This window comes from Mauremys mutica, chromosome 2 (genome assembly GCF_020497125.1).
Source record: "Mauremys mutica isolate MM-2020 ecotype Southern chromosome 2, ASM2049712v1, whole genome shotgun sequence".
Taxonomy (NCBI): domain Eukaryota; kingdom Metazoa; phylum Chordata; order Testudines; family Geoemydidae; genus Mauremys; species Mauremys mutica.
This window is the reverse complement of record NC_059073.1, coordinates 92,687,518-92,759,606: the sequence shown is the minus strand read 5'-3', so window position 1 is coordinate 92,759,606 and position 72,089 is coordinate 92,687,518. Positions and strand designations below refer to the sequence as shown.

The window sequence follows — 72,089 nt, the reverse complement described above, 5'->3', positions numbered from 1 at the left end:
TGGCCTTACAGCAAACCCTGCCAAGTGCGCTGTGGGGTTTACGGAGGCCAAATATCTTGGCTACATTGTGGGAAAAGGTCTGGTAAAACCCCAAGTGAACAAGTTGGAGGCCATCCAAAATTGGCCTCGACCACATCGTAAGAAACAAGTCCGGGCATTCCTGGGTGTAGTGGGGTATTACCGATGATTTATCCCCACTTTGCCACAAGGGCAAGCTCCCTGACAGACCTAGTAAAAAACTGTGGACCTGATCTGGTAAGATGGTCTGACGCAGCAGAGGAAGCATTCACAGACCTAAGGACTGCCCTCTGCAATAACCCTGTACTGATAGCCCCTGATTTCACCAAGGAATTTATCCTGCAGACAGATGCATCAGAAGTAGGGTTGGGGGCTGTTCTATCACAGATGGTCGGGGAGGAGGAACACCCAATTCTCTACCTCAGTAGGAAACTCCTTCCGAGGGAACAAAAATATGCAGTGGTGGAGAGAGAATGCCTTGCTGTAAAATGGGCCATGAAAGCATTGCGCTACTACTTGCTCGGGCGCAGATTTATCCTCATGACCGACCATGCTCCTCTTCAATGGATGCAGCGAGGAACAAGGAGAAGAACACAAGGGTGACCAGGTGGTTCTTATCCCTCCAACCTTTCCAGTTCCGTGTGCAACACAGAGAAGGGAGCCGTCACGGCAATGATGATGGCTTGTCACGTGTGCACTGTCTGGCATCCCAAGCTGCCCGACCCCTTGGTGTTGAGCAGGGGGGAGGGATATGTGACAGACCCAAACCAGTGGGGTACAGGAGTCTGGTAGAGGGCAAATATACTGGTCACTGGATGAGTAGTTTTCTGTTCCCTGAGTGACCAGAGCAGGGGCTGCATTAGAGTAATCAGGAACCTGCTAGAACCAATTAAGGCAGACAGGCTGATTAGATCACCTGCAGCCAATCAAGGCAGGCTAATCAAGGCACCTGGGTTTAAAAAGGAGCTCACTCCAGTCAGGTGGAGTGGGGGGAAGCCAGAGGAGAGGAAGTGTGTGTGAGGAGCTGGGAGCAAGAGGCGCAAGGAGCTGAGAGGGTGAGGGTGTGCTGCTGGAGGATTGAGGAATACAAGCGTTATCAGACACCAGGAGGAAGCTCCTGTGGTGAGGATAAAGAAGGTGTTTGGAGGAGGCCATGGGGAAGTAGGCCAGGGAGTTGTAGCTGTCATGCAGCTGTTACAGGAGGCACTATAGACAGCTGCAATCCACAGGGCCCTGGGCTGGAACCTGGAGTAGAGGGCAGGCTTGGGTTCCCCCCAAACCTCCCAACTCCTGATCAGACACAGGAGGAATTGACCCAGACTGTGGGGAAGATCACTGAGGTGAGCAAATCTGCCAATAAGGGCAGGACCCACCAAGGTAGAGGAGGAACTTTGTCACACATAGTATCGGAGCACCTTCCAGTAGTGTATTAAGTGATGTGACTAACATCTGTCAGATGTGGTTCTTTCTTTTCTTCAGAGGGAGAATTGTATGTGCAGTATAGTGTTCCATTTTTGGTAGTTTTTTTTGTTCTTTTTTTATATGTACATGCTACTATGTGTTATTGAAGGCAAGGTTGTACTTAGAGTGGAAGGTGGTGAGGTTTGTGATGGCCCTTAGTTCCTAGGGGATGAATGGTACTACAGGCCACTGCTACTACATATGGCTTCAGCTAGATCCCCTCAAGGAAAGCTTAGGAGCTGGGAGCAGAATCTGACTCCAGTTTGGCATGATGGAGCAAGAGGTGGGAATATATTAAATACAAATACACTTGACTTCACGACCACAGTGCAGAATGCTGCTGATGATTTCTCTTTTTAAAAGCTGAAGGATTAAAGGCTGAAAAGCACAGCAGTGTTTTACATGCCAGAAAGCAGAACTGAGAAATCCTCAGGCCTGGTCTACACTGGTGTGTGTGTGTGTCGATGTAAGATATGCAACTTCAGCTACGGGAATAGCGTATCTGAAGTTGACATATCTTATTTCGACTTACCTCCCGTCCTCACGACGCGGGATCGACGGCCGCAGCTCCCCCGTCGACTCCGCTTCTGCTGCTCGCCCTGGTGGAATTCTGGAATCGATGGGAGCGCGTTCGGGGATCGATTGCTACCTGCCAATCCGGCGGGTAGTCTGGACGTACCCTCAGATATTACTGCTACTATTTGTATTACTGTAGTGCCTAGGAGCTCTAGTGAAGAACCAGAACTCCATTGTGCTAGGACAAAGACATGGGAGCCCTTTGTGCATTCATATGCAATCAGCTGGCAAAATGGTATAATTTGCTACTCCTTCTTTTGCTCTAAGCTAAAATTTTCAAACACAAGCTGTCTAAAGTTAGTCAGCTAAAACTGTATTTAGTTATCTAAGTAGTTGGTTTCATCTGGAGCTGCAAGTATCAGCACTTATGAAAATCAGGCCACTTTGACTGAGGTATATAAATATTGATCTAGATGCTTAGCTTTATGCATCCATCTTTCAAATGTTTGAGTCTCCTTCCTTCCTTTTTGTTGACTTGTTTCTCTGTTATCCTCTGCCCATTAGTAAGGCCTTTGACTCACCAGCAGTGCTGCTTAAGTTACCTCCTTCATAACAGAAAACTCACTATTCCCTGACACCACTGTTCCTACTCATCGAACCTGACACTGAACACCCTGGAACTGAATAGTCCCCGTACCTCACTTTGCCTATAAAATTCCTCAAATACTCTTCATATTCTACTTCACCTTTGTACTTTCCTGGTTCCCTCAGTTTCTGCTCACTCACCTTGAGTTCACCGGGCCGGAGGTCATTCCCCTTTGTCCCACCACCTTCACTATCCTTGTCATGTGCTCCTGGTTCCAACATGTAGTACAGGTCCTATAGCCATTTGATCCAACAAGGTTGCTTACCTCTCAACAAAGCTATTGGTCTTTTGCTGTGAAATGAAACATTGAGGCTGTGGCTATGGGACTTTCAGTGCTTTGGGAGATTGCTTACTGGGAACCGCTGTGAATGGGAAGCCAGCCAGATCCTGTTATTTGAGACATGGCACAGGGGCATATTTTTTGTATGAACTACTTTAAATGTAAAATCATTTTGGCAAAAGCCAGATTTTCTCATGTTATAAAAACAGTATTTTAAAAAAGATTTTTATTCACTTTCCTCTTTAAAAAAAAATTGTTGCTTTCTACCATCAAAGCTCTTCATATTTCTCAGGGAAGCAACTGAGAAGATATTGAGTGTAATTCATCTGGATCCATTGCTGTTTTAACTATTACCAGTTTCAAATGTTGAATGCTCTGGTCACTTTTTAATGAGGGACATGTATAACATTTTCACATTTTTGTTCCTGGCTAAAATTATAAGAGGACAATCAATCCCTATGTGTAAAGAAATTATTTTAAAACACATGCTGCAGTATTTTACAGTACTGGAATAAAATATTTTATCATCCAATATATATGTAACATATTAATAATACAATATTCTACAGTAATCTGAGATAAAATGAGACCCAGTGGGGGCAATGATGTATTGACAATATTTCAACAATGGGCTCCTACAACAACTTTTTTCACAAACTAAAGGGGAAAATCTATATACCATAGGGGTGTATGCTGTAGAGGACAGATGAGGGATTGGGGAAAATCAATTAATTTCCCCCCTCCTACTTTATCTTAACCTTGACTGATACTGGATTAGATGGACCCTTGATCTGTTCTGGGATGACAATTCCTATGTTCTTATATACTAAGTAGTTCAGTTTTTATAATAGTTCATTTCATGGTGTGGTGTGGTGAACGCGCCCCACACTGGGGAACTGAGGGTTGAAGAACAGCTCTGAGCCCAGAAGGCCCCACCTAGTCACACCTGCTGGACATGCTCACATTGGAGGCAGGCTCAGAAGGGAGCAGCTCAGCTCAGTCTGGATGGACAGACCAGGGGAGCAGTTGGGCACTGCAGGCTCATGCAGAGAATCCCCTGGGGCTCCATGTGGCCGAGACCAAGCCTATGGAAAAACTGTCATGGGCCCTTCATCCCACAGAGGCTGCAAATGATGGACCATTGCTGATAGAGGAAGACCACCTGAAGTGCGATTGGCGAGAACTCCTGGGGGGAATCCAGAAACAGAAGAGTGGCACCAATGGAGAAACCGAAACCAGGGTAGGAAGCGGCCCAGGGAGTAGGCATAAGGGTGCGTGCCCAGAGGCCAGGTATTTGAGCTGTTTATTCACAGGGTCCTGGGTTGGAACGTGGTGGAGCTGGGAGGACCTGTGTTCCTGGGCCCCTGACTCTTGTCACTGAATGACACAGCCAGGTTCAGAGTTCAATCCTCCCAATGTATGATACTGCATGTAGAATTCACTTAGGCTTTGAGCAAAATCCCAACCCATGTGTACTTTAAACATCCACTCCTATTAATGATCCTGTAAACTGCTTAGATTATTATATATTAAAGTAACTATTTTACTTAGTAACTTAGTTTATTATATATTAAAGTAGCTATTTATTATTTATGTTAACTACTGTTGCTTTTTAAATTTAATTTACTACTTTAGTCACCAGCTTATTTGAAATTTGTTTGGTTTTGGTTTAACAAGTATAGATTAAAAGGACACTATCAATTCAAATTTGGCCCCAAATTTACATTTTGTAAAAAGCTTGGTTAAAAACCTAAGACTGACAAATATTTACATGATTTAAAAAACTAATCATAGTAGAAGTAATTACTGTTAAACTTTCTTTGCCAGTGCTGCTAACCTGGGAGCACTGAGAACCTGAAGTGAAACTAAGAATGCACAAAAGTGCGTGGCTCCCGGGCCATCAGGATAAGCCGCTGACAGGCCGAGATGGTTTGTTTACCTCGAGTGTCCGCAGACACGGAGGTAAACCTAAGTAAACAAAGTGTCCTGGCATGCCAGCTGCTTACCCTGATGGGCTGGGACAGCAACTGGTGGGGAAATTTTTTTTGGGGGGGGTGAAGCTGGTAGTCAGGGGAGTAACTTCTGTGACCACCCTGCACATGACCCCACCCTTAGCCCAAGACCCCCACACTCTCCCCATCCCATCTCATCCCTTCCCACCTTATCTGGGGAGGGCCAGGGGAGGATGTCTCTGACCTGGCTGGAGCTGGTCCGGCAGGCTGGGCAGCGTGGCTGCAGCCTGCTCCAGTAGGCCAGACTGGGCTGCGTGGCCGCAGCATGTTCCAGCAGGCTGGGCCAGGTGGCACGGCCGCAGTGTGCTTTGGTGGGCTGGGCGATGTGGCCACAGCCTGCTCTGGAGGGCGGGGCCGAGCAGGATGGCTGCAGCCTGCCAGCCCCGGAGCTGCAGCTGCTTTGGAGGCTGCGGGGAGAGCAGCGTGGCCAGAAGCGAAGAGACTCTGGCCCTGCCTCTTCCCTTCTGTTTCTGCTGGCTGTGCTGCCTCTCCTTGATCCCTCTGTTGGTGGGAGGTGCTGTGTCCCACCTCTCCCTCTCTATACCCGTTCATAAGCTGACCCCCTTCTCTGGTGCTTCCCTTTTTTACTAAAAAAATTCAGCTTATGAACGAGTATATACGGTCATCTTTGTGAGAGGAACCAGATCTTCCTGAGTGCTTGTGCAGTGCTTAGAACAATAGAGCTCCAGTCCTGATTGGGTCTTTGGGTCCTTTCACATTATAAGTAGCAATTTAAACTATGATTTTTAAATTGGCAGTTGTCCCTTTAATCAAGACGTTAAAGCTGGAAAAGTCTGGGTGGGTTATCATGTACATTCTTCCATCAATGAAGAGGTGTTTTCTAGTACTTTTGTCCATCTATTTTTTATTGTCTCAAGCAAGGAGACTTGTATTGCTTCCCTTGGGAGACTCTTCCACAGTCTAATAAATCCTATTACGATTCAGCCTTACTTTCATCCCATTGCCCCTATACACGTAAATAATTCCTTTCTCAGTACAATGCCTGTTTTATTTCTAGTCAGAAGAAGGGCAAGGAAAGATGTTGTTCAGTTAGACCTACAGTAGCTCACTAGTCTTTTTTTTTCTTATTGTTTTGCCTTAATTAAGATATTATGGACCACTAAGATCACCTGAACATTGCTCACCTTTAGGGCGCCCTCTTGGCCTGTCACCTGCAAAGTGTTGATCTTTGTGTTTTCCTAGAAGAGTTTTTCTTTCCCCTACTCCCCGTATCTCTTGCTGTACCTGTTCTTGAACTTCTGACCAAAGTTACAATTCTCTCTGCTGCTTTTCTAACATTTGTTTGAGATTTATCCCCACAGTTCCCATTGATTGTAATGGGGACTGTCTGACTGTGAATACCACACGACTCTTTGGAAATGCAGGGGTTAGTACCAATAAAACTATCAGGAGGTTCCCCAAGCCAAACATGGCATTATAAAAGTTTTTAAAATGTACTTAGTCCTTATTCACAATGCTGCATTAACACTGAACAAACATTATTTTAAAATCAGTTTAGCAACTGGAAAAACTTAGCACTTGGCAAATTGGCAAAGTGTTTGTTTCAGCATTCCCATGAAAGTGCACTCACAGACTCTGGCCTCTCCCTCCTCAAGCAGCATAAGGCCCCACATCTATTCTCTGGGGCCTAGTCTCCCTCTATGCGATCATGCTGACTGCAGACTCCTGCCAAGATTAATGGGAGTGAATCTGTTTAGTCAGTCAGAGGACTCTAGTCTCTTCTGTATTTCCCTGGCTGTATTTTTTCTCCTACTTCTTTCACAGTAAGTTTCAGTCATCTGGATGCCAGTCAACTCACACTTCTTTTAAAAACAAGTCAGCTTAAAAGTGCTGCCTCCCAGGAATGCAGTAGACACTTGCTGAAAATGACAAAGAAAAAAATAATTAAAACCATGCGCAAGAGCCTTGTGCATTAATTCATAGCAAATACTAATCTGCAAGCAAATTTTGTATGAAAAGAAGACAATTTTAAAGACAGACAGTGCTTAATTTGTGCCAGGGATTGCTGGGGCTGATTTCGGCACCTCTAGGCTTGGCAGTTCATAGCCCCGGCGCCTCTGGTCTCCCAGCCAGTAGCCACCATTCTCTGGTTGTCCAGTTCTGAAAGTAGCGCCAGCAGCAGCAGTGCAGAAGTAAGGATGGCAATACCATACCATGCCACCCTTACTTCTGCACTGCCGCTGGTGGTGGCGCTGCCTCCATAGCTGGGTGCCTGGCCAGCAGCTGCCGCTCTCGGGCCATCCAGCTTGAGCCACGGCACCTCTTTCATTACAAATTAAGCACTGCAGTTGTGGTATATTTTGCTTGAACAAAATGTGAAACAAGCAAATATTTATAATAACTGCTTGGCCACAGATTTCTCTCTACACAAGCATACCTTTCACAAGAATTATTATTATGTTCATGAAATAGCTGTACAAGAGTAAAAATTAAATAAAATGCTTTTATTTGACACTTATGACAATTCCTCAGACTTCACCTAGTTTGTTCTTTGACAATTAAAAGGAGTGGTGGTGCTCCTTGAGTATTTTGGCTATGATTTACTGTATTTATGGAATAAATATAATTGCTGTTTGTCATCCAGACTGACATGTCGATAACATGAGTGTTAGTACATAGATCAAAAACTACAAAGCAATCCTCAAGAATTTGTAGCTAGTACTAGGTGTATGCATGGTGTTATAAGCAAGCACTTGCATGACATCTTTCACATGAAAATAAATTAATTACTGAATGATAAGGAGTGAATGATAGTTTATTTTGACAAAATGAATCTCTTTCAAGGGAGGTACCTACACCTCTTACGATGCTTCTAGGTCTCATATTTTGCTTGAATAACTTTTGGAATATTTTAGCAAGGAATAATCTATAACTACAGGATCTTACAAGAGAAGGAAATTAATGAGGAGCTAAAACGTAACACAGCAAGAGTGGCAAGGTATTTTGATTGCCACAAATACTACTGATGTAAATGGACTTCAGAGATTTTGAACTGTTCTTGAATTGGTTCCTTCATGTTAAGGATGGTTAAATTCCACAGTGTGGCTTTTAGTGATGTCGACTGAACTTATGGCATTAGTATGAGGATTCTGAATTGTCCACAATTCTAGGTATACCCCAGAGAGAAAGCCGCTGTCAAGGATGAGATATAAGAATAATACTGAGCACTGATCTGGCCCTTTGTGTTCACAGCTCCAATGTTTGGTTGAGAAACTGCATCCTAATAGCAGGTGTTGATCCTGCTGGGAAAGGGTTAGCCGGGTTCTGCTGACTCCTTGAGGCAGGTGGCTACAGTCTGTGGAGAAAGGGGATCTAGGTAGTGGGTTGAGCACTTGCCTAGAAGTAGCGAAGCCTGAGGAGAAGGTCTAAACCAGGGGTAGGCAGCCTATGGCACGTGTGCCAAAGGTGGCACGCGAGCTGATTTTCAGTGGCACTCACACTGCCTGGGTCCTGGCCACCGGTCTAGAGGACTCTGCATTTTAATTTAATTTTAAATGAAGCTTCTTAAACATTTTAAAAACCGTATTTACTTTACATACAACCATAGTTTAGTTATATATTATAAACATATAGAAAGAGACCTTCTAAAAACATTAAAAAAATTATTACTGGCATGCGAAACCTTAAATCAGAGTGAGTAAATGAAGACTCGGCACAGCACTTCTGAAAGGCTGATGACCCCTGGTCTAAACCGAACTTAATTATGTTATTAATTTCTGTGTTTTAACCTATGGGGATGGGGGAGAGTTTGGACTCTACATAGTGTGCAGATTGTGTCAGAGAGCAGGATGGGAACATTTTACAGACTAGGCAAAGAGAAATATGTGACTTGCCCAATGCCATACACAGTCCGTGACAGAGGCAGGGTTAGAATTCAGCAATTATTGACACCATGGTTTCTCTAAACCAAATTGCCTTTACATGTGCATGCTGAACTGAGGCCTAATGTAAAGAGGGACTAGACTCAGGATACGTCTACACAGAAATTAAACACCTGTGGCTCGTCCATGTCAGCTGAAGGGTATGCTTGTGTTCATTTTGGATAAAATGTGGTTTGCAGGGTGCTTATGCATAGGGAAGCATGCTGTGGCTCATCACCCTGGGAACATTCTAGAGAAGGCCAAGGGGAGGGGGTTGAACTCAGCATGTGGAATGGAGAACTATGGGCATGTAATAAACAAACCCATATATGGAAAGGTTAAGTCTGATTGGTTAGAGATTCATGTTATGTAACTTGTTATGTAAGTGCCATGTGCTATAAAATAGCAAGGGGAGGGGCTCCTTGCTGGAGGGACTCTGCCTGATTTTTGTACCAGGGGTTTTCCTTTTGTACATATTGAATAAAGCCTTGTTGCATTGAATTGAATCACATTGAATTGAATCGCATCGCATCGAATCGAAGTCCCTTGATTCTACCCAGCATCAGACTCACTGGGAACCACAAAATCCCAACATCAGCTGACTCAGGTTCATGGGGCTTGGGCTGCGGATCTGTAAAATTGCTGTGTAGACATTCGGGCTCAGGCTGGAGCACAGACTCCGGTACCTTCCCCCCTCACAGGCTACCAGAGCCTGGGCTCCAGCCTGAGCCCAATGATCTACATTGCAATTTTACAGACACATATGCCCGAGTCATCTTTCTCGTGCCAGCCATGGGCTTTTAACTTCTGTGTAGACATACCTTAAAACATGATAGTAGAGATTATACTCTTGTATCACTGATATAGAATCAGGGTTTGTCTACATGGCACGGCAAAGCGCTGCAGAGGGGTCTGATCTGGAGAGCATTCTAAGGTGTTGCACTCTAAATGCCCCATGTAGACCCTGCTGGGGTGTTCTAAAAGGTAACTAACGCCTGGTTAACTTATTAATGCAAACTACCTTTTAAAGCATGCCAGCAGGGTCTACAGGAGGAAGTTAGAGTGCTCTGCAAATCATACCCCTCTCCGTGCTTTGCAGTGCCATCTAAACAAGGCCCCAGTGTCCAATAATAATTGCTCTTCAGTGAAACATCTGATAGCTTTATACAGTGTTTTCAAGTTCTCTTTTTTTTACCTACACATTGACCAAGATCAATTTAAATGCAGATAAGTAATGTGTCACTAATGCAGCCGGGAAACTGTCTGGGACCAAGAATGCAATGATGTGTAATTCCATATACCCACCTGGGCATCAAGAAAATAAAGGTGTTTTTCTTCTCTTTGATATTAATGACAATTGCTAGTCTCTCCTTCTCTTTTCGTGTCTTATTACAGTGATACAGATTCCTTCATAAAATGAAGGCTATTAGTCTCTGCCTGCAAACTAGCCAGATGGACAAGTTCTTTAAGTAATATGTCTTTCTTGTACTTACAAGTGAAATATTTCAGCTGGTTTGTCAGCCTGGCCAAAAAATGTTTTGTAGGCTAGTACCACCTGCTATTCAGTGGGAGACTTATTTTTAAACTGTTTCCATGAAGTATGCCTGGTATGGAATCAAACTTTACAAGCTGAATGAGAGTTCTACTGGATATATATACAGTACAGTGCCTCAGTGTATACACCGGAAAAGATTCAATGCTGGACTCTCTCCCTCTGCACTTCATGTTTAAATGCTTAACTATAAGCAAAGCCTCATGGTAGCAATACAGATTTATAGGTCAGGAGGCTGTTTTCAGGTGCTTGTAACTTTCAGAAAAAATACCCCTTTGTCTGAAATTCTTATATTGAAATTCTCAGGCCCAAGGTGACTTGTTGTGGAAAGTTCTTGATAAGATTCCTTTAAAACTTGACTGGAGATGTTTAAAACATGTTAAGGTATCAGAGGTATCAGCTCACACTCCTATATGTCTGTTAGTCTATAAGGTGCCACAGGACTCTTTGCTGCTATAACATGTTAAATTTTCCTTTTTGTGGTTAACTCAAATAACACTGTAAGGATTTCCAGTTTGCCTTTGACTTTTATTTAGCAATACAGACAGGTATCTGGTGACATGCCATGCCAGTGTAGTTTAATAATAAATAACAACATAGCATGTGATCCTTTTCTTAGGAAGGTTTTAACAGGATAAAGTTATTGTGAATTAGGTATGTCTTACAGCACATCAGCAGGATTTACATGGGGCACTTAGAGCATAGCACGTTAGTGCACTTTACAGATCAAACCCTCCTGGCATGCTGGTAGACAAGGCCTAATGGTGGTTCTCTTTAATGTTATCTGTAATGAGAAATGAATTTTTAAAAAATAAATTGCCTTTTATTCTTAGGGAGAAATCTTAATTGGGAAGGGACAGCATGATTCACACAAACTGTTCACAAAAGTAAACTTGTATACCTCAAGTACCATTATAGTTTAAATAATTCTTCCACAGAGGCCTTGAAGGAAGCAAACTTCTGAATGGGTCTTAAATTTTCACATTCTATAATTTTGTTTCTCTTATCTCTTCTGCCCATGGTTATGCAGTTTCTTTTGCCATTTTTTTAAAAGTGGGAAATATCTTTATTTCTGATAATCTGAATAAGTATTGTATTCCTGTGTATGTTGTACACAGAAGTAGGAAATCTTTCTCACTCTCGTTTACAAATCAGTGCTTGGGTTTCCAATGAACCTCATGTCTGATTTCTTTTTCCAAATTGTGCTCACTTACTGTATTTGCTAAGTCTGCCTGTACTTATACACTAACCTGAGGCTTCTTTGAAATTTCTGGTACTGTGATCTAACTTACTCCCCCTCTTTCCAGCAGGCATTATGCAGTATTTTTAGTGACTGATTGTATTGTGGGTGTTAGTGGGTATATTAGTGCTGGTGAAATTTGAAAAGTATGTTACATGTGAGTCTCCCCCATATTTATCTTTCTCATTTCTTTTCTATCTTTCTAATCTTTCTTTACTTTAACTTTAGTGGGAGCGTGCCCCAGTGCTCTGTGATGGGAGGGTGTATATTGCTTTGACTGAGCTGATGCCAGAAGCTGGTTTTGATTTTGTCATGTAAATAGTAGATGGAATCACCATAGTTCTTGATACATGCATAGTACTTCCCTGCAGAATTGCAGGTGTCTAATGGGGTTTGGTCTCATTCACTATAGTGTGTGGCTGTTATTGGAACCCAGATTTCACATCAGTATAATACACCTGATATAATTATATTAGCCAACAGTTTGTAAGCAGCACAGACCCCTGCATGCAGTGAAAGCCTTCTCTCATTCCAAGACAAGCTATAGAGCTGTATCACGGTGGTTCAAACTTGGGTGGCCAGCAGAGTTGCAGGCTGCATTCTCTGAGTGAGTTCTGAATGTACTGGGGCATATTCCAGAGGGCTCTGTAACACTAAGTTTTAAGTATTAGAAAAATGTAATGGAAAATTGTAATGTAATAAGGTGCAGAACTCAAGATATACATGTGAGCATGTGTACATCTGGAACTCTGCACACTGAAATAAACACAGCTGCATTTATTTGAATGTGTGAGATAGAGATTTATATACATGTGAGAATAATTCTTGCATTGCACATTCAAATACACAAGAGAACAAGGTTTTAGTTGGCTGTTTATCTCAGTCCTGGAGTTTTTTTCATTTTTCTTTTTTAATTACAAAATAATTAATTCAAAATTGTAACTGTAATGTTATGGTTAAGAATTCAAATGGACAAAAGTGAGGTAGTTCAGGTGTAGAGTTCCCAAAACAATTGTTTTTGGCCACTTTGTACATTTCAATGTATATTACGATGTAAAACATACATTCTTGTGTTTATATAAACACGTGTAAGGATTGCCTTGGAAATTCAAAGTCAATCATTCCTAAACATTTGTGTATTTAAATTCAGACCTGTTGTGATATTATAGGGACATCAGCTTTAAATCTAGTACAATCAAAGTTTTTAGTTTCATATACATCTGCCTCTGAGTCTCCCATCCATGGTTTTATAATCACGTTTCCCATTTGAAAGAAAAAAAAAAAGATTCTTCCTTTCCATCATCCTGTTGTTCATTGTGAAAGATCCCCATAACAGGGGATAAGATAGGGGGATGGCCTTGCATTGATCAGGGGAAGCCTATCCTGTTGGCCAATGTTATCGACATCTCCCTAGCTCTGAGCTACAGCTGGGTAAATATGAGATTTTGGGGTTTGCTGGCATTTCTGATAAACTGAAAATGAAATTCCTTTTGGGGCCAACAGAAAAATGATTTTTAAAAAATGTTTTTTTGGCAAACTGATTTTTTTTTTAAATCCCTTACTTTGGGTCAAACAAAGTGTTCTATTTGACCAAAATGAAACTTTTTTCAATTTTGAGCATTTAATATTTAAAAGTTTTTTAAAATAAAATTAAGGACACTTTGAAACAGTCATTTGGAATTGAACAATTTAAACATTCCATTTAGAAAATGTCAAACACAGCTTTTTAATTTTTTTGAATGTTTTGGATGACCCAAATCTGCTTTTTTTTTTTTGGTTTTGTTTTAGTGGGAAAAAGTTTTTTCTAAGAAATTTCACCCAGCTCTACTCACTACTCCATTTTCAGAGGCCAGTCACGGGGATGATGTTAGAATGATCTTTCTACTCACTGAAAAGCAGAGGCTGATTTAGGTGATAGCTTGAAGCACTAGAATGATATAGAATTAACATGGCACACATTAAATGGATTAAAAATTAGCTAACAGATAGGTCTCAAATTTAATTGTAAACAGGGAATCGTCATCGAGTAGATGTTTTCAGTGGGGTCCTTCAGGAATTGGTTCTTGTCCTTACACTACTGAACATCTTTAGCAATGATTTGGAAGAAAACATAAAACCATCACTGATAAACATTGCAGATGACACAAGAATCGTGGGACTGGTAAATAATGAAGAGGACAGGTGACTGATTCAGGTGGGTAAACTGGGCACATGCAAACGTGTTTTAGTGTGGCTAAATGTAAATGCATACATCTAGGAGCAAAGAGTGCAGGCCAAGTACAGGATGGAGGACTCAGTCCTGGGAAGCAGTGACTCAGAAAAAGATTTGGAGGTCATAGTGGAAAATCAGCATAACGTGTGGTTCAAACCGCTGAAACTGACTGACCCAGCACGTTCTTATTGTACTTGTGAGAAAAGAACTGTTCAGCCTCTCAGCCTTCCTTGGTAGTGAAATTAGCTCTCAAACTGCCTGTGACTCCAGCAGATGTGTTCTGCTTTTTTAGGCCAGTTAGAATTTTACAAACCAGTTTCCTTCCCTCCCAAGAGCAAATGTAAAACAATCACCTATCCCTGCTATACTGAGGTAGTGTCGACTGAAAAGTCACCAAATATTTCTACTACCTGGGAACAATAGACAGAACTAACTGAGTTCTAGAACTGCACAGCAATTATTGCTGTATCTTTCCAGGTACTTTTATAGTCCTCATCACCATAGTATTTTGATTGCTGCTCTCAGGCGCCTATTGAAACAAAAGGGCTTTTAAAATAACTGGGGTGAAATCTTGGCCTTACTGAAGTTATTGGGAATTTTGCCACTGACTTCAATGGGGCCAGGATTTCACCCCCGGTGTTTAATTGCCTTTCTTTGAACAGCTCTGTTTCCCAAAGGCATGCACCTACAGCTGTGCAGATTTTGCAAAATATGTTCCATGAATGTCCATTCAGACTTTGAAACTTACTTGGTTCAGCTGTGTTTGCATCATTCTTGTCTCTGCTTCCTGTGGCTATTCTAGCAACTGAGATCCCTGGCAGGTGAGCTGGCTGAAATGATGAATTTTTAGTGACTATTGCTGCATATTAGTGGAAAGTCAATGTTGGGTTCCCAATGGTGAGTATTCATGGTGAGGGAGTGCTAATGCACCCACACTGGCTGGCAGCTGAGTTCTCCTCTTTGCTCAGCTACTGCTGAAACACCATGCTACTGAAGCCACAGGGCGTCCAACCCACTGAGGTACAATGTGGAGGTTCTCATAAGAATGCTGCATTATTAGTTTGAGCTTCATGTTAAACCCCAGATTTCTTTCCATCCTATTGGCTTCTTTTTCCCTTCCTCCTCTCAGCATCCCTAGCTTCTCCTCCCTGCTTCTCCATGCCAGCTGGTACAGGGTACTTCTGTTTTACTTGACTACCTGCTCAAAATGCAACTGCTGGGTCTTGTAGCTAGTTATGAGTTACATTCACCTTCCCTTTAAAAACTACATGAACAGAACATGTGTAGCTACAACAGACCTTCAGCTAGATCCTTAGGGGATTCAAATCCACACAATTGGATTACACCAGGTGAGTATCTGGCCCTCTCTCTGTGTGTATAGAGTGCTGAGGATGCACAACTACAGTCACTCCAAGAGAGGTGGCAGAACAGTAAAACTAATAGCTGGGCATGTAGTAAAAGTTACAGAAAGATCAATTCTATTCAGTTAATATGCAAAGTGTGTATTGCTGAACTAGTCTCCAAGCCATAAGAGATGAATTGCTTCTCTGCCGACTTTTTGTTCCACTCAACTTAAAATACAGAGACTGATTCTATACAATGAAAAACACACCGTTCCCTTTGCTCCTCAAGGTGGCAAATAAAAGAACATTTTAGAATAATGATTTCTGAGTGTTTCTGAGGAGTTACTCACAGACTTTAGGGGCAGAAGGGACCACCGTGATCATCTTAGTCTGACCTCTTGCACAATGCAGGCCACAGAACCTCACCCACACACTCCTGTTATAGACCCCTAACCTCTGGCTGAGTTACTGAAGTCCTCAAATCATGATTTAAAGACTTCAAGTTACAGAGAATTTACACTAGTTTAAACCTGCAAGTGACCCATGCCCCATGCTGCAGAGAGAGGTGAAAAACCCTGCAGGGTCCCTGCCAATCTGACCTGGGAGCAGAGGTGAAAGTGGGCCGCTAGGGTGTACTGGTAAGAAATGTCTGCTGGTACTGGCCCATACGCAGCTGACGTTAAAGCGCTGCTGTGGCAGTGCTTTAATGTTCTGTCCCCTTTTGCACACACTCCCCAGGGCCGCCGATGGGGAGAGCCCCGGACCCTTTAAATTGCTGCCGGAGCCCCGGGCGGCGTGGGCCTGGCAGTGTGTAAGGGCTGGTTGGGGGAGGCTGACCCCCAGCCCCACCCCTTCCACAGGAGGCCAGGCCCCTTCGGGGGCCCAGAGCCAAGCCCCTGTACCGGTAAGTATTTTATCTTTTTCACACCTGCCTGGGGGGAAAAATTCCTTCCCAACCCCAAATATGGCAATCAGACCCTGGCCCAGGAGCCAGACACTGGGGAAAGAATTCTCTGTAGTAACTCAGAGCAGGGGTGCTGGGATGATTTTTATAGTGGGGGTGCTGATAATGGAAATGATATATTTGGTGTTTGTTATTACTACTTCAAGCCAGGAGTGTGGCGCACTCACAGCACCTCTAGTTCCAGCACCACTGACTCAGAGCCCTGCCCAACTAGTGTCCCATTACCAGCCATTGGAGATATTTGCTGAGAGCAGCTGCAGATTGGCCGCAGGCCATTGTAGGCAGTCTCATCATACCGTCCCCTTCATAAACATATCAAGTTCAGTCTTGAAGCCAGTAAAGTTTTTTGCTCCCCTGGAAGGCTGTTCCAGAACTTCACTCCTTTGATGGTTTGAAACCTTCATCTAATTTCAAGCCTCAATTTGTTGATGGGCAGTTTATATCCATTTCTTCTTGTGTCCACATTAAAATCAGTGGGCTGAGATTCTGCTTCCATCTGAAATCACTGACAAAAAACCTATTGCCGTCAATACAAGGAGGTATATACAGGACTGGAGCTTTCACTGACTTAGAGCTGGATTGTATCTGGCTCTGGCAGAGGCTGGAGTGGGTGGAGGACATCATGACCCTTCTTTCCCTCCTTTCCTCCTGTGCAGTCTCTCTCTCCATTTGGGGGAGCATAGGGACAGATCATTCTCTGTGCACTCAGGGCTTCAGTGTGGATTGGCAGTGGGCATAAAAATGCTGCAAAGGCATAGAGAACTGGAAGTGTGGGGGGACTTTAGCCACCCCCAAAAAATTAGAGATTGCATTAAGGTGACCAGATGTCCCGATTTTATAGGGACAGTCCCAATTTTTGGGTCTTTTCCTTATATAGGCTCCTATTACCTCCCTACGCCATTCCAATTTTTCACACTTGCTGTCTGGCCACCCTAGATTGCATCTATAAAGGAAACACTGAGTTTAGAACAGAAGCTTGTTTATCTTGCTTTATTAAAAGTGGACAAATGTGTACAAATCTTGCTAATTAAAGTGCTATTAAACAGCTATTTTATTTTTTTAACTCTAGCCCCCTCCCCAGTAAAATTGTGTAAGTCCCTGTACTGGCTACGTATGCAGAAGTGAGCCCTTTGCAATTTCTGAGGGTACACTCTCCCAATCTCCCTAGAGAGCTTGGTAAATGTATGTATAATCCCACCCAGAGCCTCTCCTGACGTGGCACACTCCCCGCTTGCAACTGTGGTTGAACGTCACAAGTTAGACCTTAATAAATTCACTGAAACCAGTCCTTATTAGACTATAGAAAGAAGAGATACCTGAAAATTATCAAACCAGTTCAAGCACACCTTTTTCTAATCATCTTCAGGTAAAGTATGGTGCTGCTAACTCTTGCCTCTGTTGGTTTGGAGACCGCATGATCCAGCATTGTGTATCTAGTACTCCTTTGCTAGATAGTCCCTGTAAGCTAGAAAGAGTGGTACAGTATATCAATATTCTGTAACTTACACTATGACTTGGTGAACCATTGCAGATCAGCAGAGTTTCAAATTAGAGAGTAATCAAACAAATATGCTGAAAGGTCAAGGGTACTGCTTCACCAAGCACACTTTGTTCCTTTTTTCTGAAAGATGCAGTTTTAACTGTGATTGTTACAAGAGTGCTTTATATCTGCATATGTGTAAGTAAGGTGCCAGTAGATGGCGCTAGAGAACAGGTACATAGTTCCTGGGTTTTGACAGCATAATAGCACTTGTATTAAACACATGTAGTGAAAATGGTTTCCAATGTGCAGCTCTATACATTAGCTCTTAATAGTAATGGTAATACTGATACTTAATATATTACAATACGTTTACTAACATGCTGAGTAAAAGTAATTAAGTCTTACTAATAGGAGTTCTGAATGCAGCCTCTGCTATGAAACATTTGCTGAGAAATGGGACAAGACTGCTGCTCTTTTGTGATCGTTGCTGAGTTGCATTTAAGCAAAGTGAGAACCAGTGGGGTTTACCTTGTTTAGACATGAACATTTTATAACCTAGCACAGATCCCTGCCCTAAACACCCAAATGATATTTGGGATTTTTTAAAGACTACAGTGAAATGTTAAACACATTTTCATAGTTAGTGCTGCCTTCAAACAGTAAAGCAGCCACAAATATTTAATTACTGTAACTGTACAGAGTATTAAAAATCTGGATGAAAAACAGACTGCAAAAAAGTGGCATTAGCTGCCGCATTAGTGAGGCATCTCTGCTCTAGCTTTCATTTTATTAAATGATTCTATCCATCAAAAGAACAACTTTTCCTTCATGAGGCTTTGCTGAGTCCTTAACATAAGACTTAGAGCATGAAACACAATGCTTTGTTGGAAATGGGATTATTTATGCTTTTTATATCAAAGGCAGCTTCTTTACTTTAGAATAATCAATATTCCAAAACTGTAAAATTTCTGAGATGTCTAAAGTAAACTGAAGTATATAGGTCAAGAGAAGGGGGCCGTGCTCATCTTGACCCGCTGCTCACAAACAGGGAAGAATTGGTAGGGGAAGTAGAAGTGAGTGGCAACGTGGGCAGCAGTGACCATGCGATGGTCGAGCTCAGGATCCTGACAAAAGGAAGAAAGGAGAGCAGCAGAATACGGACCCTGGACTTCAGAAAAGAAGACTTTGACTCCCTCAGGGAACTGATGGGCAGGATCCCCTGGGAGGCTAATATGTGGGGGAAAGGAGTCCAGGAGAGCTGGCTGTATTTTAAAGAAGCCTTATTGAGGATGCAACAAACCATCCTGATGTGCAGAAAGAATAGCAAATATGGCAGGTGACCAGCTTAGCTTAACAGAACAATCTTCAGTGAGCTTAAACACAAAAAGGAAGCTTACAAGAAGTGGAAACTTGGACAGATGACTAGGGAGAAGTATAAAAATATTGCTCGAGCATGCAGGGGTGTAATCATGAAGGTCAAAGGACAACTGGAGTTGCAGCTAGCAAGGGATGTGAAGGGTAACAAGAAAGGTTTTTACAGGTATGTTAGCAACAAGAAGAAGGTCAGGGAAAGTGTGGGACCCTTACTGAATGGGGGAGAGGCAACCTAGTGACAGATGATGTGGATAAAGCTGAAGTACTCAATGCTTTTTTTGCCTCTGTCTTCACAGACAAGGTCAGTTCCCAGACTGCTGTACTGGGTAGCACAGTATGGGGAGGAGGTGAGCAGCCCTCAGTGGTGAAAGAGGTTAAGGGCTATTTAGAAAAGCTGGACATGCACAAGTTCATGGGGGCCGGATGCACTGCATCCGAGGGTGCTGAGGGAGTTGGCTGATGTGATTACGAGCCATTGGCCATTGTCTTTGAAAATTTGTGGTGATCGAGGGAGGTCCCAGACGATTGGAAAAGGGAAGAAGGAGAATCTGGGGAACTATAGACTGGTCAGTTTCACCTCATTCCCCTGGAAAAATCATGGAGCAGGTCCTCAAGGAATCCATTTTGAAGCACTTGGAGAGGAAGGTGATCAGGAACAGGCAACATGGATTCACCAAGGGCAAGTCATGCCTGACCAACCTGACTGCCTTCTGTGATGAGATAACTGGCTCTGTGGATATAGGGAAAGTGGTGGACGTGATATACCTTGATTTTAGAAAAACTTTTTATACAGTCTCCCACAGTATTTTTGCCAGCAAGCTAAAAAAGTATGGATTGGATGAATGGACTATAAGGTGGATAGAAAGCTGCCTAGATCATCAGGCTCAATGGGTAGTGATCAATGGCTCAATGTCTAGTTGGCAGCTGGTCTCAACATCTTCATTAATGATCTGGATGATGGGATGGATTGCACCCTCAGCAAGTTCATGGATGACACTAAGCTTGGGGGAGAGTTAGATGTGCTGGAGGGTAGGGATAGGGTCCAGAGTGACCTAGACAAATTGGAGGATTTGGCCAAAAGAAATCTGATGAGGTTCAACCAGGACAAGTGCAGATTCCTGCACTTAGGATGGAAGAATCCCATTCATGCTACAGGCTGGGGACCGACTGGCTAAGCGGCAGTTCTGCAGAAAAGGACCTGGGGAATACAGTGGACAAGAAGCTGGATATGAGTCAACAGTGTGCCCTTGTTGCCAAGAAGGCTAATGAATGGCATATTGGGCTGCATTAGTAGGAGCATTGCCAGCAGATTGAGGGAAGTGATTATTCCCTTCTATTCGGCACTGGTGAGGCCATATCTGGAGTGTTGCATCCAGTTTTGGGCCCGTCATTATAGAAAGGATGTGGACAAATTGGAGAGAGTCCAGTGGAGGGCAGCAAAAATGATTAGGGGGCTGGGGCACATGACTTACAAGGAGAGGCTGAGGGAACTGGTTTTATTTATTCTGCAGAAGAGAAGAGTGAGGGGGGATTTGATAGCAGCTTTCAACTACCTGAAGGGGGGTTCCAAAGAGGATGGAGCTAGGCCAGGGATGGGCAAACTACAGCCCATGGGCCACATCTGGCCTGCGGGACCATCCTGCCCAGCCCCTGAGCTCCTGGCCCAGGAGGCTAGCCCCCGGCCCCTCCCCTGCTGTCCCCCTCCCCTGCAGCCTCAGCTCGCTTGCTCCAGCACAATGCTCTGGGCACGGGGCTGTGAGCTCCTTGGGCAGCGCATCTGCAGAGCCTGGCCTGACCTGGTGCTCTGTGGTGGCGGCAGCAGCGTGGCCGGGCTCCAGCCAGGCGGCACGGCTGTAACGCTGCCAGCCACTGGTGCTGCAGGCAGCGCGGTAAGGGGGCAGGGAGCAGGAGGGGTTGGATAGAGGGCAGAGGAGTTTGGGGTGGTGGTCAGGGGGTGGGAGTGTGGATGGTGGTTAGGGAGGAAACAGTGGGTTGAATGGGGGCAGGGGTCCTGGGGACAGTCAGGAAGGAGGGGGCGTTGGATGGGGCAGCACGGGGCAGTCGGGGCAGGCGTTCCATGGGGCAGTCAGGGGACAGGGAGAAGGGGTAGGTAGTTGGTTGGGGCAGGGGTCCCGGGGAGGCCATCAGGAATGAGATGAGGATAGGGTGGCGGGAGTCTGGGGGCAGTCAAGGGACAGGGAACGGGGGTGTGTGGATGGGGCAGGGGTCCCAGAGAGGCTGTCAGGGAACAGGGGGTTGGATGGGGCAGGAGTCCCAGGGGGGCACAGATAGGAGGTGGGGGCCGGGCCACGACCCCCTCCCCTAACCGGCCCTCCATACAATTTATGAAACCCGATGCAGCCCTCAGACCAAAAAGTTTGCCCCCCCCTGAGCTAGGCTATTCCCAGTGGTGGCAGATGACAGAATAAGAAACAGGGGTCTCAAGTTGCAGTGGGGGAAGTCTAGGTTGGATATTGGGAAAAACTATTTCACTGGGAGGTGGTGAAGCACTGGAATGGGTTATCTAGGGAGGTGGTGGAATCTCCATCCTTAGAGGTTTTTAAGGCTCAGCTTGACAAAGCTCTGGCTGAGATGATTTAGTTGGGGTTGGTCCTGCTTTGAGCAGGCGGTTGGACTATATGACCTCCTGAGGTCTCTTCCAACCCCAATCTTCTATGATATACAGGAAAATGTTACCACTTGCATTATAAGTTTCTTATAAACCATTTAACCAGAACATTCATTCAAAGCAATAAACAAAAGGTTATTTTGTATCAGGGACCTTTGGATGCATTGGGAAAGCAGGTGGTCTAGATTATATGTGCTCTGGAACACCTTGCAGTGTTGAAATGTTTAATCAGTGTGATGATTAAACTGTAGCTTGTGTCATGGTCCCCTCAAAGAAATATGAGTTTCTTCTTCTTCTTCTTCCTTCTTTTTCTTTCTATCTTTCTTTATTTTTTTGGCATCAGAACATTACAAATTTAAACTCTAGCAAAACATCATGCCATAGGTGAACACAACAGCCTCCTTGTCTCTATTAGCAGTGTTATGTTCTAAAAATATCTATCACTTTGTCATTAATAAATAATATACAGGAGCTTTGAAAGCCTCCAGTAAAAAGACAGTCCAAAATGGCATTTCTTGTCCAAAATGCAGCATGGCTTGCCTTGTATGACTTGTGTGATAGAAAGCAAATGGGATGTTTACCATAGTGTTGATCGCAGTACTCACATTTGTAGTGCTTAAATTAGTAGAAGTATTGAGAGAGGTTAACCTGCGGAATGTGGTGAACTTTGATTTATGGTAGAAATAGGTCTGTGTCAATCTGGCATAGTTAAACCACAATTCACTGTTAGCTGGGACATTTGGTTCTTCCCATGATTAACATAGTCCAAGTCTGTTTTCTCCTTCTATCTCCTGGTTAATCTGACATAAATCTCCCATATAAACTTGAACTAAAGCTGCAAAAATTACCTTAGGGAACATAGCTTAAATTTAGTGCAGTGGGAAGGACTGGAGCATGTCCCTGGCAGTGAGAAGCCAGCAATTAAAGGTGCTGCCTGTTACCACAATACATTCCAAATGGTGGGTGGCCTTTAACTTTTCTTTGCATATGTTGGCCAGCATGTCACTGACATTCATAGGGACTGTGATCGAGAGAGACTGTTGCTGCCATCTGAAGGTGGAAGGAAGCTTTTCTCAGTAAAGAAGGCTTTATCTTTACCTTGCTCTCTTTAAGTGACTTGCCTATGGTCAGGCTAAAAGTCTGTGGCAGAGCTGGGAATAGAATCCAGGTCTCTTGACTCCTAATCTGAAACTTGTACACAAGACTATCCTTCCCCCATTTATATGGAGACTTTAATCCTCATGGTTTATGTGACTGATATTGCACCACATGCAATATCTTTAGAGGATTCTGTTCTACTACATAGGAGAGGGTTACCGCAGCTCCTCCAGGACTAAAAACACTGGGGAGGAGTGTGATTAAAAGAAAAAGCTGTTCAGGTTACTGGCAAATCACTGTCACTGCTCTTGGACAGAAACTAAAGAGTAGGGGACTGGCTGTTTGTCAAGCCTTCCTGGAATAATCACAATGAAGTGCAAGAGGACCACAGCCTAAAATTCCTGGTGTTAAAGGAGTGGGAAATGGGTCCCTGCTCAGAGAGAGGTGAGAGCTAAGAGACACCTTTGAGATGACCATGGGGCTGAGAGTTAAAGGCGCATTTACCCAGTAAGGCTTATAAATAGATATTGCAAAATTAAAACTATCCCTTTTTTTATGAACATATCTCATCAGTTGGATTTTGCTATTTCAAAAAAAACTTGGATGGTTTGCATTTTAGTCAAACCCTTTTAGTTCATCCTGGGATGTGGGTTAGAGGGGGCTAGGATAAATGACTTCTGTTTTGGTCCATCTCTAACTGCAAGCCACTTTACAATCACCTCTGTGAGGGGAACTTGTGCAAACTAGACAGGCCAACATAAAATCCCAGCAGTGGTTTTCCCTAGGTTAACATTCTGAAAAGAGGAGCATCAATAATGTTTTCCCAAAACCTAGGACTGTTGCTCTGAAATGACTAAAAATCTGGATCCGGCCTTACTTTGAATAATTGCTGAGAACATTTCTGATATGAGGGACACATTTTGTGCAAATAACTGATTAAAAACTTTTCTACAAAATGCATGACTAACCCATGGACTTCACTGCTTCAGGCCAAGAATTTAGCAGGATTCAAACAGGATTAGATATTTATGCATTTAATACCTCATATTACATTACACAGGACAAAAATGTATGAGGGAAATGAGCTTTAATGGTTCAGGACATAAACCAACTAGAAACTGTCTGGGATTAGGAAGAAATTTTCTTTATGGATAAGGTATTCCATAATTGTCCTTACAGGACTTCTTGCACCTTCCTCTGAAGCATCTAGCTCTTATTGGAAAGAGGATACTGGGCTAGACTGTTGATCTCATACAGTATGGCAGTCCCTACATTCTAATGAGAATAAGCTGACACACTTTTAGTTTTAATAGTACTGTAATAGTTTTAATATTTTGAACATCAAAATATAATGCACTGTTCTTAAAGCACCAGTCTTTCTAGTACAGCTGTTCAAGTGAAGCACAATTTAAAATACACAGCATATCACAACATCATTAATGGCTCTTGCTGTACATTAGAGAGTTCAGTCAAATGCTCAAATGGAAATAGTCATCATTGTGTTGATTGTATGTATGACACTAGATGTTTATAAATTGTGTCCTGAGGGAAGGGTGTGAAAGAGACTTAGGCATGGCATTCGGCCTTTCTGGGCTGGGAAAGACAGGCCAACAGCCTACAATGATCCAGACTCTTCAAAGCAGACTGTCCCTAAGGAAATCAAGGCCAATTATTTGCCCAAGTGAGCTACTTCCCTCGTGAAAATTCCTGACTCCATCCTAAGGCTGGGAAGCAGCAGGGAGAATGTGGGTTAACCTGGAAATTCTAGCTGTGTGTTTGTGGAGGAACCAGCATGGAGGTGTAGCTAGTGATCTGTGAAGTGGGTGGGGAGCTTGAGGTTATATCAGCATGTGGGAACAGAGAAGAAAATGTGATTGGAAGATCAGCAGGCACTTTCCGGGAAGGTCAGGGAGACAGAAAGGGCATTGCTTTGACTGGGAGATGAAAATAAAAATTCCTTCTTATTGTCCTTAACTCTGCTGGCCATAGAGGTGTCCTTGTGCCCCCGTCTTCCCTTATCAATTTGCTACAATTTCTAACTTCTGATTTATATTCATTACTGTCAACTTCCATGTGTTGCATATTATTTTTATAGCTACCTTCACTGCCCCTCTAAATTAGGGTTCTTTTAACCTGCATAGCTTTCTTTCTCAATTGAGAGATTGGCTATTTGGGCATCTAGTAGTGTGTGCTTAAATGATTCCAATCATCATTCATATTTTTCTGATTAAATTCTTCTTCCCAGCTGATTTGGGTCAATTATTTTCAGATTTGTGAAATTGGCCCTATTAAAGCACCAAATATATATGTTACTGGTCTGGAATTATTCTGCATGCACACTGTAAGTGCGATCAAGTTGTGTTGCTGGCAGGCCAGCTGCCAGCTGTTGCCCATGCTGCAGGCATAAGCTGAGAACTGAAAAATGTATAGCTGGAGACCAGACTAGTTCACCTGTAGGTTAGTTTTGCTCAAAATAGTTTTTAGCTTACAAGAAGGTATTTAGAGTTTAGACTCTATGAAATGCTTGTAAGTTGCTTACATTCATCTCACTTGCAATGTCTGTATTCCACGTTATAAGAAAATATAAGGTTTACTTTATACTTTTGAAAATGTTTGCTCTGAACTTGTGAACCTAGTCACGGGAATCATCCCCCTGCCTATCAAAAAGGACTGTCAAATTAGACTGGCCATCAAGGATCATTGCAACATAAAGGATTGGTTAATGGCCCTATCATACCTGGGAAATACTATGTGCAAGGAAGCTTGTCCTGTGAACTTGGAGGCTGAATGAAGACACAATAACAAAGCCACAGTAAAGTTTTCCATCTTTGTGGCTGTTTGCAAGGGCCAGAGACTCTAAACTGAAGCCAGAGATCCTCAAGGGCTGCCTCCTGGGTCTACCCGGAAAGACACTTTGAACTGACAAATCACTAGAACTCTATCACTCTTAGGATTTAGATGGTAACTCGTTTGTGTGTATATGTTTGCTTGCTGAAACCTGTAAATAATTCTTATTTCTTTTTCCTAGTTAATAAACTTCTAGATAGTTTATTACAGGATTAACTAAAGGCGTTCTCTTTGGTGTCAGATCTAGGGTACTAACTGATCTGTGGTAAGTGCCTGGTCTCTTGGGACTGGAAACAACCTGAATGTGGTGTGATTTTTGGTGTACGTGACCATTTATCATTAAGTCCAGTTTGGCTAGGTGGCAAGATAGACTGAAGGTCTGAGGCAGGACTTCCCAAGCTATGGGCTGTGGCCCACAGTCCTGGGTGGTCTGTCAGCAGGGGTGGAGATTGGGGAGCATGTAGGGTATTGCCTCCCCAATCTGCCTCTTTCCACTGCCTTCCTAACCCTAGCCCTTCAGCACAGCTCCAGCACACACAGCCTTGTCCACTTGTCCTGCCTGGCACACATGCTCTCCATGCAGGCTCTAGGCGGGAGAGTGTCTGGAAGAGAGGGATTTTTTTTGCGGGGGGGAGAAGGAAAGCAGGGGTCAGAGGAGCAGCAGAGGCACAGCTAAAAGAGGCTTCCTTCCTCAGCACCTGGCTTGCAGGCGGCAGGGTGTGTGTGTTTCTATTTGCAGTGGCGAGTATCGGGGACCCCTTTGTGCACTGAGCTGTCCCCTCCATTTTGGTTGCCAGTGGTGGGGTGTGGGTGTACTGCTTTGCAGTGGAGGATTAGGGGACCCTTTCTCCAGGGCACTGACTTATCTCCTCCCCACTCCTGTCTCCACTGTTTGTGCTAGGAGTTCCCCCCGCAGTCCCTGCATTGCAAGCTGCTCACAGTGCCCTCATCAATCATCCATCCTTCGGCAGCATGAAGCTGCCAGCAAGAGCATCCTTAGCCTGTCCCCGGCACTTGGGCTTACTCAGCTATTTGCTGACTGGGGGCTCCCCTGCAAAACCCAGGGTTCCCCTGCCCCTTTCCCCCAAACTTGGGCTTCCCCCACACATTCCAACTCCCTCTCCCACAATATGGCTGCCACCTTCCAAAACACCCTTAACTCTTCATATGCCACATCCCTGCCCCCCACTCCCCTCCACTTCCCCATGGGCCATCTGTCATAAGTGTCCTCCATCTCAGACCAAACTGGTCTCAGTGTCAGCCCCCTCACCCCTCTTCCCCAGAGCTAGGCTGGGGCACTGTGGTGCTGAACCCCTGCTCTGACTGAGGTAACGGGTCCTGTCTCCTTTCTCTGCCCCCCTGTTTCTCCCGAGCTGGAGGGGATGCTCTCCCGCCTGCTGCAGGAGACTCGGGCCCCGTGGGCTCAGCTGGGGCTGGGGCAGTCCCAGTGTTGAGTGGAATGTGCCGCGCCTGCCACCAGTGACGGACAACACCAAGGGACCTCAGCCATCCCCCCACCAGTGCCCCTGGGGGGCAGAGGCCAGGGGGACCTTGCTTATGGTAAGGGAGAAAATGGAGCTTTGGCTGTATTTTGGGGTGAAGTCAGGACTTTTGCCCCTGGCTCTGTAAGGGAAGGGGTGCTGGGCATCAATGGAGTGCACTGCCTTTGGGGAGATGGGGTGGCACCTGCACTCAGGCCACAGCACTGAAGGGCCACAGTTGGGCGGGGGCGGGGGGATGCACCCTGTGAGTACTGGCCCCTTGCTATTACATATAGTTTATATGTATGTAATAATGAATCATTTTCCTCATGAAGTGTTAATAGTGGGCCACAGTACCTATTACACAGATGAGCCATAGGGAAAACTGCTCAGGTAGGCCTCAGGGAAAAAAGTTTGACTTTGAATCCCTGATAAGACTTTTATAGTGATCCAGGAGTTCACATTGGTTACTGGCTTGGTGAAATCTAATTATAGAACACACCACCAGTTAGGGGTGTTTGCCCTGTTTTTGACAGTCAGCTCTGAGGTAGGCTTTCATTGTCATGAGCTGCTTTAGACAGCGTGACACAAGTCATGATCATTTGTACCTAAAGTACCATTACCTTTCAGTTCTGTGGTCAGTTCCTTTTAATCTGTCAGGACAAGGTCTATTATAGAATTCCTCTGTGTTGGCTGTAACACATTTTGAGTTAGAAAATTGTCATCTATAAGGAATTCCAAGAATGTTCTAGTACTGGCAGAATGAGACCTCCAGCATATGTTACTCAAATTGAAATCCCCTGTGATCACAGTCCCCCACTCCTTCCCCCCAATAGATAGGTATGTAAGGAGCTGGTTATCTTTTTCTCTAGTGTGATTTGGAGGTCTGTAGCAGACACCAGTTAGTATTCCATCTTGTGCTTTCGCTGTTAGGACGTTAATCCATAAGAATTCAAGGTAATTTTCTTCCAAGTTGTCAGTGATCGGAAACAGGTAATGTCATTTTTGACACATAGTGCCACTCTCCTCCCTTTTTGCCCACATCATCCTTCCTAAATAGCTTATAACCATTGATTTTTTAAACATTCCAATTGTGTGAATCATCCCATCAGGTTTCAGTAACACCAACTAGCTTGAATTTCTGCTAAAAAATGAACAATTCCAATTCCTCTTATATGTTACCCAGGTTCCTAGCATTAGTGTATAGGCACGTCAAGAATTTCTTCTCTTCATGTCTTTTGGTTCCTTAATTATTTTTGTTCTCAACATCTCAATTTTGTGCTGAGTGTTCATATCTTCCCTCTTTTTACCTCCCCCTTTTGCTATTAGTTTAAATCCCTCCCCCGACCACTCTAACCACCTATTCCTGAGGAGATTGGCCCCCCTTTTATTGAGGTGGAGGCCGAACTATACAACCCTTTTCCCTCATAAAGGGTGGACTGATGTTCCACAAAAGCAAAGGCCTCCATCCTATACCACTTACCTAGCCAGTGAGTCACCGGCAGAATCTTCTGCCTTTTGTCTTCCTTAGCTTGTAGGATATGAAGGATCTGAGAAGTTCAGTTGGACCACCTTCTTCTTCAGTTCCTTGAAGTCATCTACTATCTGCGAGATATCCTGTGACACAGTGTCATTAGTGCCAGTCTGAACCATCACCACTGGTTCATTGCCCATAGGCTTCAGAAGCCTATCCAATCTTGCAGTGATTTTAATTTTATAGCTGGGGAACTAAAGCCCAGAGAAATTAGGCAAATATTGCAAGTATATCATACTTTTGTCTCATATTCCATTTGTGATTCACTATAACCCCAGATTCTTTTCAGCAGTACTACTGCCTAGCCAGTTATTCCCCATTTTGTAGTTGTGCATTTGATTTTTCCTTCCTAGGTGTAGAACTTTTCACTTGTCTTTACTGAATTTTATCTTCTTGATTTCACATCAATTCTCCAATTTATCATGGTCATTTTGAATTCTAACCCTGTCCTCCGAAGTGCTAGCACCCCTTGGTGTCATCTGCAAATGTTATAAGCATGTTCTCTATTCCAGTATCCATGTTTGTAATGAAAATACTGAATAGTACTGGATCCAGGACAGATCCCTGTGGGACTCCTCTATATCTATCCTCCCAGTGTGACAACAAACCATTGATAACTACTCTTTGAGTACACCCAGTCTTTAAACCAGTTGTGCATCCACTCTGTAATAATTTTATCTAGACCCTAGATAAAATTTAGAGTCTAGATAAAACGTCCCTAGTTTGATGAGAAGAATGTCATTTGGGACTGTGTCAAAAACTTTACTAAAATGAAGATATATCATTGTGATGGGGTGGACTCCTCACGGTCGCCCCACAAGAGCTGAATTAGACCAGGTTGGGCCCAATCACCTAATTAGGCTGCAAGCAGGGGAGCTTTATGCTGGAGGTGGCTAATTAAGAGATGCTCACCTGTGCAGGAACATGCAGGGCCTCTAAAGCCAGGTAAAGCCTAGGCTGCTGGGAAAGGCTACAGCCCCTCCCTGGGAAAAGGGAGAGGAGGGTTTAGAGCTAGTATAACCCGGGGGTGGGCCTGCATTCCCCTACTGACCACTGGGGAATTAGCACTATCCGGGCAGTGCCAGACAAGACTGCCTGAGATGGTTTGTGTGGCAGGACTTTGGGTAAGCCCATTTTTAAAAAGGGACCATATTTATCCTTCTCCAGTCCCTTTGGGAGCACTCTTGTCCTCCCTGAATAATCCCTAATAGCTCTGAGATAGTGAACTAGCTGAAGCAGAGTACCCTAGGATGAATCTCTTCTCAGGCCCAGCCAATCTATATAATCTTTAACCTGTCTTTTCCCTACTCATTGTGTGTAGTACAGGAGCAGATAAATCAAGGTAAAATTTCCATTGGCTTTAATGGCAGCAGGATTTAAACAGGAATGTATTCAAAGAAATGAAAATGCAATTATATTAACAGCACCATTTGTGGTGTTCCACTAATGTAATAAAAAGCATTGGGAGCTTAATGAAATTGTACAAAGAAAGTGAAAAAACTTTTAAGATCACAGAGATCATAATTATATCCAGAAAAGAATGGAAAATATCATTGTTAGGCATGTCTGGACCAATTTATCTTCTAATGTAGCATTATCACTCTCCTTAATGGTCACTCTGAGGGTATGAAAAAGGGATATTAATTGATGCTAGATGTTAAGCAAACCTGCTTTATATGCACTTTCCTGAAATACCAGGTAATTTAATACACATAGGAATGAACTAGGTATATACACTTCTACCCCGATATAACACAACCTGCTATAGTACGAATTCTGATATAATGCGGTAAAGCAGTGCTCCAGGAGGAAGAGGGGTGGGAAACTGGGCAGCTGGGCTGTGCACTCCGGCAGATCAAAGCAAGTTTGATATAACGCAGTTTCACCTATAACACGGTTAGATTTTTTGGCTCCCGTGGACAGCGTTATATCAGGGCAGAGGTGTACATTACATTTTTCTATTAATAGAAAACTGCTCTATTTAATTAGATGTTACACTAACTACTTGGCTTCACTTCTAAGGACTTTCACAGCCTATCCCTATTCAGCCTATCCTTTCTAATAAGCTATTGAGACATCAACCTCACTCTTCATTCTGCAAATGATGCCAGCTTTGATTGCCTAGTTGTAAAAATTTTTCAAAGGTGCCTTCATGCTTTTTTTTTTTTCCTATGCTACCTCTCCTGCTTAGGAGGAGTGCCCCATGAATATCAACAAGAACACCTCATTGGCCACCTTAACTCTTTTCTACTGTGGTGCTGTCCTGGAGTGGTCCCCTCTGAGTCCTTTCTTGCCTTATGCACTGACCACACCCTCTCTATGGTCTCCATCACCACCACCACCACACTTTATTATACTGTCCCAGCAGGCCACTACTTGTAGTGCTGTTCATATATTTACAAGTCCTAGCCAGCTTTCCCACTTACTACTAGTTCTGCTCCATTTCCCCAGAAGCAACAGCCACCAGTTCTGCCTTCCATCAGGCTCTCAGCTCCCCACTTCTAGGGCTTCCTTCCTGTCCATTTACCTGCTCCCAGCTGCTGCGGTGTTTCCCCCTCTAATAAGCCCTTCAGCTGCAGGCCAACTTGTTAATTGATCCTCTAATTAGGTCTCATTTAACTTATAATGTTGGAGATTTGAGTGACAGCTCCTGACTTAGCACCCATATTAGATGCCTACAAAAAGCTTGCCAATGGCTAGTAATCTGGCGGGCTGTGAACCACTGCTTACCATAGTGTCATTGTTACTTTGTGCTCCCCCACCTCTCACACCTGTTGTATGTATAGTCATGCTTGGATTGTAAGCTCTGGAGGGTAAAGAATCACTCTTCATTATGTTTGTAGAGTGACTGGCCTTCACATGCTGACACAGTACAAATAATATATATTTGGAAGACTGTGTAAAATATATAGCCATATTGTGCTCTCTGTTGCTGAGCAGAAATCCCCATTGATTTGAAGGGGGAGTCTTGATTAAAATGTAACTTCTTTTAAAGTGGCTGTTAAAATGGGCATTTTGGGCTTCCAGAATTCTGAAAAATTCTCTTCAGATCAAATGGGCTATGATAACTAAAATGCTTTTTCTAACTGTTGGCCCTGTGATTGCAGCCTAGCATCTGAAAGTCCCTCTCTTTGCTTCTCATGCATCATTATTTGTAGTAAAGCTTCTGCAGGAAAATTATGCCCTCACTGACAGCTATGCAACTCCTGTAGCCTGTAGGGTTTGCACAAACACAACTGTCAGAACTTGTGCTCCATCAACAAATGGCTTTGTAAAAAGGATAGAATCTAGCTCATTCATTTTCTTAGCTGTGTTGGTTCTGGTGGGCTAACAGGCATGAAAACACATTGTCGCTGCTAAAGAGGAGATATAAACATGAACCTATACGTTGAGTAGGAAAGTGCCATTTTAATATTGTCTTCTGAGTAATCCTGCACTTCAAAATTGATGGCATGCTATGGGCCATAATTATGAAGGACAAATTACCTTCATAAGACTATTCAGAATGCTATTATACTAATAGTGCCTGAACCAAAATTCTGGATCTGAGCATCTGTTCAAAACTTGTGGGTAAGTTTTTTAAAACCTAGATCCAGAACTGACATGGCAATGCAGGCCAACTTTAATCTAAAAAAGCATGGAACTTTCTGGTGGTTAACATTTGTTTCAGAATTAAATATTGTACAGAGAGATTAATCTTGACTTGAAAGGACTGTCCGTCTATCATGGTCAAAGTAGAGGGGGCACATTTCCAGGCTGGTGTAAGAAAGCCTGCCCTGTAATTACCTGTAGTGTACCTACAGGGGGTAGACAACCTAATTCTCCAGATATCAGACAGGGTAGCCATGTTAGTCTGTATCCACACCTGGGGAAGCGGGGAAACAGATTGACAGAGCGAGATGGGTACCCAGAAGTCACCTACTACAGGACAGGCCCAACAAGGAAAATAACAGAACATCACTGGCCATCACATACAGCCCCCAGTGCATCATCAGTGCTCTACAACCTATCTTGGAAGACAATCCCACATTCTTACAGGCCTTGAGGGGTAGGCCAGTCCTCACTTACAGACAGCCCCGCAACCTGAAGCAAATACTCACCAGCAACTACACACCACAGAATCTCTAACCCAGAAACCAATCCCTGTAACTAACCCCACTGCCTTCTCTGTCCCCATATCTATTCTAGTGAGACCATCATAGGACCCAGCCACACCATCAGAGGCTCATTCACCTACACATCTACTAATGTGATATGTGCCAGCTATGCCCCTCTGCCATGTACATTGGCCAAACTGGACAGTCTCTATGTCAGGGGTTGGCAACCCGGTGGCTCGCGGCTCACCAGGGTAAGCACCCTGGCGGGCCGGCCCGGTTTGTTTATCTGCCGCGTCGGCAAGTTCGGCCGATCGCGGCTCCCACTGGCCGCGGTTCGCGGTCCCAGGCCAATGCGGGAGGCAGGAAGCCGCGGCCAGAACATCCCTCGGCTTGCGCCGCTTCCTGCCTCCCGCATTGGCCTGGGACCGCAAACCGCGGCCAGTGGGAGCCGCGATCGGCCGAACTTGCCGACGCGGCAGATAAACAAACCGGGCCGGCCCGCCAGGGTGCTTACCCTGGCGAGCCGCGAGCCACCGGTTGCCGACCCCTGCTCTATGTAAAAGGATAAATGGACACAAATCAGACATCTGGAATGGTAACATACAAAAGCCAGTAGGAGAACACTTCGATCTCCCTGGACACTCAATAACAGATTTAAAAGTAGCCATTCTTCAACCAAAAAAACTTCAAAAACAGACTTCAAAGAGAAACTGCAGAGCTACAATTCATTTGCAGATTTAACACCATCAATTTGGGATTGAATAGGGACTGGGAGTGGCTGGCTCACTACAAAAACAATTTTCCCTCTCTTGGTATTGACACCTCCTCATCAATTATTGGGAGTGGACCACATCCACCCTGACTGAATTGGCCTTCAACATTGGTTCTCCACTTGTAAGGTAACTCCCTTCTCTTCATGTGCCAATTTATATTTGTGCATATATATGTAATTTTCAGTCCACGCATCTGAAGAAATGTTTTTTTTATCCATGAAAGCTTATGCCAAAATAAATCTGTTAGTCTTTAAGGTGACTCCAGACTCCTCATTGTTTTTACTTCTCCAGAATGTCTGTATAGAACCTTTCATAAGAATTAAAAGTAACCTGAAAATCCAAACAAGTATAGAATAAAAAAATCCTAGTCTTGCTTCATGGCTCTTGAGAACTTTAACCCCGGAGGCAGTCTAAGGCACAACAAAAGTTGAGAAATGGAACAAGCAACCATTACTGGAGGCATGTACATTTACTGAAGGCTTCTTAAAAATTAGCGAGCAGGAGTATCTTTCTTCTTACCCCTTTAATTTTTAAGAGTTATTGTTTTTTATTCTCACTTAGGTTATTGGTTCAATTTGTCCTATGGGGGAAACTGCCTAGATCTAAAATCTGTTCGGTCTCTAATTTCTGTGTCTGCCAAGCAGCAAAATCTTTGTATTTTTTAAAAAAATTCTGAACTAGTTGAGCTAACTCCTACTATGAAAAGAACATAATGGCATTTTATAGATAATATATGCATATTATCTCTCTAAATGTGTGCTAGACACTCCAAGGCCAATATGGATGTAATTCTTCAACAGGAAGCACATTACTATCCTGAATAAGGTGAATCCAACTTCATTATTTTTATATTAGTAGGGTGAGTGAATTTCAGGCTGTGGTAATGGTTGTTGCAGGTAGAGTAGATGTAATAAGCAGGGTCACTTTCTGCTGACTTTCTACTAATGCAGTTCTTAGCCTGACAATGGTATTTTTCATGATCCTGAGGTTTTGTAAAGTAGTAATCGGAAACAGACTGCATGCATTAACATCACTTGGGCTGCTGTCAGATGCCCAGTCTCACTGGGAAAAATGCTGGCAACAAATCTCCTAGATTGTTCTTTTCAGTACTAATTTCAGAAATCCACTTTCCTACCTCTCAAGGTCCTCTACAATTTGTATATAATTATCCCACCTTACACTTATTTTGATCAAAATAACTCCCTTTTGATACAAAGCCAATCAATGTTTAATTTTATAACCACCAAGGGGCAGGGCCGGCTCTGGCTTTTTTGCCGCCCCAAGCAAAGAAAAAGGGGGCAGCCAGAACGGCAAAGCAAAAAAAAAAAACCTGCGGTGCGGCCGGAGCAGCAAAGCAGGAGGAAAAACCCCCCAAAACCTGCAGCGCGGCTGGAGCAGCAAAGCAAGGTGGGGGGAAAAACAACAACCTGCGGCGTGGCCGGAGCAGCAAAGCAGGGGAAAACAAAAAACAAAAAAAACCCTGCGGCGCAGCCGGAGCCAGGGTGCAGGTCCCTGCGCTGCAGACGTGCCCTGGCTAGTGGAGGGGAGGGGGAGTGAGCGGGGGGAGAGAGAGAAGGGGGGCTGCCAGGGCTTCAGCGGGGCGCTCGCTACGTGGCCCTGACCACTGCGCCGCCTGCCGGGTGGGTTCCACACCGCTCTGGTCAGCGGGGAGGGAAGGACGCGGGCTGCCGGGCTTGCTGCAGACCTAGCACCGGCTGGGGCAGATGGAGCGCGCAGCCCACTCCCAGCAGGGCGCTCCCCTCCTCCGCGCCACCGCCCCCTACAGGGCGGCTGGATCAGCGAACCAAAAAAATAAAAAAATAAAAGCAGCCGTGCCGCCCTAGGATTGGGTGAAATGCTGCCCCGTAGATTCTGCTGCCCCAAGCACGAGCTTGCTCGGCTGGTGCCTGGAGCCGGCCCTGCCAAGGCGCATATTTTAGCTGGTTTATTACACACATCAGTGCCTAAAATGTAAATAACTTAACTAATTTTTTATGTTCTACTTGTATTTTATTGTCCTGAATCTTCCTTGGGCTCTTCTTTTGACTCCTCTGGAAATATCAATAGGAAAGGCGGAAATTCAAAATGAAGTCCAATAGCTGTCCTTGAGTGGAGAAAAATACTTAAAGTTTTTTTGTGCATAAAATAAATGTGGTTTATTGAGTATATTTGGATTTTTAATTAAAAGGGTTTTTTTCAGTGTGATCCTACGTTAGTATCTATTAAAAGAAAGTAGTATGATCAAAACACAGAGTGAGGGTATTTTTAATAGCTGGCTACATGAACTAGCTAAATTACAAATTGTACTCTGCAGGACTTCTGTGCACAGGAGGGCTTTCAGGATTAGACTCTGAGCACTGAATCCACTAACTGAACTTCAGGTTCAAGGTTTGATATGGTTTTCAAACCAAAACTCATGCTCACAAATGTTTGTCAGACATGGTCTGACGCCATATGCGTAGCTGGGGAGCAAACCTCTCCTCCGCAGCAGCATCCAGTCTTCTAATCTTTGATCATTCAAAGTCTTCAAGCTTCAGTCAGGCCTGGTCTTGAGTGTTTCATTATAAAATGGGCCTCAGCAAACTGGAAGGAATCCCAAGCAGGCAACAAAGATGCTGTCAGTATTTGAGGGTATGACCTATGAAGAGAGACTAAGGGAGTTCCATTCATGCAGGTTAAATTAAAGGCACAGGGTATTAGCTGCTCATAAATACTCGAGGTGAGAGCAGAAGGAAGGGGAAAATTATACATATGATAAAACGTAGTATAACACGTAATAGTTTGAAATTAATTAAACGAAATATTAAATACACAAATTATCACTCTGATGTGGTCAGTTAGATACGTGTTCGATTCAATCTGAGAGGTGGCTGAGGCACCCTCACCTAGAGGTGCTCAAGAACAGACTAGATACTGCTTAGAACTCAATCCAACTTCCTCTGAAATTAATGGAAAGATTTCAGTTATTTCAGTGACAGTTAGATCAAGCCGTTAAGAGGTTAGTGTAGAAAGCAGTCATGTCCTAATACACTGTACTAGAGTTACTTCCCATCCCAATCATCTGCTTTTTCTATGATGAGAGGGCTGTAGCATTCATCTGAAATGTCCTGAGAATAAATAGTTAATCGGCTGTTGAAAAGCTATCTGGGATAATGATCAGGACATTGGGATACATTATTAATGCACCACTGAAAGGAATAACAAGAGGCTTTTGTGGTTTATCAAGTAAACAGTTTTTGCTTGATAGTAAATAGAAAATGATGCAATAAATAGTAATCATGAAACCACAGCAAAGGAGTTTAAGAAAACATATGATGCTGACACACAGATGCGAGGAGAGAGATTGGTCTATCTCTTAAATCATCCAAAACACCTTTTGATTGGTATTTCTGATTGTTAGATGTGTCTCTACTCTCTAACTGGGCCAGTATTAGCCATTTCTAACTTAAGGCATCTTCTTAATGATCATTGTGATATTTACCAATTGTTGTAAAAATGAGTTGATATATCTTGGTGTCCTTCAATACCAGCACAATCCCTGGTCTGCAATCTGTGGCCCTTCAGAGGAAAGGGTCCTCCTGGATACTTTGGTGTTCACCTGTTAGTTTCTATCCACAAGGGAGAAGCGGCATAGTTATCTTCAGGAACTGAGAGTCCCCACTTGTTCCCTCATTATAAACAACTGAAATTCTTTTCCTAAGAAAGAGGAACAACACACATAAAAGCCTAGAAATCACCCCCCCCCCCGCAAAAAAAACCCCAGCAACAACAACACAACCCACCACTGCATTGTGGTCTAGGCATGGACTCAGTAATGGACTTACAGGTTGGAGGTTGATAGTGGAAGCACCTCTTGTTTTTTAGCTTTCTCTGTCTCCCTTGTTCATGACACACTGCTCAGAAGAGACCTGCTTTTCCTATTCTCACAAAAAGTCTGTCCTGTTTTCCTGGAAGGAATTGTCTTTATATAGGGAAGTCAGTCTTTATTTCTCTCACCTCTCCAGCATATTGCAGTGTTGATGTCATCTCAGTGTATTGTTTCCAATATGTATTTCCTGAAACATGTTCACATTTGTTCCTACTAGCTTGTCCTCCATGGATGTCTGTCTGTGGAGAAAACTTGTAGTGTCTCCTTACAGTGGAGGTATTATCCCTGTTTTGGGAGAGTACATTTCAAGACCCACATTCACTCAGTGTTCGTACTTTCTGCTGAGACTGGCTATAGAGATATATGATATGGATTAAGGAAAAGGCATTTTTAAATTTGGTACAAATAAGGTGTTCTCTAAGTACATTTGTGCTAAAGGGGTGATGAAGAAAATAGGACTCAATAAAAACATAACATCTTATTCTGATGGAAGACACCAACATCAGAAGTCTCTTTTGTGGAGTTTTCACTTTGTTGGACTGTTTAAATTTAACCTTTCAAATGAAAACTAAATGTTTGAAAATATGCCAGAAAATACTGATGCCTAGAAAACAACTATCTTAAAATGCTTCCCAAAATATTGGGACAAGCTTTAACAATGATTCTTATGACAAGAATTGAAAGGCAGTCATGTGTTCAATCTGTTATATCCTTGGGCGAGCCGGTGTAGGAAGCAATCACTTGAGGCCAGAGAGCAGGCAGCTAACCAAAACCTCCATTTTATTTACATATATACAGAGAGCTCCTCAACCGGTTGCAACCGGTTGAGCTAACCCATAATAATCTAACTCAGTTGCCATAGCAACAAAACCATGACAACCAAATACACAACATATTCCTCCCCCCCTAATAAGAACATCCCCTAAATAAAACACACACTAGACTAGAGAAGGAGGGTAGACTGCCTCCATTCCCGGCTAAACCCTGGGGATTATTTTGCCCCATAACCGTGGGTTCGCCCTAGCTAAAGATCCAGCCGATGAGGAGGCCTTCTGTCTCTAGGTGGATTACGGCGAACTACTGGTGTTATTGCACCCGAAAGCACTAGGGGCTCAGGGTCCGCAGCACGAACAGGTGAGGAGGTGGTATCAGCTCGTGCTGGGCAAAGGGGTATCTCAGCCGCCGGCAGTAATGGAGGAGAACAGTCAGAAACAGGTGACTCGTGATTCGATCCCTCACCAGAAGAGGTGAAGTCAGACCCCTCAACTGCAGATGGGTCCTGAGGACTGGCATGACCTGGCAACAGCTGATCTACATGTCGCCGCCAGGTAAGATTCTCTGCAGTCCGGACTGTGTAGGAAACAGGTCCTGTTTGAGTGATGACTGTGGCCGGAACCCATTTAGCTCTGGAAGTATAATTCCGAGCCAAAACTGGCTGTCCCGGGCTAAAGGTTCGGTCTTTTGCTCTGGGTGCCCGTCTGATGACTTGATATTGCTGCTGATGTTGCACAATTTGTCGGGGTTCAGAAGGTTTCAGCAGATCAAAGCAAGTGCGCAGCTGTCGTCCCATCATTAGAAAGGCCGGAGATGCGTGGGTCGTAGCATGAGGTGTGTTTCTGTAGGAAAGTAAAAAGGTATCCAGACGCTTTTGAATGGAGTGTTGTCCCCTTGCTGATTTCAAAGCGTTTTTCATTGTCTGCACAAATCTTTCAGCTAATCCGTTGGTGGACGGATGATATGGTGCTGACGTGATGTGGTGTATCCCATTTGCTTTCATAAAATTTTGAAACTCCTGAGAAACGAACTGCGGTCCGTTGTCGCTCACAAGTTGTTCTGGCAGACCAAAACGACTAAAGAGTCCTCGTAGTTTTTGGATAGTACTCTCTGCAGAAGTGGACTGCATTATAGAGACTTCTGGCCATTTAGAATGGGCATCTATTGCCACCAAGAACATGCTTCCTTCAAGGGGGCCAGCAAAGTCAACGTGAATACGTTGCCACGGGTTTTCAGGCCAGTCCCATGGGTGTAGGGGTGCCCACTGGGGTGCATTCCTCACACCCTGACATGACATACAAGCTTTTGCCTTCTCTTCAATAGCGCTGTCCAGTCCAGGCCACCAAAAATAGCTTCGTGCAATTTCCTTCATGCGCACTATTCCACAGTGACCGGAATGTAGCTGTTCTAACATCTGTGATCTCAGTGGTGGTGGAATAATGACACGTCTCCCCCACAACAAACAACCAGATTGGACCGATAACTCCGTCCGCTTGGACAGTAGGGAACAAGGTCGGATGAGACCGGAGAGGTTTGTCGAGATGTTCCATGCATCACCAGGTCCATAACGTGGGACAATACTGGGTCAACGCGAGTTGCCTTCTTTATCTGAGTAGCAGTGATGGGTGTATTCTCTACCTGTTCAAAGTAGAAGATTTCCTTGTGGGCACTATCTTGGTGTTTGACCGGCAAAGGCAACCTTGAGAGGCCATCTGCATTGCCGTGTAGAGTGGATTTCCGATATTTGATTTCATATGTGTGTGCTGAAAGTAACAATGCCCAACGTTGCATACGACTAGCAGCTAATGGGGGAATGCCTGTGTAAGGTCCAAAAATTGATGTCAGAGGTCGATGGTCTGTGAGAAGAGTAAATTTTCGCCCAAACAGGTACTGATGAAACTTCCGAATTCCAAAAACAATTCCTAATGCCTCACGTTCGATTTGGGCGTAGTTAGTTTCTGCTTTGCTTAGAGTGCGTGAAGCAAAAGCAATAGGTCTCTCTTCTCCTGAAGGCATAATATGTGACACGACTGCTCCCACTCCATAAGGGGAGGCATCGCAGGCCAATTGCAGTGGTAAGGATGGATCAAAGTGCGTTAGAACTTCAGAATTTAGCAATGCATCCTTAGCTTTGTTAAACGCAACATCACAGGCTTCAGTCCACTTCCAGGCCTTGTTCTGCCCAAGGAGCTCATGAAGTGGTTTTAGCAGTGTGGCTAACTGTGAGATGAACTTTCCATAATAGTTCAGGAGTCCTAGAAACGAGCGCAGCTGGCTTACATTTCGAGGTGGGGGAGCCTCCACAATAGCTTTAACTTTTGCAGGGGCCTTATGAAGACCTGCAGAATCAATGATATGTCCCAAATATTCAACAGAGGGCTTGAAGAATTCACACTTGTCTTTGCGAACTCGTAGGCCATACTCTTCCAGTCTTTGTAGGGTAGCCTCTAAATTCTTTAAGTGATCCTCTTCATTTCTTCCAGTGACCAGGATATCATCCAGATAGCACTGAACTCCTGACAAGCCACACAAGATCTGGTCCATAGCCCTCTGGAACAGGGCGGGAGCAGATGTTATTCCGAAGGGTAGACGACAGGATCGATAAAGCCCCTTATGAGTCACAATAGTCAACAGCTCTTGGGACTTTTCATCGACGTCCATCTGTAAATATGCTTGACTCAGATCAATCTTACTGAACTTTTGTCCCCCAGCCAGGCCTGCGAAGAGGTCATCGATGCGGGGAAGCGGGTATTGCTCTGCACACAACACTGGGTTGACAGTGACTTTAAAATCACCGCAAATCCAGAGAGAGCCATCTTTCTTCACGATTGGAACGATAGGAGTGGCCCATGAGCTATGGGTAACTGGTATTAGGACTCCATTGGTGACCAGGCGCTCCAGGTCTGCTTCAACTTTTGGCCTGATGGCATATGGCACAGTTCGGGCTTTCAGATATTTTGGTGGACTGCCAGGTTTAATGTTCAATGTCACAGTGATTCCCTTCATACTTCCCAAATCATCTCCAAAAACAGCAGCATGTTTCCTTAGTATAGGGGTTAGACTGGTTTCTTCTTTAGTCATCCGGTGCACTTCTGCCCAGTTCAGTTGAATCTTCCCAAGCCAAGACCTACCCATTAAGGCTGGGTAGTTACCTCTCACCACAAACAGTGGCAATTTAGCCACCTGTCCATTGAGCTCCACCTTAACATCAATAGTGCCCAGCATAGGCACAGCTTCTCCCGTATACGTCTTCAGAACAGTTTTTGTTGCCTTAAGCGGAAGATGCTGTAGCTTTTCTTTATACACAGTCTCGGAGATCAGTGAGACGGCTGCACCGGTGTCCAGTTCCATGCGTATACGTTTGCCATCCAATAACGGGGTTACCCAGTATTCATGTGAGCCCATTGCCAAAGACAAAACATGCAGTGGCACTTCCTCTTGCGATGAGGTGTCACCTTGATCATCCTGGGTCTGCTCTAGGGTCTGCAGGGTTCCTCTTTTTGTCGGCCAGACCACAGGCCTCTTTTTCTTTTGTTTACAGGCACACTCAATGTGTCCCTTTTTGCCACAGTGTCGACACACCAGGTCCTTACACCAGCATTCTGATGCCTGGTGACCCGGCTTACCACAGCGGTAACATTCTTGACTCTGCACAGTTTTGTGGGTTGGTTCTTGTGACACTTTTTGCACCCTAGGGGATGCACCGATGTATTGTGCCTCCCTTGTAGCCAGTTCCATGGAGACAGCAATATCAACAGCCTTCTGTAAGGTAAGCTGAGCCTCTGTCAGTAGGCGCTTCCGTATAGCTTCACTGTACAGGCCACACACTAACCTGTCACGCAGGGCATCATGTAACATTTCTTTAAATTCACAGTGTTCTGCTAGCTTTTTTAAAATGGCTACAAATTGTACAACTGTTTCATCTTCCTTTTGGTCTCTTTTGTGGAACCTATATCTTTCAGCAATTACCAGTGGTTTTGGGGAGAAATGAGACCCCAGGATTTCCACAATGTCACTGTAAGATTTAGTCTCAGGCTTAACAGGGTGTAGTAAGCTGCGTAGCAGAGAGTAGGTTTTAGCCCCTACAACAGTTAAGAATATTGGCACCTTCTTCGCTTCTGTAATGTCATTTGCAATACCAAAAAGCTCAAAACGCTCAGTATACACATGCCACTGCTCTGTATTCTCATCAAAAGGCTCCAGCGGCCTGGTCAGAGTAGCCATGATTTTTAGTTTCACTTTCACAGTCAGTGCAAAAAGCAGCTTTTTTTTTTTGTTTGTTCTTTACCTTAACTTCTACTTCCTTCTGTTACTGGAGCAGCACCGGAATCCCACCCTCGTCGCCAGTGTTATATCCTTGGGGCAGCCGGTGTAGGAAGCAATCACTTGAGGCCAGAGAGCAGGCAGCTAACCAAAACCTCCATTTTATTTACATATATACAGAGAGCTCCTCAACCGGTTGCAACCGGTTGAGCTAACCCATAATAATCTAACTCAGTTGCCATAGCAACAAAACCATGACAACCAAATACACAACACAATCACTTATGATGAAGATAGGGGATAGATTAAAAAGGCATCAATCTGCAAAATTTTCCTCTTCTGAAGATGCCATGAACTCCCATTTGTTCTGTATGATGTATACCTTGTATTCTTTCTCTGGCTAGCACTTGTGATCACTTTCCCCCCTATAATCTATGTCTTACTGTTTTATGATCAGTTAAATGTTTAAAATGGCAACCAGTTGCCAAACTGGTTACCTCTCAGGCTAATAACTTGTCTATATGGGATTTTTCCCCCCATAATAACTTCGGTGTTTTGGGGGGATAAACTGCCATGCTGCCACATACCAGATAATTAAAAAAAATCTTGTGTTCATTCTGCATTCATTAATGCATTGTGGAAGGGAAATAACTATTCCACAATGAGTTATTTGAGGATAACTTTTGTGTAGCCAAATAGATCTATGCCTCTTCCGGCAGTCCTCGCACTGATATCCCACACTGCATAGCTTCTCACTTGGATCAGCCTATCTGTTTACCTGTGTCATCTACTGTTCCACAGCCATCTTGACTAGATATCACCTCAAGCTGGAATTGCAAAGTGATGCAAATTCACACATCTAGGGCTACATACAGTACTTGTTATAGCAGCCATGGTCTGTGCTTCCACAGGGTCCCATCACGAGGCACTGGAGTTCCTTATCCTCTGGATATAAGAGCATGTTGAAGCTCATCTGAATAGCAGTAGCTGGAATGCCACGATCTACAAGTGACTGTCAGAGCAGTTGAAGGAATGTGGATACTGCTGGGACATGGAGCAATGCCATGGCAAAATGAAGGGGCTCGACAGGGCAACAGTGTTGCAAAGGACAGCAGCAGGACCTCTGGAAATGCTTCCACTACCTTGGTTCAAGCTTGGGTGGCTAGCCTGAGCGGTCATCTGTGTTGCAACACCCACACTGCTATTTTTTAGCATACTAGCTGGAGGGAAGCTATTATGAGTCTGTCAACCCAGGCTGGGAGGTGCACTCCCAGATGCAGTGGAGGCATACCCCAAATGACCTAGACACTGGCCAGAAGCAATGGTGGATTAGCCAGTGGGCCAATGGTGCCTGTGTCCAGGGCCCCAGCCAATTGAGGGACCCCAAAAACATGGGTACTCTGATCCCTCTCCACCCCCCTGGTGCTCCAGCTGGGGAGCGGGGTTGGGGTGTGGTGGCATTCCCCACTCTGCCTGCCCACCTGCTTCTTCTGCTGGGGAGTGGGCTTGGGGCATTAGACAAAACCCCCGCGGATTCAAGGTCTGTAGAAATATATATCCACCAATGCTAGTTTTAATTAGTGACTTTTGACTTCACAGCTTTTGTATACCATAAAGAAGGTCAGGTGTGGTAAGTGTCAATACCAAGGAGCAGGGCTGGGGTCAGGAGAGACATGGAGGTTGGGCTGAGGCACCCAGAAAGCTAATGATCCATGTCCCTGTGGTTCCTAGCCTCTATCAATTGTTATTGGCTAATATCCCTCACATGACCACCACTACACATGGAGCAGCCTGGTTGTATTACTGACTGCCAGAACTATGGCACTCAGCAGTGTTTTTCCCCATGTTGCCAGACAGCAGTTCAAAACTGGTGCTGGCTCTTAAAACAACAACAACAAAATTGAGGCATGTCAGGGAAGGAGCTGTGCCTCCTCTGGTCCTGTCTCCCAGAGGGGATAATAAAATGGCTGTAACCCAGGTGCTGTGCCTCTGCTCTCAATTTAAATGCCTTTAACGCATGGGATGAGGAGGATCTGGCCCTGGATAAAGACTGAAGCAATTGGCCAGTGTGGTAGGGACAAAGGCACAGCTATGAAAGGAATGAGCAGTATTAAACCTGCCGAGAATACTATTTGTCATGCCAGTAATCAACTTGAAATTGTTTTGCTTATATGGGATCCTTTTATTGAATACCTTTGATTTTGTAATTCTTAAGTGAATTATAATGGTGGTGAAAGTGCTGGATTGACAGCACAGGAGACTCAAATCCTCTATGTGCAGCACTTACAGCACACAGTCAATGGCAGTGCAAGCTGTGTCAGTGCTGCATCTCTGACACCATGAGACTAATTTAGTCTTGATGGCCTTAGCCTCCTGGGGCTCCTTATGAGGTATGCCAATCATGATAATTGTGTCTGGGATGGCATTACAAACTAAAGGAGAAAAGAGCCTTTCTCCTATCAATCACCTACCCGGTACCATCTTCAAGTGTGTTAAACACATACATTATTACAACAAAAAAGGCAGATAGGGTGTTTAGAAGATCACAGAAATTAAAAGGTTCTAATTGTTTTAATCAAAACCCCATCTGTAGTGGCTGAACCATTTTTTTCCCCAGGAAATATCTAACTTTGATAAGGGTCAAAATGGAAGCTAGCAGTGACCCGAGTTACACCACCAGGTGTGTGATATATCTGATGGATGCATCCATGTGGATGCAAGTTTCTCAACATATTTGTAATAGTTCATGTGGTTTTGCTGGGTGTTTGCTGTTACATGGTATTCACAGCTGAAAACTCCATGACCGACAAAGGATATATTATATCTTTCTTTTTGAACTAAAAATCTGTATATGTGAAACTTGTTCCATATTCATTCCATATATTCAGTACTAACAGTCAAGATTTTTACAATATCTTCTGCAAAATGTGTGAGAGCAGGTAATGCCCTATTTACATATGTGCCAAAACTGGCACTCATTTAACTACCATGAACACCTTATGATCAAAATTCTGCTCTCTCAGACCAGCTCAAGTCTATCGAAATGGTTGTAAAATTGGGCCCTTCTGGTGTTTCTTCTTACTTCTCCAAGACTTTACAATGAGGGTTTACCATATTTTAAGACATCTTTATTTTTAAGCCTAAATTATGTCTGCTGAGATAAAATATACTTTGCAATGTGGTATCCTTGAGTTCTTTTTTCTTTTTTCCATTATGTAGTTTCCCATTCATTAGCGTAAATTAATGGAATTATACTGAATTTACCCAAAGAGTTATATCATCTACAGTGCCATTACAATCTCTAAACCCAAACCTGTAAGGTGCTGAGAATTCTTGCGTGGTACTGAATTTCTCCAGTCTGGAATGTCTCTCCAAGGATCAGGTCCTAAGGAAGACCTATCTAAGTTATTTCTAATCTATCTCTGTCTACACCGATCTTCTGTAAAAAACTGACAGTAGTCTTATCAGTGTGTATTTATGGATTCTTATTAGTATACTCATTATACAAGCCAGATCTCCTTGACACTAACTGGAGTCACTTATTCCAATTAAGGGGTGGCTAATCACTTAAGCCACACATTTGGTTTCCATTTGTGTGTGCTACAAATCTCCATGAAGTTCCCATTAAAAGTGATTGCTCAGCAAACTGATTTCCTATAGAAAATGACTGTTGCTTTTAAATCTTCTTAAAATGCCCTTATACAGTATACTATCACAGGGAAATGTTTTCTCCTTTCTCTCTACTTAACATCTCATATGCTGAAGTGTCACATGTATGTTGGTGATCTTCCAGCTGCTGAAAGATTTTGGAGCATTATATACAGCAGTCATAAAGCTAACTGCACATTTGATAGCTGACCTAACTTTCAGTTTATTTGTTGAGGAAACTGACAGTTTCAAATGTACCAGCCATTTGAAAATCCTACCTTATTTCTTCATCTCTTAGTTGAGCCATATTAATAACAAACATACCCTGTTCAAAGTGATTGATACACTTTCATTGATGAGGCAGCTTACAGCTTTTTTAGATTTCCAGTTGTCTCCAGTTTGATAGATGCTTGGCTTGCCCTTTCTACATCAAGTTGCATCATCTCCAAAACTGTTTCCTACCAAATACCAAGAATCAGAGTGGCCTTAGTGCTTCAAATAGAAGACTGATTCAGGATGTCTGGGTTGTACACTGGATCTGCCACTTGCTCGTTGTGTAAATGTAAGGGAAATCATTTCACTTCTTCAGGCCTCGTGTCCCCTGTTGGGAAATGAGAATAATGTCTGCTTTACTGTAGTGTTGTGAGGCTTAGGTAATTAATGACAGTAAAATATTCTGAGGTCCTTACATGCTAGAGAAGTGTTTATTATTGGGGAGATGAAAGCAACAAGAAACCAGAAGACACATTTACTTCAACCACACCTGAAAAGTGCAAGGATAATGCTTGGCTTCATGAGGACTTCCTCCAGTTATCTTTCTGTGTTTATAATTTTTGTCTGACAGGAAGTATTAACCAACAGTAGAGTGGTTACTATAGTACAATAGAACACCATTTTTTATCCAAATCCTTCAGATGAACAGGGAATCTTGCTGGTAATCTCTGAAAAGATGGAATCCAATGTCCCAGCCCCAGATTGCACTCAGTAAATCCAGCACACAGTTGACTGGCTAGCTTTAAAATCCTTGGGGACATAATCAAAACTTGAATAGCTGAGGCTGTGTCCCAGCTCCATTATTAGGTGGTGTTAGGGAGCAGTGAGAACAAGGAAGTGGCCTGTTGCTAGTATGCTGAAAGAAAATAAAACAGTGTTTCTGTTTTGTAACTGGTACATAAAGAACCTCTGGCATGTTAGGAACCATTTGTAACAACACTGACTTTTATCCTAAAGCTCTTGCTTCCTATGAAACTGGGAAATCAATCCCCAGGCTGTAAATGGACTTCTTACAACTCTGCCTCTGAGAGGAAATAACATCTTCTATTGCCAGCTCCACCATGGTTACAGGCTGAGGATTCCTAGTGGGGCAAGAACATCCTCCTCTGACTTTTATGCAGTTGTGGTGAGGAATGTTTAACACTTTCCTTTCAGATAAACTACCACTCCACTGTCGCATTCTGTTTTTATTTTGCTTAGAACAGGGATGATCCCAAACCAGATTTGCAATGCTGAAACTGAGTCTGCTAATATGCTGGAATCAGGTATTATAGCTTGCTTTATAAGCTTGTCTAGATGAGCTCTCCACTTCCCATTGGCAGAGCTCTGCAATACATTTTTCAATATCAGTGAAACTGGGGGAAAATCACCCTTATTTTATTTCTTACTGTATTTATGAAAAGTTTAAAAATTGTCCTTTTTTACCTCCAACTCTTTTCTACAGGCAGAAAAATAAGTTTTCCGATGGTAGGAAAAATACATAAAACTTGAGCCCAAGCCCACTCCTCAAAATACATTAAGCCTTCTTCTCAGGTTCTATGTTGTACACTTAAAGGCATTGGTGCAATAGCAAAATTATCTCAAGGCAATGACCTGTCCACCTAAAATGAAATTTTAGAGGGCAGAGTTGAAACCCCTCAGCACCTGGAATGTAAACAGTATTGAAAAACTCACTGTGGATGATTAAAAAGGGAAAATTTTACAGGAATGCATGTTAAGGCCTTGACCCTACAGGGTGATCCATCTGCTAATAAAGGTCTGTCTAGCTATAAGTATCTCTTTAAAGGATTGGCCCGTTTAATACAGGGATCATTTCTTTTGGAGAGTGATTCAGATTTGAGAGTCTCAATCTTGACAATTTCCTTCTAATTAGACACTTCAGTACAAAGTAAAGCATTCTAAAACACAATTGTGGAAATACATTTCTTAGAAAAACCTGAGAGCTGTATAACTGTAATTAGGTGTTCTGTTTACATGTGTAATTTTTTTATAGAAGGGTGGTAATTACAGAATTAAAGTCCAGCAAATACATAATTTACACAGGTCCAAAATTCATTATTAACATTTTTATTAAAACCAGCTGTTGCAATATTGATATGAGATGGAACAGAATGGCTTGTTCATAGCAGTCAAGGTTTCAGTGCTAAATAACGGCTACTTTGGATTAATTCCAGTGAATAGTTTAACTCTATAAATAATGCAATCTTGCTACAATTTCCTCTTTCCAGATTTTGGTCTCCTTAATGATTTTAAACTTGTACTGTCCCATGGTGATGTACTGTTTTGAAATGGTTGCAAATTGCTGACTCGTGATAGCTGCAGTGTATTCTTTTATTCCTGCTTGGCTCAAATATATGTTGAACCTTTAGTTACAAAGTGCACTTTAGTACATAAAATTAAAAATAAAAATAGGACCCCGCTGTCCCCATGTGGTTTATTCCCCTATAAGGGACTGGAAAATATGACTTTGCAACTGTGGCATTTCCTTCTCATTCTTTCTTCTTGAAGGGGAGGGACAGGTTCATTTCTTTCCTCTGCTCTTGGATGGATGTCTACTCGTGTCTCCACATGGGTGCCCTGTGCCTCTGCACTTCTACTTTCTCTGGTCTAGGCAGCATGGCTTCTGGAGATGTCATGTACTAGGGACTAGCCACTGCCCACAACCCCACCCCACCTCAAACGTTTGTTTTTTAGAGACTCCTGTTAGTATCAAATGGATGCTTCTGAACACCCTATGACAGGGTGCAGTGGCTGTATTTCCTTTTCCATGGGATTATTGCCTTTTCCTCCACAGTGCAAATGACCCATGAAGGGGCATCCATGGGAAAGCAGACCCTGACTTCAATGGAACAATTTTTGAGGAACTCTGCATGGGAATCAAACAGAAATTTCTTTTTGCTTCCCTTTCTTTCAGGGATTTTTCCCTTGAGAGGGGGCCACCAGGCCAATTGTTTAACAGAAGATGAACATCTTGCCTAACTGCTACTGTACTCACGTGAAGGGGAAATAACCATCCTGGGTCTAGGCAGACATCTTCAACTGAAAGGGGGAGGCCAAGGGTAAGGCAACTCTTTTTGGGGGGAGCTTCCTCTGAATAATCTAGCTTTTCTGCAGTACTTCTGAGCAAGGGGAGATTGACAGCACATAGTGACATAGACAAGATGAGCTCTTGATAACTTTTAAGTTTGTTGTCAATCTCACAGTGCTTTCTGTTGTAGCCTACATTTATGTGCTGCCTTTCATGTTATGAGTCTTTATTCAGTCAAATAGCCAATAAACACTAATACTTTGAGTAGACCTCCAGTCTTGATGCAGAATTCTGACCTCATTGAATTTCCCCTTCGTGAAGCTAGGATGTAATTAGTTTACTTCTACTGCTGTAATGATAGCTCACAGTAAAGAGGAAGAATGACAGAAAGTGATCATGCTAAATAGACAAATCTAGACTAAAATGTGGATTTTTTTGTCCTGACTTTTCTAAATGGGTTGCAGATTTCACTTAAAATCCACTGCATCTCTGAGAAAATAAGTGAAAATATTCTCTTTACCTGTTCCTCCAAATCACAGGCCCACTCAGTCAGTGACACAAGAAAAGTGTCCTGTGGAGACTCATTCCAGCTAACCCATCTATAACTCAAAATGTACAAGTCAGAATGTCCACAGAGATTTAGATAGGGCAAAATAAAATTAAGCTTCAAAGACATATTTTGTTTTTTAAAACTATTCTAACTGGATTAAACTCAAATCACTGCTTATCTTATTTATGTTTTGGTTTTGAGTTTACCATTTTACACAGGGTTAGATCATGCTGATTAAGCTCATTTGTCATGTACATTCTCTCACTCCTATCTGTTCTGTAGTTTGTAATTGAGAGACAATCAACTTCATTTATTAATGAACCCTTTGTCTTTTGATTCTTTGAACAGAATTTGCAAGAGATGTTAAAGAACAGAATCTAATAGAATTGACAATTAGCTGCAAGTTGTATTGGTTGTTTTAGCCAAAACATTATATAATAGCAGAAAAATATATAACGGGATTACTGAGGAAAAAAGGCATCCTTTCCCTACCTAGATCTTTGTGTTGTTTTTATGATTTGTTCCCTATACAGAAAATAAGATAGGTACAGAGTTTTGCACTCCAAGAGGAAAATATCTTTACTCTGCCTCTGGATTTTTAAGAAGATTTAATGTAAAGGGAACAGATTGGAAAGAAATGTTTATATATCTTTGATCTTTCCTACTCCAGTGTGCACAAAAAATTCACACCCAGTACCAACTATACTTGACGTTCTTCTGGAAGTTTCCTTTTGAAGCGTCAATTCTATTTGTTGCAGAATACAACAGGATTATTTTCCAGACAGTGTTTCTTTCTTTGGCCTTGTTATGGTGTGTGTTTTTCTTTTGTCTATTTAATCCTGCCCTCAAAGAGACACCAGTAAAAGTATCACAGGAAAGCCAAGCACCTTGGAAATGTTGCCCAGTTGGTTTGTCTAGTTCAAGCCTGGGGTTGAAATCCTGGCCCCCATTGAAATCAATGGGAGTTTTGCCACTAACTTTAATAGAGGCTGGATTTAACCCTGATAGATTGTGATAGATGATAAAGGTAAAAGAGAAGTTAAATTGCGTTAGTGCTGTGTGACTATGTACTGTACATGATGGGCCAAATTCTGTTCTCTGAATTCAGTTCCATTAACATCTGAACTGAACAACTAAAACAGAGCAGACTTTGACCCACTGTATTAAAATGCCTAATTATGCATTTATACATGCAATAACCAACTTTGCACAGGCTTTCATAGTGACTGTATGTGCATATGTATGTGTGTGTTTACCTCAGGTCTCATCTTTTTTTAAAACTAAGGTTCAGATGCCTCTAAGTCTAACCTCAGGCACTTATAGAAGGCAGGGTATCTTGAAGGCAAGAAAAAGTATTCATAGCTCTATACTGTAGACTGGTATTCCAAACTGGTTGAAGATTAGGGACTGATTTTAATGATAGACATGTCTGGCTTTCCACCTTATCCAGCTAACATCCTATTAACTTATAAAATATATTTATGGTATTTGGGAACCATCAGGAAAGTGTTTTGGGTAAATTAACTGGCACTGGCCATTCGTTCCAAATAGTTTGCCTTTGCATCACCTCTTCTCAGAATTTAGACTGAGCAATTTAAATTCATTGTATTGTAAGATTTTATCTTCTCTTTCATCCCAAGAGAAGTAGGGTATAAAACTGAAAACAGATGATATTTTACTTAGTTTGTTATATAACAACAGCATGACGATCTGTCTCCTGAACACAAATAAGCTATTTACTTTTTTCAAGTCAATTTTTTGACATGCAATATTGTGGCATATCTATATTAGTAAAGCTAGGAGATAATTCTCCTGATACTTAAATACAATTAGGACTAAATTGACCAAAAGAATTCCCACAGCAGTTAGTAATGGATGCATGACTGCTACAAAGTAAACTTCAGAAGTGATTGAACAAACCATTTTGGACAAGAGAAAGAACTGGCTTGAAATTTTACACAAAATCTAAATTAATCATTAACTTGAGATTCAAAAGTTTGCTTAATTCCACTCCCTTTCCCCCTCCCCCAATTTTGTGTGTCTTCACATTCCTATCTCTAGAAACAATAAAATACACTGAGAGAGGTTATTCTAACTGTTGTTGGGTCAGATTGAAAAACAGGAAACCAAAAAAATTTTAGGTCCCTCTTCTTCCTAAATCTCCAGCTCAGATTTGCAGACTCAAAAGTTTGGAATTGAGTGCCACAGAGCAAACAGCTTTGCTGGAAAAAAAATTGTCCATTTATATATTTACTTCTGGCCCAAAAAATTAAAAATTCTGCGCCAAAAATTAAAAATTCCGACCACAATATTTTAAAATTCTGCATATTTTATTTGTTAAAATAACACAATATAAGCTCACCAATTTCAATTATTTTGGTAATTTATCTCAAAATACCTGTCAGCAACAATACAGACAACAAAAAAGATCCAGGAAATGATTTTTGACAAATAGATTCCTTACTAGGCAAATTAATACAGAACTTTGAGTAATAATTCATTTAAACAACAACACAGAACCATATTTCCCACACCTCTTTGCACTGCTTCTGAGGCTTGGGGAGTCAGGGATAATGGAGAAGCTGAGGGAGAGGGAATTAATTGCTGTGAAGAAGCCTGGGAGTGAACATGGAGGGTTGTTGGGTGTGAGTGTGAGTGGGAGTAGTTTGAAACAGTTTTTTGGTGGGGGAGGGGAAAAGATTGTTAGGGAGTTGGAGATCCTCCCCCATGCAGACCCTGACTGACCCCTAGGTTCTTCCATTCAGTCAGGCACATCGGCCCCTGTCTCCATGACCCTTTGCACCACTCCTGCACCACCTCCACATCCCCATGTTGCCCCTTCACCCCACTCCCATTCAGATTCTGGCTCAATGCTGTCACCCCACTAGCTCCTGTGCCCTGGCCCATTCTGTCCCCCACCACTCGCCCTTCTGAACCCCAGTCTGTGTGACCCTCCTAGCAGCCAGGTGTGCCCCACACTGTTTATCCCTCCTATATCCTGTGCCTCCTCACCTGGACCGATGAGCAGAGAGTTGTGAGGAATGCACCCTCTGCCGCCTCCCTATCTGCGGCTGACTGCTCCGGCCTGTAAGCCAGCTGCACTCTCTTTGGGTGCCACATCAGCCCCTGGCGGGGAAAAGGTATAATTGCAGCACCTCTCTGGCAGTATCTATTTTCTGCAGAAAGAAAAAAAAATCTGTGTATGTGCAGTGGTGCAGAATTGCCCCAGGAATATATATTGCAAAAAATAGCACAAATTGTTCTGATTACTAATAAAAGTGGAAAAGGTGGAGGGAAAATCATTTCAGACAAACTTTTGTCAGCTCTACGAATATCCTTGGCAGTTAATATTTCATTGGTTACTATAGAGTTCACATTAAAAAGAAAAAAAAATTGGAGTCATTCCCAAGTCTACATTTTGAAAATGTCAATAACTTTGTCATATTTTAACAGTTTGCCAATGTTTTACCTGGCTGGATCGCTAAGTGAAATTATTGTCTGTTAGAACTATGATTAGATGAATCTGGATGACTCAGGGGATTGGCAATGACTGCAGCTATGATTCAACAATGGCAGCTTTTAGGACAAGTCATGATGAAAAAGTAAAAATCATGGAAATACAGCAATTTCATGCAGTACTGTGTAATCAAGAAAGCTTTTTCTTATCTGCTTTCATTGCAAATCGCTATTGCATATGCTATGACAATAGTCCTGAATGTGCTATGCTGAAGAACTTCTCCATTCAAATGTATGCAAGGAAATCCCACTTTCCACCTGGAAAGGAAGGGAGGTTCATGAGCCTTTGGGGAAATTGGAATTCTGAGTCAGGTCATTTGTCTCACCACATGGTGTTTCGAGCTTTTCATCGCATACAGAGCAGGGTTTAGCTTTATGGCTCTCTGTGAAGCAGGTTCAGTTATTAGTCAACCTTGCATTGGCTCTCCTGGTTTCATGTTGAACCCCAACGTGTAAAAAGGCAAGGATATTAAAATTAAATATGAAAAATATGGAATCTGTAACTCCTGTTACAGCTATGGTAATGGGATACAGTGTCACAGGCCCAAGGACTCCCTCCGTCAGGGGGTCCCATGGAAAGGCAAATTAGCATTGTAGTTAACGCGGTTGCAAGCATCGCAAGACATTTTGGGGGAGGGTCAAAGGTGTGTAAGTGTGAAGTGAAAAATCTCCAGGTCAGTATTCGAATCCTGACTAAGTTATTAATGACTAGCTGGGGGTTGTAGAGGAATGGTGCGAGGCACCTTCCTTTCCATTTGAGTGTGCTGGGCTAGGGACAGTCACAGTCCTGTGTTAGGGAAGTGCAGGGGCTGCTCCCTTGGAGTGAGCACATGTTATCCCAAAGTGAGAGGTATGGGAGGAAGTAAGGCCATGGCCTGTGTTTATGCATCACTCGTGGAGCAGGCTAGGTACATCAGGGAGAAAGCTTCATTATCTAGGGTATGATCTAGGTCTAAAATTTCCATCTGATGACTATTAAACATCATACAATATGTGCATTAAAATCTGGACATTAACTGTGTTATTTGCAGCATCTCATATAATTGTACTTAGAATTGCAAGTACAAATATTCTAGTAACGCTAACTATTACAGGTGGTGAAAGACCCATTTGAATGGCGCACAATGTATGTGAAAAGTACAGAAGTACTTGTGGCACCTTAGAGACTAACAAATTTATTTGAGCATAAGCTTTCATGGGCTACAGCCTACTTCATCGGATGCATAGAATGGAACATATAGTAAGGAGATATATATACACATACAGAGAACATGAAAAGGTGGGAGTAGGCTGATTAATTAAGAGAAAAAACTTTTGTAATGATAATCAAGATAGCCCATTACAGACAGTTTGACAAGAGGTGTGAGAATACTTAACATGGGGAAATAGATTCAATGTGTGTAATGGCTCAGCCATTCCCAGTCTCTATTCAAGCCTAAATTGATGGTGTCTAATTTGCATATTAATTCAAGTTCAGCAGTTTCTCGTTGGAGTCTGTTTTTGGAGATTTTCTGTTGCAAAATTGCCACCTTTAAGTCTGTTACTGAGTGGCCAGAGAGGTTGAAGTGTTCTTCTACTGAATTTTGAATGTTATGATTTCTGATGTCAGATTTGTGTCCATTTATTCTTTTGCGTAGAGACTGTCCGGTTTGGCTAATGTACATGGCAGAGGGGCATTGCTGGAACATGATGGCATATATCACATTAGTAGAGGTGCAGGTAAATGAGCCTCTCATGGTGTGGCTGGTCCTATGATGGTGTCACTTGAACAGATATGTGGACAGAGTTGGCATTGGGCTTTGTTGCAAGGATAAGTTCCTGGGTTAGTGTTTTTGTCCTGTGGTGTGTGGTTGCTGGAGAGTATTTACTTCATTTGGGGGGCTGTCTGTAAGCGATGACAGGTCTGTCTTCCAAGATCTGTGAGAGTGAGGGATCATCTTTCAGGATAGGTTGTAGATCTTTGATGCCCTGGAGAGGTTTTAGTTGGGGGCTGAAGGTGACGGGTAGTGGTGTTCTGTTATTTTCTTTGTTCGGCCCGTCTTGTAGTAGGTGACTTCTGGGTACTCTTTTGGCTCTGTCAGTCTGTTTTTTCACTTCAGCAAGTGGGTATTGTAGTTTTAAGAATGCTTGATAGAGATCTTGTAGGTGCTTGTCTCTGTCTGAGGGATTGGAGCAAATGAGGTTGTATCTTAGAGCTTGGCTATAGACAATGGATCGTGTGGTGTATCCTGGATGGAAGCTGGAGGCATGTAGGTAAGTATAGCGGTCAGTAGGTTTCTGGTATAGAGTGGTATTTATGTGACCATCGCTTATGAGCACAGTGGTGTCCAGGAAATGGACTGCTTGAGTGGACTGGTCTAAGCTGAAGTTGATGGTGGGATGGAAATTGTTGAAATCATGGTGGAATTCCTCAAGGGCTTCTTTTCCATGGGTCCAGATGACAAAGATGTCATCAATGTAGCACAAGTAGAGTAGGGGCGAAGTGAATGTTTGTGAAGTGAGTATAGCCCTTCTTTTAGTGGCCAATTCAGGCAAGCTACCATCTATTGGCTCTAATCTATACCCTTAGTGGCAATATCAGTAGAAAAGCCAGTGCATAAATGAGCCTGGAGCCCAAGATACCATCACACCACTTGGATCCAGTTTTAGAAGGTCCACTGAAGTGGAGTGAGTCTGGCTCTCTCTTAGAAACAGAATATTTCAGATAAATACATTCTACCTCTCCAAATACCAAAAGAAAGCAACCAAAGACTCGGCAGCAAATAAGATCTTTTCAAGAACGTTTCAAGAAACTTTCCAAAAAATTAATAGTATAAAGATTAACTGGTCACCAGAGAGAAGATAAATATGTGAAAATGGAGATGAAACTTTAGCCAGTTACCACTGGTCCAAGAAAAATCTGAATCATTCTGAAAAAAGTAAGTATCAACCATGAATTAAAGGTGTTGGTTTTTTTAATTGGAAATGTCAGACAAAACATGAAAAACATATAAAGATAACTAGAGAACATGGAGACAGCCAGAGAAATAATAGAAATGAGAAGAAAGTCAATCCAGAAGGATAAAATGAGCATATTTTATTTCTGGAAAATCAACAATTACTTTTGTTTTAATCTTTCAGTTGATATTTCAGTTTTTGTATTTCACCATGGCAGTTGTGAACATATAGTAAAGTAGTGTGACTTGGTCAATAGCTGATCCTCCAACCTTTTGCTATTAACATCCCTGATAAAATTCTAGATTTTAAGTGCCAGATGCTCAGCATAGCTCAATTGAACTGCACTGATTTATACCAGCTGAGGATCTAGTTAATATATTACCAAACCAGAAAAGACCATTTGTATCACCATTCAGCCCTCTGATTTTTGTAGGACTATTTGTTTCCTTCTAATATCTTATTCATGTCTTCTTGACTATAGTGATGCTATCTGGACTCCCTTTCTTAGGAATCCATTCCTTGTCCAATGCTTTGTATCCTGAATATTTTCCTCCTTCCCATCTCTTCATATATTGAAGATATTTATAAACTATGATGGCAGTGTTTTTAGACTGATTATGAGTCATTTAACTTCCTAGCGATGAGGCTGGGAGGGGGGTTTCTTTCTCACTAGGTTTAAGTCCTGTCAAGTACAGTACAACATTTTCCATTAAGTTGCAGTTATATTTGAAACTGACCTGGAGTATTCTTGTCCTTTCATTCTCAGTATTCTTATTTTTCTCAATCAACACACTATCCCCTAGGAGGTTAATATGAGAAAGAGAGCCTATGGAACTGTTCTGAAGATAAGCTGCTAAATAATGTAAAGCACTTTAGGAGCCTTCTGGATAAAAGGTGATGATACATAAATAAAAATATGGTCTTATTTCCCTGTAATCTTGAGGTACAGTATGGTGAGCTTCTGGTTGATTTGTTCTGCCTTTTTAGAAATATTAAGTGAATCATCTAGCAGTTGGCCACCATGTTTTTACAAGATGTGGGTGTGGATTTTTGCCACTGAGCCAGGTCTAGGAGCTTGCGTAACATACTCTGGTCCTAAGCCTTTACTGTAATTATGGAAACTATGAAAAAAAGGAACCATTTTCAAGGCTGTCTAAAGAGGGGAGAGGTGATGACATGCAGAATAGGCCCAAGCAACTCTGTACTCATTAAGCTGAAGCAGGAAACCACAATGTGACTCATTTATCCTGCACAGTGTGTCAGCGGGGTTCTCTCATTGCAGATCACTGGTGGAAATGGAGTTCATCTTTCTCTAGTATTCAGGAAACTGCTGAGCGAGAACTCCTTAAGAGGGGCTACAACTCCAGGGCTGGGCATTGTGTGGGCAGTGAGGCAACAGTGATGTTTGACTATGGCTACACGTGAGCTGATGTTTTGTAATATCTCCCTACCAACTTTTAAAAAGGCTTTACATGGCGAAGACTTCAGTAGTCCTGCATTAGAGGTAGCAATAGTTTCATTGAGGGGGTATTAGCATGGAGAGATGGATGTTTTGACTCCTGTCCTTTCATTCTCCTGCTAATAGTTTTGGGTCTAAGTATTGATGTGAAATACCGGGCAAACTAAATCTGGTAATGAAAATCAGCTAAAACAACACAAGTCTGTTTTTGTTTCCATTGGACAAAGATTAACAGTTAAACCAAATCTTGAATGGGAACAAAACTCATTTCAGTTTATCTCTCTTAATTGAATATGTATTTTTGTGAGACACTGATATGGGAGTGTTACTGACCTTCATCACAAAAGAAAATGTATGATTCCATCTCCAAGTCCTTAGCAGGAATTTAGGTCAGAGCAAAAGGCATCCAAGTACTTATTTGGAAAATGTTTTGAAATCACTCAGGGATTCCTCAGAGATTCAGGTAGAATGTTTGAGGACATAAGTACTATTCAGCCATAGTCACTTCCCCTACTGACCCACAAATAGTATCACTCTTTCACTCCCAACCTGCATAAGTGCCCACAAAAAAAGAAATCATCCCACCTCAACCGATTAACCAGGGTCCCATGAGCCACAGACTCTCTTTTAAATATAACAGTAGCTTCCTTTTCTTGAGGAAAACTGTTTTTCAAGATTCCCACATTAATTACTCCTGGGGGAATTCTGCACCTCTGTGCATGCACAGAATTTATGTTCCCCACAGATTTCTTTGCTTCCCCGCAGAAAAAAATTACTTTTTAATGGGGAAGCAAAGGGAAGCCACAAGAGCAGTAATGTGATCCTCCCCAGCAGCTTTGGGGGCACAGGACAGCTGGCAGAGAGGTAAATCACTGTGGGACATGGGGCAGGACTGGGGAAGACCCGGCTGGTGGCTCCTACCCTGTGCCGTACTCAGCTGTTAGTCCCAGCTGGGCTGGGAGGACGGGACTTCCTCTTCCCCTGCACATTATCCGGGGCCATATCAGACCCACCCCTAGATTTCTCCCCCAGCTGTAGGAAGCTCTGCAAACTCCCTGCCCCTGCTTCCTGCACCCATTGCTCCTCAGCTGTAGAGGGAGGGATCACTGTACAGGGAGCTGCTCCTCCATCTGCCCAGCCCCTGGGCATCCAGACCCCCTTGCATCCAGACCTGCCTGCTGAGCCTCACCCACCTGATGAGCCCCACTCCTCATGCACCTGGACCACCCCAATGAGCCACCTGGATCCCCACTCTACTGAGTCCCAACCAGCTGCACCTGGATACCCACCCCACTGCCCCAGCATCTAGACCCCCCCACTTAACTCCCCCCCCGCCAAGCTCTATCCCCCACACACACTCTGACTCTTCCCCGCTGAGCCCCAGTCACCTTCACCTGGACCCCCCTGAAGAGTCCCATTACCACTGCAGCCAGAACCCCCCAACAAGCCCCTGTGCATCAAGATTCCCCCCTCGACACACACCTGGATTCCCCATTCAGCTGCCCACACCCAGATTGCCCCACACAGAACCCTCTCAACCATACCTGGATCCTCCGCACACTAAGCCCCTTCACATTTGGATCCTGCCTTGCTGAGCAGGCCCACCCACACCTGGTGCACCTGGAACAGAGGCGAAGGGCCCTGGTGTGTTTCAGGGGCTGGCCTGTTCCTTGCGTTGTGTCAGAGTTGGGTGCAGCCTCACTGCTGAATCTGTGTCCCGGGGAAGGTGGGGGGGCTGGTGATTTCCCACATCTGTGCAGCCAGTGGACTGTGCTCCCACATGCCATGCAGGAGCCTCCACATTTATTTGACAAATACAAATTTGCAGATTTTTTGCAAAATTTAAAAATATTGTGCACAGAATTTTTATTTTTTGGTGCAGAATAATTTTTTGGCACAGAATGCTCTCAGGAGTAATTAATAGCATATGCTGGCATGATATTAACCATCACCAACTGTTAACTTCTATCACCTATCACCCCCACCCCATGATGTGCAGTTATTAATAATACACCCCAAGATGACAGAGTGAGAAACGTACTCTTAAGAATTAATTACAGCAGTCATAAGTCCAAATATGATAACAAGAGTGAGAATAAATCTTTTGTATCATAAGTGACAGATTCAGAGCTCGTATAAGAGGGTGCAACCCCACTGAAATCCATAGACTAGCTTTTGAGGGAATCCAGAATGAACTAAAGAATTTTTAAAATGTCTTGATAGCTACTAAATTTCACTAGATCTGAATTTGGCCCTAAATGTAAAAGTACAATTCTCAGTTATCTTCTCTGCATGCTCTGATGATCCAGCTTGTGACATTAATGAAGCCTGTGCAACTCAAAAGGAAATTTTTTTGCCAGGATTTGATTAATTTTTTGTTTGTTTTTTGCCCAAAAGATTGTTGCTATACTTCCCAGTTTGATATAAAATTCCTGGAAATGCTACTGTTCTTCCGGGAGATGCTGCTTTTGAGACTAATGTATTAGAATATTCGTGGCTGCTACTTTGGAAGTAAATAAGTTAGTCAAGAGATCTAACCTGCCCTAAAATCTTCTATCCAAGAGTTTCAGTGCTCCTAAATTGAGCATCTTGGAATTTTTTTCAACAAATCATGTTGCAATATTTAGATTATTTTTAAAAGTAGTACTATACTTTTAGTTATGTTATCTTTCTGGAGCTTTCATTGGTTGTTGCTGCTAGATGGCACAAATTATTGTTAAGGGAGAGGATTCTTTCTCTCTCTTTTGTTTTTCTTTTATTCAGGATGGCTCAGGTAATCTTGGGTGGAAAAGAGTGCAGCAATACTTGTAAACTGGGAACACAGAATAAGTAGTTTTTCCTCCAAACACGGCTGTGGCATTTTCTTATTCCAGCCCTTTTTATATGCAAGACCTGGACAAACAACTACTAATTTATATAGAACCAAATGTTGTGTGCTTGTATTTCAAGGGGTTTATTAAGCAGGCAACTTGATGCTCACTCTGAAATAGACTTTGGATGTGGGTTTTTCTGTCAAATAAGCTACTTATCAAATAGAAGTCAAAAAGTCACTGAAATTTCTTTCCCTGTCACAACATACAGTAAAATAAAGAACTCCTTGTGCTGGGAAAGAAAACATTATAGCAAAAAGATGATGTGTAGGGTTTTTTGGCTACAAATTAACCTTTTTAGTATTTTTTTTAAAAAAGTTCTAAATTATGACTTTTTCAATGTTTACTTCATGTGTGTATTAATTATTATATTAAAATTGAGACTATAAGATGGTGAAATATTTGCAAAAATCAAAATGTAAGTGCTTTCATGTGTTGTGATAGTCATGGCATTAGCTCCTACTATTAACTATAAAGTAAGGGTGAAACAAAAATGTCTAACCACATCCCAACAAAAAAGCATGAGCAAGAGGCAGAGAACCCTAGAGAGGAACACTCCTAGTCAATCAGGCAGAGGGAGGAGAACTACTGGGATCAGTACTGTTGTATTTGCAGGCCTATCTGGACCTCTGGGCTGAGCAGGAGGTGGGCCACAAAGGATTACGCGTTGCGAGGCTTTTGTTACTCCCTCTGATGGTAACCAGGCCTCAATTTTTTCCGTCTTTTATCTTGGTTTTTGATTTTTGTGGAGCTGGAGGGAAGAGGGTAGGAAAAGGGTCATGGTGCCCTGTCGATTTTCCATAGTGGTTCATAAACCATTCTACAATTAAGTACAATAGAGGGTACAATTGTACATAAGTGTTTTTAACTTGGAGTTTTTAATGCTTTTAAAGCCCTGATACAACAAGGTACATGAGCCCATGTGAAACTTTAAGCATATGTTTTAATACTTTGTTGGCTCAGGGCTTAAAACATTAAAGATTATCTTCTAAGGAAGAAAAACAATTAGCATGTCTTCCCCCACCCCCCCTGCTTATAATAATGCACAAAAGGCCTAAACAATTTACAGGGATGTCATCTCTGGTATTCTCTGGCTTTGTTAGAAGATTGGCTAGAGGTCTCACAGCAGACTGTGAGCATTCTCAGATCTGAGAGTCATTGAATGTAGTATATTTATCAAATGCATGTTTTCTTTCAACAGTTTAGTAATTTGACTTAAATAGTTATTAATAAACAAAGACAGTTTATTAAACATTTGTGAATATCTCCATCTGTCAGTGTCATGAAGTGGCTTACCTCTCTGGCATTGGTTGCAGATACTGTCTCAGTTTTCATCCCTGTAGGTAGGCAGTCTTTCCTACTCTGTTGTTTGTTTAGTTCAGGCTTCTGGCCAAACTATTAAGAGCCATCCCTTCTAGAATAACAAAAATCCAAACAAAACAGTCCCCTTTGCCTTCCTCCAAACACAGTTACTCCCCTATGTACCATGCAGTGCTCTCCCAACTCCACAAAGTCCTTTTTTCTTTGATTGGAGGGATCCAAAGTAAGCAATACACAGCCATCTGATTGGCTGTTCTGTCCTCAGGCTCTTTGCCAGGATTATGACTAGCTCCCAGTCCCACCCTCTCTGTCTGGAAGTTCCAACCCTAGGAGCTACAAACAAGCTGATGCTCACTTTTTACATTTGTGCAAACTTTGCTTCAGTGCCCAGAGTTGCATCCTTCCCACACTTTTTGCAGCCTCTCTCTTTAGCCTCCACTCTGGCCCCTTTCCAGGCTTCCTCCTACAGCCACTCCCCGGGTATTCTTTGCACATCCTACTCAGGCCTCAGTCACCACCTTTCCGGAGAAGCCCACCAGTAGCTGCTCTCTTCTCAGATCTCTGTTCCTTTCAGGCTCTTTTTTTCTTCTATACAGGTTCACAACACGTCTGACAAGATTGGCTTCCGGCTGTTAAATTTTATTAAAAGGAAGCTAAAATTACTTTAAATGTTTTTTTCCTATTTGTCTAAGCTAGGAATTGCTGTAGTTGCCACGAAATTGTTAAGCAATCACCTAAGTGGTCTGTGCCATCTGAGAGTTTAAGGCCAGAAGGGACCAGTGTGATCATCTAGTCTGAGCTCTGCATGACTCAGATCATAGAACTTCCCTGAATTAATGCAGTCTTCAAGTCCCATAGCTGTAGTTGAATTAGAGCATCTCTATTATGAAATTTCTGTTCCCTATTTAGGTTCTTACCAACTGTGATCAAATCATCCTTTAACCCTTTTAAATAGACTGGGCCATGTCTCCACTACCACTTATGTCAGCAAAATTTATGTCGCTCAGGAGTGTGAAAAAACACCCCTCTGACCAACATAAGTTTCGCCGGCATAAGTGGTAGTGTGGACAGCACTATGTCGGTGGGAGAGCTTCTCCTGCTGACATAGCTACCGCCGCTCATTGAGGGTGGTTTAATTATGTTGGCAGGAGAGCTCTCCTGCCATCAGCATAGAGCATCTACATGAGAGATCTTACAGCGGCACAGCTGCATCAGTACAGTTGTAGTGCTTCAGCATAGACTCTCACTACAGTGACAGGAGGATTCTCCCATTGCTGTAATTAATCCACCTCTCCGAGAGGTAAGGAAGAATTCTTCCATCAACCTATTGCTGTCTACACCAGGGGTTAGGTCAGCATAGCTATGTCTCTCAGGGATATGGAGATGTAGCTATGACAATGTAAGTTTTCAGTGAAGACTGGCCCTTAGGCATGTTTTCTAATGCTTTAATCATTCTTGTGGCTCTTCTTTGATCCCTTTCCAATTTATCAACATCAATCTTGAATTATGGACATCAGAAATGAACACAGTATTCTAGAAGCCGTCCCACCAGTGCCAAATATGGAGGTAATGTTACATCCCTACTATGTGATATATTTCTGTTTTATACTCCCAGGGACTTCACAGCCATTTTAGCCATAGCATTGCACTGGTTGGTCATGGCCAGCTGATTAGCCACCATGACCTCCAACACATTTTCAGAGTCAATGCTTCCCAGAATGGAGTCCCCCATCCTGTAAGTATGGCCCTTGTTCTTTGTTCCTAGATAACCTTATATTTGGCCGTATTGAAATGCATATTGTTTGCTTGCGCCCAGTTTACCAAGTGATCTAGACTGCTTTATATTGGTGACCTTTCCTCTTCATTATTTACTACTCCCCCCCGGCTTTGGGTCATCTGCAAATTTATCAGTAACAATTTTGTTTTTTTCAGGTCACTGATTAAAATATTGAATAACATTGTGCCAAGAACTAATCCCTGTGTGATCCCACCTGAACCTCCTCCTCAATGATTTCCCATTCACAATTACATTTTGATACCTATCAGATGCTTTTTCCACTTACCGTATGCCATGTTGATTTTTTTTATTGTTCTCGTTTCTAAATGAAAATGTCATGTGGTATCAAGTCAAATGCCTTAAGAAGTCTAAGCATATTCCATCAACAGGATTGCTTTGATCACCTAAACTTATAAACTCATCAAAAATATATATATCAAATTAGTTTAGATCTACTTTCCATAAACTCATGTTGATTGACATTAATTATTCTGATTTAATTCTTTATTAATTGATTCTCATGTTGCTTGTTCCATTATTTTGCCGAGTATCCATTCAGGCTGACAGGCCTATAATTACTTGGATCATCCTGTGTACCTTTTTAAAATATTGGCATGACATGAGCTTTCTTCCAGTCTCCTGGAGCTTCGCCAGTATTCCAAGACTTAAAAATCAACGTTAATGGTTCAATGTGCTCAGCCAGCTCTTTGAAAACTCTTGGATGCATGTTATCCAGACCTGCTGATTTAAAAATGTCTAATCTAATATTTAACATGAATGATGGGTGGTTGCCCATAAGACAATGTCAATTTTCATGTAGTTGAAATTATGGAAAAAGTTTGAGAACACTTTTAAGATGGTTAGAGTAATCTGGCAATGTTTTTTCACAGGGAAGAGATGGGGGAATTACATTATTTAGGTATGGAGTGGGATAACAGCAGAGTCTAAAGGAAGAGAAAACTGGAGATGGATTGTCTTCTGATGTGCTGTGTTAAATAGATTGCATGGTCAAATACTACTGTAATGTTAAGCTGAAAGAGGGACACATATGATAAATAAGATGCTGGGGGAAGAAACTGAGATCAAGTGATCCCAGTATCATTAGATGTGAACTATTCATTGGGATAAGAACTACAGGGAGCTACACAAAGGGTTTCTTCTTTTCTTCAGGAAAAGTGATTTTTTTTTAAGGGAGTGAAAAACTAACCAATTTTTGGCGTGTTTGTTTTTGTTTTAAATTCTATAGTTCATGGGAAACCTCCTGCAAGCAAGTAAATATTTAGGAAACTATTTGAGAGGCTGAAATTGAAATTCATCCTGGTTATGTCTCAAAAAGTGAAAGGGCAACAAAGATCAATGTTGTTAAATAGGGGGATACTTTATACTAAGCAGAAAGCTTTTAGAAAGTATAAACATAAACATTCTGTTAGAGGATTAGGAAGTCAGTATTTAAAACAAAACAAAAAACCTAGAATCACAAGCAAAGAAAAATAGCAAATGTCTAAGCTATGCAGATAACTTTTCAGCTCATGATAAAGAAGTTGCAAATACTGTATTTTCAGTAGATAGAAAGCAAAAAATTCTGTCACGGACCCATTGTTTGAAAAACAACCGACTCGCTTCTCTACAACATAGAATTTTCTTCCAGATCTCCCAATGAATTTGTTATTGTTTGTTCAGTTAGTTTGTAAGCACCACAGGACAGGGCCCATATGCTGATCTGTATCTTATACAATGTCAAGCACACTGTCAATTCTTAACAATTAATAAATATGTATATATTTTTAAAGTGTATGTTATACCATAATGCCCTCGATTAGAACAGGACTTGAACATCAGAACTTTTGGGAACTATGGCAGCTCTGCCATGTACTCAGTGTGGACTTGGGCAACCTCCTAAAGCCCACATTTCCACAAGTGGCTTGGTTCTGTGTTGGTAACATAAAGAAGTGATATGCTTCATGTCTTCTGTCAGTGTTTTTTAGTATTCTACCATGCAATCTTATTCTTACTATTCTGTCTTCTTGGACCAAGTGTACTGGTCAAAAGAGCAGCATGATTTACTGCATCTTCAGACAGTGGGAAAGATTTTTGAACAGATCTTCACAATAGCATTTACATGAGTAAATTGGATAGATAAATGTCTAGCTGGTTTTTGCATGCAAAAACTGTTGTATGTGCAAACTATACAGTCACCATTTTAGAGGCTAGTTTTGAAAAATTGTGCCTGTATGTGTGTAGTCTGAATCTGGGGTAGCCTGGGTTTAGGCTGGTATAATCCTGGATGAATCATTCAGAAATAAGAAACCCTGCTCAATTGTAACCAATCTGGGAAAACAAAACTATGTTCCAAGATCACTGTTAACTTTAATTTTTTCCAAAGATATCAAGATTTTTTTATTGTTATTAAGGTTGGACAGAATTTTCTCTTGTGCATTTGCAGTTCAATTATGATTTTTCTTCTTCAAAATTTAAAACAAGTAGACAAAGAGCCATGAATCATAAAACAGTGGTTTAATGTATCGTAGAGAGGTCACTATAATATCTTATTTGAGCTGAATTTTAAAATCAGCCATACACCTATTAGTTCAGCTTAAAATTGAACATTCTCAGACTTGCTGTAGTGATTATCTTTGAAAAGTCATGGAAGATGGGAGAGATTCCAGAAGACTGGAAAAGGGCAAATATAGTGCCAATCTATAGAAAAGGGAAATAAGGACAACCCAGGGAATTACAGACTTGCTTAGGTGGCATTGAAACCCTCCTGTTCTACTCCCTAGTTGAGAAGAAGTTTCTTAGTGCTGGACTTATCCTTTACGAATAGAGATACTCAGCCTTCTAAAAAAAAAGTTGACAATATGTAGCCCCTGTCTCTGGTATTTATTTTACAAAGTCATGACTTACTGTCACTTTCGAAAAGTTAGCCACAAGTTTTGAAGTGGTTTTTATATTTTCCTTTGAAATGGATTCCCTTCCCCTGCCTGCAGTTGAGTCATCCTGTAACTTCTTGTATTTGATTTATGTTCATGAATTGTTCCTTTGTGTTTGTCTCTTTCCAGATGATCTCAGCTCCCTGATTTCTTGGTGATCTTAAATAAGGGAAAAATAAATAAATAGCCAACCTCCAAATGTGTATTGAAGATGTAGTTCGACAAACAAAATGAGATGAAACAGTTGAATACCAGGACAGGGCATAAACTCTATCCTGAATTTCCCAATGTGGACCCCAGATATTGGGACAAACCAAACTAATAATTAATTTGGAACTGTGGGTCCAAATCCTGCTTTTGGTTACATCAGTGCAATCTCACTGAAGTTAATGTGGGTGTGCTAGTGTAACTAAAATAGAATTTGCCCAGAGTACCCACTCAAAACCAGATTAGTTATGTGACCAGTGAAGCAATTTTTGATCCTTACAAATGAAGCAAATTGGTGATGCTTATATCTGTGGGAGTTATCTGGTATGTCACAGGGAATCATAATGAAGAGAAATTTGGGCAAGGAGTGGAAGGAGGACAGGAGAGGAAACAAAGAGGATCCTGGGAATTATAAACCAATCAGCCTAACTTCAGTACCTGGGAAGATGCTGGAACAAGCTATTAAACAGCCAGTTTATAAGAGCCTAGAGGAACAGCCAACATGAGTTTGTCAAGATCAAATCATGTCAAACCGACCTAATTTACTGACCTAGAGGAGAGGGAGAAGCAGTAGATATAATGTATCTGGGCTTTTAGACTGTTGACGCAAACCTACATAACATTCTTATAAGCAAATTTGGGATATGTGGTCTAGATAAAATTACTATAAGGTGGGTGTAAAACTGGTTGAAAAACTGTAGTCAAAGATAAGTTATCAATGTGTCACTTTCAAACTGGAAGGTCATATCTAGTGAGGTTCTGCAGGGGTTTGTCTTGGATCTCCCGCCGGCGGGAGTGACGGTTGAATGCTGACAGTTACCCAAGACCACCCTCGACACAGTTTTCCCCCCAGCATGCATTGGGGGGAAATCCCAGAATTCCAATGGGCAGCGGGGAGTGCGGGAGCTGTGGGATAGCTTCCCACAGTGCACCGCTTCCAAAGTCGACGCTGGCCCCGTTAGTGTGGAATCACAAAGTATTGAGTATTTTCATTAGTGACTTGGTGTAGTGAGGCGGTGTGGCTCCCCGCCGCTCCGAAGGGGGTCGAGCCCATCTGGATGCTGTAGTGGGCGGAGCTAGGGAGCTCTGAGCCCGCCCCTCAGAGTGTCAGGTGGCGACCCAGAAGTATAAAGGCTTGCCCTCAGAGCTCAGTAAGGGCCCAGCTGCCAGAGAGACCAGATGCCTCCAGTCTAGCCCGCGACTGGGAAACCCCCGTGGCCCAAGCTACAGGCCAGGACTGGCCTGACTTGCCCTGTGTTTGCTACCTGGAGGAGCTGCTGTCCTGCTGATTGCACACTGCCCCGAAGAACCCATGATGCTGGACCCCCCAGAGGACAACCCCCTGACCCAGGTACTACCCGAGGGAGAGTCTGGAAGTAGCCCGGGGGCAGCTGACCCTAGTCTGGCTGCAGCACTATGAGGACCTATGTCAGTGTGTTGCAGCCAGGATCCCCACTGACGCAGCAGTGGGTCTTCTGCCGCTGCTACGGCCCTGGGCTGGGACGCAGTGAAGTGGGAGGGCCTGCGTCCCCCCCTGCCACCCAACTCACGGGTGGCCGTCTCCCTCTCTCCCAGGCCTGTGAAGGCTTGGGCCTACTGTCATTGCTCAGCTCTGCCTGAACTCTGGACTCATTACTGTTGGTACTGCTACTGCTCAGCCCTGCCTGAGGGCCTGAGCCCCTAACTCACTGTTGCCCCACCCTGCCCTAGGGCCTGGACTTGCTTCTAACTGTACTGTTGTTGCTCAGCCCTGCCTGAGCCCCCTAACTCTGTACTGGCATGCCCTGCCCTAGGGCCTGGGCCTATTTCTATTGTACTGTGGTTGCTCATCCCTGCCTGAGCACCGGACTCCTTGTTGCCCTGCCCTGACCCAGGGCTTGGTCTTAGGGTGTTTGTTCCAGTACCGCAAGGGCTGCTGAGGAAGACCCCCGCAGCCAGACTAATTCCCCCAAACATCAACGGCGTGTAGGGAGCTGGTGTGGCTCCCTGCCGCCCCGGAGGGGGTCAAGCCCCCTTGTACACTTGGATAATGGATTGGAGCGTATGCTTATAAAATTTGCAGATGACACTGAGCTGGGAGGGGTGGCTAGCATTTTGAAGGATAGGATTGGGATTCAAAATCACCTTGAAAAACTGGAGAATTTGTCTGAAATCAACAAGATGAAATTCAATAAACACAAGAGCAGAGGAAGGGAAAAAATCAAATGCACAACTGCAAAATGGGGGAATAATTGGCAGGGAATAGTACTGCTGAAAAGAATCTGGTGGTTATAGCGAATCACAAATTGAATGCGAGCCAAAAGTATGGTGCAGTTGTGGAAACAGCTAATATTACTCTGGGGTGTACTAAAGGAAACGTAGCATGTAAGATACAGGAGATAATTGTTCCACTCTACTGGGTACTGGGTGATGCCTCAGCTGGAATATTGTGTCCAGTTTTGCATGCCACACTTTAAGAAAGATGTGGACAAACTGGAGAAAGTCCAGAGAAGAGCTACAAAAATGATAAAAGGTTTAGAAAACCTGGCCTATTAGGAAAGGTTAAAAAAACTGGACATGTTTAGTCTCGAGAAAAGAGTGAGGGGGGACCTGATAAGTCTTCAGATATGTTAAGGGCTGTTGTAAAGAGAATGGTGATCAATTGTTCTTCTAGGACAAGAAGTAATGGGCTTAATCTGCAGCAGCAAGATTTAAGTTAGATATTATAGTTGGAAAGTCTTTCCTAAGGATATTTAAGTACTGGAATAGGGATGTTGTGGAGTCTCTGCCACTAGAAGTTTTAATAACACGTTAGACAGACACCAGTTAGGGATGGTCTAAGCCCTGCCTTAGCTTGGTGGTGTGGTGGTATGTGAGTATGGACAAGATGACCTTGTGAGGTCTGTTGCTGCCATACATTTCTATGATTTTATGAAAACAAATGTCTATATCTCAAATGTTGCCATGAAACAAAATTGTTGTCCTGTGGATAGTTCTAATTTTAATATTAAATGAACAGAGGTAACCACACACAGTTTTTTCTGTCACTACTGGGGATGAATGCTGTAGGAGTTATAATTAATGGAAAATAATTAACTTACTAATTGCATTGTATGATATGGAAGCAATTTAAACCTTAAATTGCTGCTACTTTTCCCACTACAGAGTTGGAAGGTACATGTTGTAAGCCCAGAAGATGCGCATTTATCTGTGTGTTTTTGCAATTTAAATTTAGCGCCCAATCTTGCACATTTGGGTTAGTTGCCTCTCTTGCTACGTGGTCTCTTCCAGCTCTTGTCATGTGAGTTATATAGTCTTGGAGCCTTACAATTGCACCTGAAGGGAGGGACTGTCTTCTTTTTATTGGGTACTCATGTTGTTAAATGCAATTAATCCTGCTAGGGAGACTTCCAAGACATTGAGATGTATAACTTTAATCACCTTTCCCTTCACCTCTGAATTTGGTCCGTAGTGGATAGTTCTGTTTTATCATGACTCAGGTCGGGGCGGCTCCAGGCCCCAGCACGCCAAGCGCGTGCTTGGGGCGGCATGCCGCGGGGGGCGCTCTGTCGGTCGCTGGGAGGGCGGCAGGCGGCTCCGGTGGACCTCCCGCAGGCGTGCCTGCGGAGGGTCCGTCCGCTGGTCCCGTGGCTTCGGTGGAGCCTCGGGACCGGCGACCGGCAGAGCGCCCCCCGTGGCATGCTGCTGTGCTTGGGGCGGCGAAATATCTAGAGCCGCCCCTGACTCAGGTCATCTTCTTGCTCTTTTCCATGTCAGGTTCTATCAATGGAATACACAGGCTTTCTGCTATGGTAATGTAGGTTGGTTAGCAGCATCCTTGGCTCTATAGCAAGTGCATCTTTAGCTCAATATATTGGGCTAAATTCAGACCTGTTTAAAGTGGCTGTAGCTCTGTTATGGCCAATAGAATTACTCCTGCTTCCAACAGATTTGAATTTTGGTTCATTTGGGCAGCGTAGTGCTTTGCCTTCAGGTGGGGCTGGTGTCTGTGACCTGCTGCAGGACAGCATAGAGTAATTCTCTGACTGGTTCTTGCTAACCAGTAGACACAGATTTAACTTTTCAGAAAACAGCCTTCTTTTGTTGTTATTTTTTCTGTTTTTGCTGTCTTTTTCCTAAATTAGCATAGTATTGGAGGAGGATTACAGGATTATATGTATTAATTCACACACATTTGTTGTTTGCTCTATATACTTTACAAGATATCATACTTAAACTGGGTAGCTTATTTATAATGTCCAGGGACCACCCGAAGGCATGCTTGAATTTTCCAAGCAAGGCATTGTGAATGCAGTGTTCAGAAAAGGAAAAATGCTCCTGCAAGGGCTGCAGTAGACAAAGAAGACAAAGAAGTATTACGTTGTATAAGACAGCGCCACTGTAGGTTAGGGAAGTTCTGCCGGAATTATGTTTTGTTAATATTCTGTGCAGACATATAAAGCTTCCTCTGATGTGGTATGTATATGCATCAAGCAAAAGGGCTGGAATTTCTTATGGAGAAGTGTCTTAGAGCCTAAGCTGCATAGATAGAAATGGTGCCCTTGGGTCAGAGCTGATTGTGTTGAGGCACTGTACCTGTGGAGGCCAGGTGCAGACAGGCTGCTTCCATGGGTTCTAGGAGAAGTATGCTCACCAGCGCCCTCTACAATCCATTTGGAAAAGTGTAGCATGTACTACCCTTGTGCCCTACAGCCTAGTCCTAGCAGTAGCTGGTGTGGAGCATGAGAGGGAGTCATGTGACTATGTATAGCACTTTGACTGCTCTCCTTCCTGCCCCCACCTTTCTCTGTGATCTAGAAGCACAGACTGACAAATTATGGTTGCTTCCTGCATGGGAGCCCTGCAGGGAATATGATTCCTCAGAGCATCAGTGCTCAATCCTGCGAACCCTCAGAACATAGCACTCCCATTGACTTCTGTGGGAGTTCCATACACAAGGGTGTGCCAGATCAAGCCCAGAATTTTGCCCAAAGCATGTAAAAATCAGGATGCTGCAATATTTTTGTAAACATAACTTTCCACGTCTTCTGTTTATTTTTACATTCAGTTTAGGAAATGGGTGGCTATATGGGATTTCCCATGAACTTCAGCATGAAGCTCAGATTTTTCAGAGACTCTTTCAGTAGCATAAAGAGGCATGACTTTTTCATAATTTGATTGACTGTGTTGATTACAGCTGGGACCTTAGCTCCTGCTCAGCAGCTTCACTGTTTGTGATTGCAGGAGCC

The 72,089-nt window shown here is 42.9% G+C and overlaps 1 long non-coding RNA gene across 1 annotated transcript; it reads right to left on the bottom strand.

The window, feature by feature from the left end:
- Positions 1 to 37,309: 37,309 nt before the first annotated feature.
- LOC123362862 lies at positions 37,310 to 62,075 on the bottom strand. The gene is made up of 3 exons (XR_006576609.1): positions 61,924 to 62,075; positions 46,319 to 46,595; positions 37,310 to 37,594 (listed from the first exon to the last, which is right to left on the bottom strand). It is a non-coding gene; the product is annotated as an uncharacterized LOC123362862 (long non-coding RNA).
- Positions 62,076 to 72,089: the final 10,014 nt, after the last annotated feature.